The sequence below is a fragment of the Bos grunniens genome, chromosome 24, assembly GCF_055505025.1.
Source record: "Bos grunniens cultivar Pamir isolate PY7600 chromosome 24, Bosgru_T2T1.0, whole genome shotgun sequence".
NCBI lineage: Eukaryota > Metazoa > Chordata > Mammalia > Artiodactyla > Bovidae > Bos > Bos grunniens.
In genome coordinates this window covers 48,799,439-48,871,527 of record NC_141188.1, presented here as the reverse complement: position 1 = coordinate 48,871,527, position 72,089 = coordinate 48,799,439, and the positions used below count along the sequence as shown (strand labels likewise).

The window sequence follows — 72,089 nt, the reverse complement described above, 5'->3', positions numbered from 1 at the left end:
AGGCTACAGCTGGCCCTCTGGGTCAGACTTAATCCCCAGGACGGAGCTGCCTCAAACAACTTCTGTCTTTCTCAGCAAACAACATTACATAGAGAGGAGTAGAAACAGAAGAGGCTTCTGAGAACTTGAAAGTGGCAGGAAAAAGCTGAACAGGAGAGGCACAAGGCTGAGGCAGGAAGACAGGTTCTCTCACTTCTCTACCAGGAGCTTCCACTTTGGCTGCACAGCAATCACAGTGTTTTCTCATTTGTTCTTCCAACTGGTCCAGTTACTGGAGGGAATTCTAAAGCCTTCTGTCCACCAGAGTGTCGCCCTTACATGATTCAATTAACCTTTAGGGTGGCTTGGGTAGTTTGTGCGATAAGAGAGGCATGCCTTAATTGGCAACCTGACACAGACAATGAAGTTTGATCAGATGAAGAGGGCATCGGGGACATCATTAGCTTCCTCGACTGAAGACTACGTGGTGTGTAAAAGTTGTTTAATTTCTGTTGGAGAAGGAAGGGAAGGGAAAACCTAATTTACATTTCCTGAAGTTTTCGCTTATTAAATATTTCATTTCTTCACTATAAGAGTCAAATGAGCCCGGTATTTTGGTGGCTGTGCAACTTCCCACCTAGATTTTACTGCTCTGTAAGCCACCAAATGATCATTTTCCTGTTATGAAAACTTTGCATTTCACAAGAGGTATTTTAGAAAAACAGACGTAAATAGAGACAGATGGAGGGATTATTTTTTTCAAGAGTTTAAAATGGGAGAAATGGGAAGGCAGGGGGAGAACAAGCCAGTGTGCTGCAGAAAGTTGGTACAAAGCTGGCCTTGGTGTTGTTTAACTTTCCCAAGAGGAGGAAGTCGGGCAGAGGGGATCTACAAGCCAGGGGACAAGCACCAGGCCAGTGTCTGGGTCTGGTCTCCACACTCAGAAGAGTTTTAAGCCTTGGCTCTTCCAAGAGGCTTTTTCCAGCCAAGAAGAGAGCTGACGTTTACTGAATGGCCTCTGTGTGCTAGGCCAGCCCAGGTTGTGTGCCTAATTTTCACCACCAGGTGGGAAAGTGGAATTATTATGCTACTTTTCTGGATAAGGAATCAGATGGAATTTATGAAGCTTCTTCGGGGAGCCAGCGAGTAGGTGACAGTGCTTAAATTCTATCTCAACTCTCTCTTCCTCTTGTACTCTGTTAGAAGGAGGAGTGACAGGTGACAGTGCTTAAATTCTATCTCAACTCTCTCTTCCTCTTGTACCCTGTTAGAAGGAGGAGTGACAGGTGACAGTGCTTAAATTCTATCTCAACTCTCTCTTCCTCTTGTACTCTGTTAGAAGGAGGAGTGACAGGTGACAGTGCTTAAATTCTATCTCAACTCTCTCTTCCTCTTGTACCCTGTTAGAAGGAGGAGTGACAGGCTTCCTGAGATTGAGCCTGATGAAAAGTCCCTCTCCACTAAGTGCACTGTCTTCCCGTTTTCCTATAAGAGACAAAAATGCCTGCCAACGTAATTTATGTGCTAACTAATGTGCATTTAAGAGAGCTTTGAAATGTGTAATGTGGTAAAAATGAACAATTAATTTTCACTCGTGCAAAGGCATTTAAAATTAAATAGTACTAGACCGATTTAGGTATGATTATCACTGCTTTGTTGTAACTTCTTTTGAAATCAACAAATTGTCATCACGTGTAGAGCAAATGATCACTCTAAACAAAATGCCGTACTGAGGACACAGGGAGGGAGATGGGAAGGCTGCTGTGTTTTCCAAGAAAGGAGACAAGGCATGAACATGTGAAAGTTGATGGTACATGCACCACTTTTGCACCCAGTCAGAGACACACGAAAGACACACACATATGCACGGAGTCACTCCCTACTTTAGGCACTGGTTTGTCTATTGCTAAACCAATAGGCACCATACCTGCCCTTATGGAGCTTACCAACTTTAACGGAAGATAGTCTCTGAATAAGTAACTGCAGGTGTGAAGAAGAAGGAGCAATCAAGTCAGGAGGGGCTTCTTGGAAGAGGAGGGGCTTGGAAACACTTTCAGAGTCCTATCTTATGTGTCCTTGGGCAATTACTCTTTCACCTAACCCTTTAACACCAGGATTGGACGTTATGCTCTCTCAGGTCTCCTCTTGACACATTGTGGCTGTGACTATTATAGGATGTCACTGTCCCAGAGAAAAGGGACAGCGAGATCTTTCCCCCTGAGGGCCACCATCCTACAGCCTTCTTTCCAGGCTTCATCACCTAGCGCACGTTCCCAGCTGAGCCACTGTGTGGTACCTTGGACAGCTCTCCCAGCTGTCATTCAGCCTCATTGCCATCTCTTCGCTCTGGGTCATCCTTTTCCCTCCACATCTTCCTGGAGCAGACTTTTGGTGCCTTTTGACATTTGTGCCAACAGGGCAGAGGGCATAGGTACTTTCACCTAATCCTTGACCATTTCAGCTGCAGTCTCTGCTGATGGTGCTTTGGTGGAAATTTTCATGAATGACTGGAGAATTTAAAGATATAAAAGGAGAAAAGATAGGATCAGTGTAGCTGTTTGAAGATTTGGAGGTGGATTACAAGAAAGGGGATACATTGCAAGAATTTATCTCAAATTCCACTTTCATGTTAGGCCGCTCTCAGGGTCGAATAGACTCAGTGGCAGAAATGTGAAGTTTTAGGGATGATTTGATGGTTAACCAAGAAACCCTCCACACTTAGAGGAGTATCTCCTAATTCCTTAATTTACAGGCTCCATTCAGGCTGATTCTCCCCTGATTAAAAATGTAGGAATAGTTTTATGAAGCAGTGTACTCAGCAGAAATAATGATGATGGTGATGATGATAGCATTGTTAATAACAGAGAAGAGGCTCATTTATAGAGCTTCTCATTTTTCCATTTCTTTGTTCGGTCTCAAATGAACACCAGCTGATTGATCCTCCTGACATGTTTGTGAGGTACGTAAGAATTAGGATTCCTTTTCAAGAAACACCTAGTTTAGTAATAACCTCGGAGGTAGGTGATAAACTGTTGGCACTGGTTTATCCTGCCCCAAGTCACTGCCAGTGTATCCCCTCCAATGTTAATAGTGGAGCCTGGTTTCCGTGGTCCTCCAGGCTGAGTGGCACGTATTGGGCACTTAATAAGTTTGCTGGTGGATCAACTAAAACACTGGCTGACTAACTAAATGAGCGAGTGAATGAGGGGCCTAGGAGGTTTGTCAGATGCAGCCCACTTGGGGGTCTTCAGAGACTGAATACCTGTGTTCTGGATGTTTCTAATTTGTATGATTTATTTTAGAGATGGTGTATGACATCTCCACTAGTCAATCACAGAGGCTTAAATTCTTGCCATTTCATTAATTCCCATCTTTGCTTGAGTAGGAAGGCAGGGCTCTGGGAAGGAGGGAGTAGAAACAATATCATGATAGGAGTGAGCTGTGCCTTGTATTCTGTCTAATCCTACACTTCCCACCTCTGCCTGCCCAAGGCTGAATGATTCTCTACAACAACTCAAAGAAAGCCAAGATGGTCTCTGACTCCAAGTTCCTCTCTTACAGTCTATACCCAGCTTCTTGTTGAATTCAGAAGTTCAGTTCTGTTCACACAGCTATCCTGATTAACAGGCAAACCGGAAAGTGAAAAAGCTCTTCTGGACTCTTGGAATGCCTCCTGCCTTGTTCCAGCTGCATGGACTTTGGTGTTAGGGGACTAGGTTCTTAGCAAAGATTAGCCCTTAATGAGGCACTGATTCTTGTCAGTCTTTCTGGCTTTAGTTTTCCTATCTGTGAAATGGTAATAATAATACCTACCATGTGCTGTTGTTTGAATCAACAGCGAATGTGTAGTTGGGGTCCTATTGTTTTTGACAAATGCTTAAAAAGAAAAAAAGGAACCCAGGATCTGGAAGGGAACAGTAGATGAAATGCTAGATCCTCAGGAGCGTTGAAAATATCCAGGTCTTTCCTAAATAGAAGTGCTTCTTGTTCCGGACTGCCTCACCTTTACTCTGCCCCACTGAACCTCATCTATACACTGTCCCCATCCCTTAAGGATCTGCTAGTCTTTCTAGTCATATGAGTAACTAGTCATGAATTAAGGAATTAATGGTGCTGAAGAAGGTAATATATAGCTCTCCCAAGCAACCATTAATAAACACTGACTTTCTGTGTGGTCAATTTTTTTGTTTGTTCTTGTTTTTTAATTTGGTACATTTCAATAATGTTAGAAGCTAGTTTATTTCCATGTGCTATTAAATTTGTGTTTGTTTTTGCTTTGCATAAAGTAAAATTCATTCTGTTGATATACAGCTCTGAGTTTTCACAAATGCCTGGAGTTTGGGTAACCACATCAACATAGAGACCAGGTGCCTCACACCTCCACAATTTCCCTTTGGAGTCAACCCCTCCCCACCTGGCAACCACTGAGCTTCTCTGTCCCTGTACGCTTGTTTTCTCCAACTTCCCAGGTCTCCCATGAGGTTCAGATGGGAAAGTGGGTTCAAAGAGTTTTCAAAACATTGGTCTACAGATGTAAAATTGCTAACTGCTACTTTTGCAATTAATATTGCAAGAAATTGAATATTGCCTTCTAATGGTTTTGGCCATGTTGAACACGGGTATTTAACCATTAGATGTCTCTCCAATCATGTGATCTGTTATTACCGATGGCAATAAGAATCAATTATACCCGTGGTATACCTGAGGATGGATTATACTGTGATGGCACTTGAGGGTGTCTATCAGGCATTGAATAGGCCCTTCCTGTAGAACCAGTTGGGGGAATGAAAGTGCTGCAGACTAAGTAACACCTCTCAGCCAGTGACGGGGTTTTCAATAATTGACATAATGTTTCTGATTATTGTTTTATAATACCTCACACACTCCCCCCATTACCGTTCCATTTTATGATGATGTTAATATACAGATGTTACGTTAATCTGTTTTTTAATTTATCTTAGCTATCTCACAGGTACATTTTCAAGTGATTCGTTTTTTTAGTAGCACATCATTTATTTTAAAAGTTTTATTTTATTTCATTTTATCACTGTGAAAGCACTAATGGCATTGACATAGGGCTTTGTTTTGATGTCTTGCTTCATCCGGAATCGAGAAATTTTCGCTGTTCTTCTCAGGGCCAGGATCATATTCCCTTCTGTTGGTGAACTGCCACCACCCTGCAGTACCTACGTGCTGGGACGGGTCTACCCTCCAGCCTCCCCCCTCCAATCCCTCGTTCCTGTGGGAAACATGAACACCGAGCCCAGGTTCTGTTCAGTGTTCAATAAGAGCCACCTCCACGATCACCATCAAACATCTTCATGGTAACACTGATTGTCTTTTGGCACATTTCTACCCCGGAGAATGTTGAACAAGGAAGTTGGATTTACACTGGAGTGCAGGCCAGGGCCTGGAGTCAGAATATTCGGAGTCTGTCTCCTCCTAAGGGGTCTCAGAGATGCCTCCATTTCAGACAGTGTCACTTCTGACCCTGTCCGCAGCTTCACGGTAACATTCCCCGTAGGAGCTGGACACCTCCTCCCATGGCGCTGACCCACTCAAGTCCATCTGTTCAAACACGAAGTCATCTTCTTTTTCCCAAGCTGGCTTCTCCCGAGATGCTCAGTCCTCCTCAAGGCCCCCCAAACTTCCCTTGATGCTACATGCATCGGATCTCGGGTCCTACAGATCCTTCCTGCTTCACCTCTTGGCTTTCTTGTTTCCAAGCCCATTTCTCCTGCCTCAGCTTTGGAACAGGGCTCATCTTCCCCTGCAGGACCACTCTAGCTTCCCACTATTTTAGCACCTCTTGCCTCCAGCCTTGCTCCTTCTCATCCCCACTCCAGGCCAGGGTGAAGGTTTGATGGCACATAGGTTTCTCCTTTGCTTGAAAACCTTCAAGACCCATTTTTCTCATAGGAAAATATCAAATTCTTTAATCACCTATTTCAGCCCCCTAAGCACACTGGCCCTGTCCTCTTCTCCCTCTAGAATCGTCTCTAGTCAAGGCTGGCTCACAGGTCTCACAAACACAAAAGTTGATGGCTTAAGATAATAAGTTCATTTGTTCTGGTCAGAGGGTGTCAGCAGGTGGGGGGGATGCTGGGAGGGGACATTTCTTTGCTCTGCAGAGTGGTCCTTCAGGAACTCTGATCCCTCCATCTTGTGGATAGGAACCTCCACCAGGTCATCCACCACCTGTCTCCAGGCTACTAAACAGGAAATAGAACAAGAATCTTGGAGCGGGGATGGAGGTGGGGATGAGGTTGTGGGTGGGGGTGTTCTAATGGGCCAATTGTAGAAGTGGCACCTTACATCTCCTGCCACATTCCACTGGTCAGGACCAATCACCTGGCCACCACCCCTAACTGCACTGAAGACTAGAACCTGTGGCCCAGGCAAGGATGACCAGGAGAAGATGGACATTGCTGCATGCCAGGCCTCGCCCACTTCCTGCAGCTTCCTCATGCAGGCTGCACAGCCACTGTCTGCCAATTGCATCTGGAGCTTTTCTGCTGCTAAGAAATGTACATGGTTGACATTTACAGATGGAATAGACCCCCTCAAGGCAGCAGAGTGAAACGTGACGGGGAGAGCAGGCCTGGGGCAGACCCCGGCCTTGGCAATACCAGGCAGGTTGCAGGCGGTGGGCCCTTGAGCCTGTTTCCCCCTGTCTCGTCTTGAGCTTGCTCTGACCAATTCCCCAGTGCAGAAGCAACATACCAGAGGAGGGATGCCCTCCTGTGTGAAGCAGAGCAGAGGGCTCAGGAGAGGCAGGGACATCTGTAAGAGCAATGGGGTGCCTAGTGCCTTGAGCGCAGGGCTTGAAAAACACGGACTGTTCGGCATCAGGAACCTTGAGCTTATAATCACCAAGTGTGTGTGTGTGTGCTTAGTCGCTCAGTCATGTCTGACTCTTTCGACCCCATAGACTGTAACCTTCCAGACTCCTGTGTCCATGGGATTTTCCAGGCAAGCATACTGGAGTGGGTTGCCATTTCCTTTTCCAGGGGATCCTCCCAACCCAGGAATTGAACCCAGGTCTTCTGCATTGCAGGCAGATTCTTTACCGACTGAGCTACAAGGGAAGCAATCACTAAGTGGTGAGCCCCAAACCAGAAACTGCTCTATAAGCCTGGACCAGGTTGCAACAATTTCGAATGAAAAAAAGAGCCACTTCAGTGTGCTTCTTCACCCCCATTTTGACTTCAACAGCCTTTATAATGCAGTGCTTTCTCTATCTGAGCACTGACCTCACTTTGTCTCTTCTTATTAATCCAGCTGCTCCCAGACAAGCATTCTCACGCCCTGCACTGCTCTCCTCCAGGGCATCTTGTCCACCCCAGCCCTCTGGCCTTCATGTCCATGTAGACCTAACAAAAGAGGGAAGAAAACCACGAAGGCATATGTGCAGTAGCGTTTTCTCAGGAAAATGTTCTTTTGTCAACTAGGGTCCAAGTCACTCCATCCAACTCCTTCCTCTAAACCTTTCTTCCTTGTGATGAAATAAAAGTCATATTTTGTGGCAAGATGAGAAAAATTGAAACCACATTTTTCTTTGCCTCTTTGGGCCTTGATCCTCCTCATTCATGTGAGTTGTGCTTCTGCTTTAACCAGACCTCCTTAAGAGAAAACTTTCTTTCTTAGTCTTGTCGGGGACATGATGACCCACCATCTGTGTTGTTCATGTAAACCTGGATCATGTAAACTGTCAATAAAATGTGATTTAATGTACAACCGTCTGTCTCAAAACAACGTACCTGTGCTTTGACTTCTAGCAGGCAGAGTAATCCTTAGAGATTTCTGAAAGGCTGCTCCCCAGGTTATAATCTTCAATTTGGCTCGAATAAAATTTTCCATTTCTTTCTTAGATTTACATCAATTTTTTCCATCAACACTTGTTAAGCAATGTCTAAGCCACCTGGCTGTCCCCTGATACAGACATAGCCTGAAGATGCTTAGGGTCCTTCTTTTTATAACATCGGAGATGAGGGGCAGCAGACCCATATGGAGCCTGTGATGTCACTGATACAAGTGGTATACGTCTTCCTGGAGTTTGTTGGTATTATTATTGGTGGTGTTTTGTCACTAAGTCATGTCTGCTTCTTTTGCAATTCCATGGACTGTAGCCCACCAGACTCCTTGTCCATGGGATTACCCACACAAGAATACAGGAGTGGATAGCCACTTCCTTCTCTAAGGGATCTTCCCGACTCAGGGATGGAACTCACACCCCCTGCATTGGCAGGTGGATTCTTTACTACTGAGCCACAAGGGAAACCCTTTGTCAGTATTAGCTTTTCTCCTTTTGCTACCTTCCCAAACCCAGCTGCCAATGCAGGAGGATAAGGAGACCCTTCAAATGGGGTCTTTGAAGATGAGATTGAAGTGAGGTCACTATGTTGGACCCTAATGCAGTACAACTGGTGTCTTTATAAAGAAAATCTGGACCTAGAGGCAGACACGAACAGAGAGAGGAACACGAACAGAGGGAGAAAGTCACGTGAAGACGGGAGTTATGCTGCCATAAGTGAGAGAGCTGACAGAAGCACGAGAGAGGCCAGGGACAGACCCTCCCTGGAGCCTTCAGAGGGGCATGGCCCTCCAAGATGCTGATTTCAGACTATGGACCTTCTAAACCAGGAGACAATACCTTTCTGTTGTTGTAAGTCACCCAGTGTCTGATATTTTGCTTTGGCAGCCCTAGGAAATGAATGAATATACACTCTCATTTATCTGAGTATTTTGACCCCTTCCTCTACCATCTGACATGGGAATTCTGGCAGAGCCAGCTGTGGGCTATCACTTTTTCTATGCTTCGAGAACCATCCTGGCTGCATGTGAGCACTGTCTCCTGAGTTCTTGCTGGGGTGTTAACTCCTGGATAACAAATGGGAGATTATTCCCCTATTGATAAACTCTGTGGCCCACTGCCCATCACTCCAGGCCCAGTATTTTCCCTGTTTCCAGTGGCATTTATTAGCGTGGTTGTCTATCTCCTGCCGTCATAGGTCCAGTATTTACTCAGTCTGGCGGGGTCAGGATGCGGCCCTTCTGACTGGTCTGATTACAGGAGGGGAGGAGGGTAGACCTAATGAAGACAATCATTGTCCCAGGGGGCACCTGTGTCATTTGAAACTTCAGCCTGAGCAGGTTCAGAAAACCACTATCTCCCAGATTTTGTAAAAGGAGGGAAGTAAGAAACTGCTGCAAGGCCTGCAGTTCAGCGGAGTCTGAGAGTTCAAGGTTCTTAGTGGCATCTACCTAGACGTCCCTTTTCCAGTCTCAGGGTCCCACTCCTTATGATTTGGGACCCTGACCAGGATGTAGGCTTGTTGGGCTGAGCGTTCCATCTTCTCTGAAGCTCACCTACTCTTACAATTCAGGGCTGCGCCTGTAACCTCTGCTCTGGCTGCAGGAGTTCGTGGATTCCTTAATGCTGCCAAGGCCCTGTGGTCTTCACACTTCACTTAGGATAGGTGATCAGTCACCCCGAGCCTCACCAATTGGCTAATGGTTCTTAGCAACAGCCACCCTCTTCCGTAGTCCTTGTGGTTACTTTTACGCATCCTTCTCCAGCATCAGCTTTTACACTGGTCCATCTTTCCTCTTACATTGGGATCCTGTACCAGTTCACCACTGTTACATGTCTCAGCAATTGCCCTGCTTCCCTGGTGGCTCAGATGGCAAAGAATCCACCTGCAATGTGGGAGACCTGGGTTCGATCCCTGGGTTGGGAAGATTCCCTGGAGTGGGGCATGGAAACCCACTCCAGTATTCTTTCCTGGAGAATCCCCATGGACAAAGGAGCCTGGTGGGCTACAGTCCATGGGGTGGCAAAGAGTCAGACATGACAGAGCGACTAAGCACACAGCATGCCTGGGGATATCTGTACTCCATTGACCAGCAGGGGTGGGGGTTCTCATTGCCAGCCGATCACCTCCAAATCCCTATCTTGGAGTCTGATCTTGAGGATTACAGCTGGTGCCCTTGTCGTAGAATGGGGTCCCTGGAACCAGACTGAGATGGGAAGTGGCATGCTGGTATCTGATTGGGGGATGCTCTCAGGACAAGTAAGGAAGGCAGGGTCACCTAAAGGGAGCAGCTGGTGCTCAAGGTGGTGGCAAGAAGGGAAGTGTCAGCTGATCCTCTAGAAATGGCCTTTCAGAGTTGTCCCAAGTTGAGGCAAGAGGGCTGGGCTTTTGTATTTCTGATCAGCCCATCATTAGCAATGCACCACCCCTTGGGAGGGGGATATCCTTGGGCATGGCAGGTCCCTGAAGCCTAGGTCAGTGCTCAGCAAGCCACACAGCTGTGAACTGTCAACAGCTGATGTTCCTGACAGCTGGACAGTGAGTACGTCAGTCTTCACTAGAGCATTTAGGGGAAGCATCAACATGTAGCCTACAGACACCGGTTCATATTCAAAGAAACATGAGTTTATGAAGATGAGTTCAACCTGTGCAGGAAATTTTAAGATAAAACATGGGACTTCACAGACATTTCCCACCTATTGTGTCCTTTCTGCAGAAGCCTGCAGGCAGGCTCTACCTTCCCTGCCACTGACTCAAGGGCCGCTTTGGTGAAATGTGTGAGGAGAGCTGCCACAAGGAAACCTGCTCCCCAAAGCAGCTCAGAGATGCCACTGACACCTCCAAGTGAACCTAAGGTCTTGGGGCTTCTCTCCCTGGGGTGTTTGCAACTTAAGGCTCATTTCCTAGTTTGGGAGATAGTGCGCTCTAACAAAGGGATTCCAAGCATCATTAAGCAGGTGTGTGAGGGTTGTAGGGGCTGGAGGGGGTCGAGGGCCCTCCCAGTGCTTCTGAGATCACTCCATCTGCACCACCCGAGCAGAAAGCTGCTCCAGCAGACAGAGAAGGGTTGAAAGAGGCCCAGGTTACGTTCATTTTGAAACTCCGGGTATATTAAAAAAAATGAAGGCATGCTAAAACAAGGTTATAAAAGTGTTTACATGTCACAGATTATCCCCTTGAATACACACTCCTACATACACAAATACCATGACTTTGTATACGTAGGATCACATTTGGAAATATTGTGAAAAGCTTACATTTGGTTTATGTGAAAATACAAGATCTGGGTCAGGCCAAGTCCTATCCACATACAAAGAAGGCAAAGTCCAGGTCCAGACAGCCTTCTAGCTCCAAACGGGACACGTTAAAGTCCCATTGGAACACCCCCAGGTCTAGAATTGCTGTATTATTGCTATAGGTTCCCCCAAGTCTGCCTGTTTCGTCACCTCCCCCACCCACCCACCCAACAGACAAAAGCTTCGCCCTATACATTTATATCAGGGCATGCTGAACACGGCCCCATCTCCTCGGAGAAACAAAAGCCGGAGGGCCATTTGGTGCTGCCTTGATCTCACTTGCGCAGATATCTTCCAAATGTATTTGCTATTTGCTCCCGTGTCCCTGCATCCCCCTGCTGTTCCCAATTGTCCATTGCCTATTAGGAACGGTTCCAGCCAAGGTATTTTTTTTCGTATTTATTTGCTCCTTTTTCCCTGGGAACTTCACTATGCATGAGTAACTGGCTTGTGCTGCTGCTTTTGTTTGACATTTTGCATTCGTTAAAAACCAGTCATCTGCATGTTTTATAAACCCGTAGGGGTCTCTCTCCCCTTGATCAATGCTGGAAGTACTCATTAACATCTGGGGAAGTTATGGCCCCAGATAGGGGGGATACGCGACCTACCGAGTGTGGTTTTAGGGAATTTGTCTAAAAAAAAAAGAAACATACCAAAGCACTTTATATTCATCGCCAGGGTTGCTCACTAATAGAAATGAGCCTGCGTGCCTTTGGTGCCTGTGTGTATTCCCTTTCCCCAGCCTGGAATGCATTTTCCCTTCCACTCTGTTGTCTAAGGCAACCTCTCCTCTGAGGAAACCATTTCTAGGCACATCAGCAGACCAAGATTCCTCCTTTCTGAGAACTGTCTGTCAGTCCATGTAACCTATACACACTGGGAACACCCTATGTGCCAAGTACAATGCTAGTCATTTCTAGGATTTAATATAAATAAGAAAAGTCCTCTGTCCTTGGGTGCTAATGAAGAAAGCAGACACACAAACTCATTATCAGAACCAAATGCAGGGAGAACTGGGATGACCAAGGACAGAAGGCAGGAGACAAGAGACAGCCAGCCTCTGCCCTTGCTGATATGGAAAGGTTCAAAGAGGAAGTGATCATGCATGTCATGAAGGACTCATGGTCATTCTGAAGGAGCCGGAATTCTGTCCTGCTGGCCACTGTTTCTCATTTCTCTGATGTGGACCAACCACATCAGAATCACATCACCTGAGAGGGTTGTTTAAATGCAGTTTTCTGAGAGGCGACCCAGAGCCACTGGTTCACAGGATCTGCATTCTCTCCAGGATGATGGGTAATTTCAGCATACCCCGAAGTTTGAGACATGCTGCTGTGGCGGATGGGAGCCACCGAAGGGTTTGATTTGACTTTTCATGGTTGTGTGTTTACCTTTAATATGCAATACAAGCATGTGGTAAGTGTCTCTCAATCCCGTTTCCCCTGCCCACCAGTCCGCCATCCTGCCCCACCCCAGAAGCAACCACTGTTACTAGAGTCTTTCCAAGAGGGCATGGTGGCCTGTAGTTTGCCTACTTGGTCTCAGATTCACACCCTGTCTTCCTCTGTTTTTCCCGGGCTACTCTGGCCACTGCCTTTTGTGAAGTTTGGTCAATAAGAGGCACTGGATTCTCCTCAGTTATCTACTTCATTCATAGTAGTTTAGGTATTGCTGTTCATCACTGTAGAGAAAACTATGTCATCCTTAAAAGTTTCAGTCTGGGTTCTCTCAAAATGAAGGACTGGGTTTAGCTAGAGACTTCTCATGTATTCAGTAAAAGTCAGATAGCTTCTCCACCCTGTAACCCTTGATTTTTTTAGACCTAGTCAGTTCACTTTATCATCCAATTGTCAAACACTCCAGCCCTATGCCCTTCTGCCAAGAAACTTGTTTTCTTTCTGCCAAGCTGTTTGTTTCTAGACGCACGTTGATCTGAAATATCTAGGGGAGTTTATTTGGCACCAACTGTCTTTCAGATTAAATTTTTTTCACATATTTGCACACAAAAAAGAGTCACTGGCAAGCAATTGAAAGGCAGAAGGAGGAGATACTCAGGGTACTGGTTCCTCTCTGCCTCCTCCCCACTGAGCAGGGCCCCTGGCCCCCTGTGCCTCTGTGCTGCCGGCTTCCGTTGGGCAGGCCATTGTCCCAACTCTGGACAGGCAGTGTGGTTTCTGAGCCTCAGTGATTTTGTGCCCTTCTGTTCCTCCAGCTCTGATGTCCTTCATCTCCAGGTCATCTGTTTGCTCTTTCAGCTCATTCAACTCATTTAAAATGACTTTCCTCTGTTTCTTCCATTGAACTGTCTGGGTTGGGAAGTGTTCCTAACTGAATTCTAATTTGTTCTTTTTATCCTCCACTTAAAAATGTATCTAATTGTTTGACTGCTGAGTTGTTTTCAACCAACCCTTTCTCTGAGAACAACCAGAAAATTCAAAAGAAGTATATATATTTTTTTAAATAACAAAAATCAAGGATTAAAATTAACAAAAAGCGAAAAACCTCTTTGAAGGTACTGGAGTGTTTTCAAGGTTTTGAGGAATTCCAAGGCCAAGAGTTAGGGGAGAAGGGAACAGCAGAGAGATAAGACTGTAAGGCTAGTAGATGAAGCCAGTTTTGACCTCAAGGCTAATGAATGTTTCTAAGAAGTGACTCAGAATCCAAGAGGCTGAACAGAGCTTTCAATAGACTCGCAGGACTATGAAAAAAAAAAAAGAAAGTTCAGATCTTCTTAAGAAAGAGGATCCTAATGTATAACCAGGCTTTGAGTTAAGACTCCAAAGGGCTAAACCTTAGGAGTAAGAATGAATCACAAATATACTAGTTCTAACAAAAACTGAGGAACAGCTTGATTTATCTCAGTTTCTGATTGGAATAAAGTTTATTTGAGATTGCTATGCTTCTTGCCTAGCAGCCCTGAAAAAGTAAATCCTCTCTAGAAGAAAACATCATCTAGAGGACCCATGTATCTCCATAATTTTCATATATTTCATGTCTTATGCTTGTCAAACATAAGCATATATGGAAGATGACAGACATAACTGAAAAACCAAGGTGAACAACAGACACTAGAAATAGACCCAGGAAGTACAATGATATCACCTGGACATTAAAATCACTAAGAATAATGGGTTCAAAGAGTTAAAAGAAAAGATCAACAGTTTTAATAGAGAATTAAAGAAATGGAAATTCCAAAACTGGGGAAAAACCCACATTAATTAAGAACTCAATAAATTATATTTACTGACGAGAAAAATTTAGAAACTGGAAAATATAGTAGATGTAAATATTCACATTAAAACACAAAGAAAAAAAATATATACATATATACATGTCAATATACATATATACATATATATATATAATGGTGGCTCAGATAGTAAGAAATCTGCCTGCAATGCAGGAGAACTGGGTTTGATTCCTGGGTCAGGACGATCCCCTGGAGAAGGGAATGGCAACCCACTCCCATATTCTTGCCTTGAGAATTCCATGGACAGAGGAGCCTGGTGGGCTACAGTCCATGAGCTCACAAAGAGTCAGACATGACAGACAGAGCAACTAATGCTAATGTATATAAACTATGTATCATATATTTTAAATATAATCACACACACACATATATATATATCCTCATAATGGACAAATTATTTAACTCTAATGTGCCCCAGTTTCCTCATCTGTAAAATGATCATAATAATGATAATAGTAATAGTAACTATAAGGTTGTTGTAAGAATTACATTAGTTAAATATATATATAAATATACTATAAATACAAAACTATATATAAGTAGATAAAGCTTCTAGACTAGCCCCTGACATATAGTTAATGCTTTATATTTCTTTTATTGAGATTATTGTTACCTGAAGATGGCTCTGTACTAAGTATGCAACATTGCTTCATTGTTTTTTTCTGCTTCATTCTGTATCATGCACTCACAGTGATTTATTAAAGCAATTCTGTGTTGAAGACATTTAGGATATTCTTAAATGTAGTTTTGTACTTATATGCATGCATAACTGCTTATTTAACTTATATGCAGAGTACATCATGAGAAACGCTGGACTGGAAGAAACCCAAGCTGGAATCAAGATTGCCGGGAGAAATATCAATCACCTCAGATATGCAGATGACACCACCCTTATGGCAGAAAGTGAAGAGGAACTAAAAAGCCTCTTGATGAAGGTGAAAGAGGAGAGTGAAAAAGTTGGCTTAAAACTCAATATTCAGAAAATGAAGATCATGGCATCTGGTTCCATCACTTCATGGCAAATAGATGTGGAAACAGTTGAAACAGTGCCAGACTTTATTTTTTTGGGCTCCAAAATCACTGCAGATGGTGACTGCAGCCATGAAATTAAAAGACGCTTACTCCTTGGAAGGAAAGTTATGACCAACTTAGATAGCATATTCAAAAGCAGAGACATTACTTTGCCAACAAAGGTCCGTCTAGTCAAGGCTATGGTTTTTCCTGTGGTCATGTATGGATGTGAGAGTTGGACTGTGAAGAAAGCTGAGCGCCAAAGAATTGATGCTTTTGAAATGTGGTGTTGGAGAAGACTCTTGAGAGTCCCTTGGATTGCAAGGAGATCCAACCAGTCCATTCTGAAGGAGATCAGCCCTGGGATTTCTTTGGAGGGAATGATGCTAAAGCTGAAATTCCAGTACTTTGGCCACCTCATGCGAAGAGTTGACTCATTAGAAAAGACTCTGATGCTGGGAGGGATTGGGGGCAGGAGGAGACGGGGACAAGAGAGGATGAGATGGCTGGATGGCATTACTGACTCAATGGATGTGAGTCTCAGTGAACTCCGGGAGTTGGTGATGGACAGGGAGGCCTGGCGTGCTGTGATTCATGGGGTCGCAAAGAGTCGGATACGACTGAGCAACTGAACTTAACTGAACTGAACTTTATCAGAATAGGCTTCCCAGGTGGCTCGGTGGTAAAGAATCTCCTGCCAATGCAGGAGACCCAGGTTCAATTTCTGGGTTGGGAAGTTCCCCTGGGGAAGAAATGGCAACCTACTCTAGTGTTCTTCCATGGAAAATCCCATAGAGAGTTGAACCATAAAGAAGGCTGAGCACTGAAGCACTGATGCTTTTGAATTGTGGTCCTGGAGAAGACTCTTGAGAGTCCCTTTAACTGCAAGGAGCTCAAACCGCTCAATTCTAAAGGAAATCAATCCTGAATATTCATTGGATGGTCTGTTGTTGAAGCTGAAGCTCCAATACTTTGGCCATCTGATATGAAGAGCCAACTCATTGGGAAAAACCCTGATGCTGGGAAAGATTGAGGGCAGGAGGAGAAGGGGGTGACAGAGGATGAGATGGTTGGATGGTATCACTGACTCAGTGAAAGTATGTATTTGAGCAAACTCTGGGAGATAGTGGAGGACAGGAGCCTGACATGTTGCGGTCCACGGGGTTGCAAAGAGTTGGACATGACAGTGACTGAGCAACAACAAAACTTTGTCAGAGCTTATAGAATAATTTTGTAGATGTATTATTTCAAAGAACATATGCATTTGAATAACTGACAGATATTTAAGGTTTCTGAATGGTAGCTGTTTCCCACCAGTAGTGCTTGAAGTGGCTCTTTCCTCAAACTCATCAATGCAGTGTATTATTGAACTTTTTAACATGACAAACCACATTTTATCTAATTTTAGGGAAATTGGTGTTTTTCTTATTGTGAATTTCAGCTACTTTGCATATGTTTGAAAGCCATCTATATTTTATTTTTGTTCATATTCTCTTGCCAATTTTTTATTAGATAGTTAGGCTTTTGTTTTCTTGATTTGTAGATGCCATTTATATAGTTAGGCTATCAGTGCCTTGTTATTTATACTGTGAATATTTTTTCCTCAATTTGTTGTTTGTCTTTTAACTTTATGACTTTTTTTCTCAAGCAGGAAATTTTAATTTTGACTATTTAAATTTGTCATTCTTTTCTTTTATGGATTGTCTGTTTTGTGTCTTATTTAGAAAGGTCTAACCTATTTGTCTTTCTTTCTAAATAGGACACAAAATGGACAATCCATAAAAGAAAAGAATGACAAATTTGAATAGTCAAAATATATTTTTTAATTTTTCTCCCTATGTTCGATTACATTATTTCAAGTTGAGTCTTGTTAAGATTGAAGTTAGAAAAATCATTCTCAACTGTTATTTAGAGGACAGATGAGAGGGGAGCAAGGCTAGAGGCAAGGGGTCTACTTTAGAGGATTTTTTTTTTTTTTACTAATTCAAATGAGGGATGAAAGAGGCTTGAGCTTAAAGCAGAAGGGAAAGCAGACTCAAGAAGTGTTTAGAAGATAAAAGAGCTTAATGATCCCTGGATGTGAAGGATAAGAGGCAAGGAGGCATCTACGCCATAGCCAGGCTTGGGCCAAACTGACAGCTTCCTGGGTGTTTATGTTATTACATTTCTCTTGACTTACTTACTGCTGTGTCCTGTCTTCCTAGTGATACTCAGTTCCTCTCAAGGGCAGGAACACCTTTGGTTCCACGCAGAACCTAGACTGGTGCACACACACAGAAGAAACCAGTAAAGCGTTGGTTGATGAGCCTCACGATGGTTTCTTCAGAGGAGACCACATATGCCCTTGCCTGTGATGAACTGGTGCCTGATGATAGGTTTACCCATGTTCTTGCGCTGGTGGGAATGCTTTCCCATCAGTCTTTACAATGCTCTTGTGACCTGGATGGGAGGTTCTCTGTTCCCTGAGGTTATGACCTGCCCACGGGATATCTTCACCTGAATGTCCCGTAGAATCCGAAAGTCGACTTTATCACCTGTGCCCAGTGTGTACTTTACAGTCACCGTTTCAGTTCACTGAGCCACCATCCACCTGGGGCCAGAAGCTAGACACCTTGGCCATCCCTGGCCCCAGCCCCTTTGTCATATTCCACAGCTAGCATTCTTCAGATCCTGGCAGTTATTCCTCACATAGCTTCAAACCCATCCCCTTCTATTCATGCTCTTGCCACTGCCTGAGTTCAGACTTTATCTCCCATGGGAACTGCTCCAGGAGCTTCCTAACCAATCTCCCTGCCTGCTTCTCTCTAGTGTTTTGCCATCCCATTGCTATTCAGAAAATAAGAGACAAGGTCATTTCCTGCTTCAAAATCACAGTGGATAGAATAATAAATAAATACTGTGCTCGGTATATGGGGACCTTTATAATCTGGTTCCTTCCCCATCAACAACTCCAAACTAACTTCTGAACCCTTCTCTGGCCCCAGACAGAACAGGTCCTCACACATCTCTGTACCTTTGCTTCTTCTGTGACAGGTAGAATAATAATCCCCAGTGTTCTTGCCTGGAGAATCCTAGGGACGGGGGAGCCTGGTGGGCTGCCGTCTATGGGGTCGCATAGAGTCGGACACAACTGAAGTGACTTAGCAGCAGCAGCAATGATGTTCATGTTCTAATTCCTGGGATCTGTGAATATGTTACTCTACATGGCAAAATGGAATTAAGGTTGCCAATCAGTTGGCCATGCAATGAGGAAATCAACTGGACTATCTGGGTAGGTCCAATATAATCACAAGTGTCCCTGTATTTGGAAGAGGGAGGCAGACTAGGAGGTCAGAGTGATGTATTTTGTGAGGAACTCAGCCCATTGCTGCTGTCTTTGAGGATGGAGGAAGGGTCTATGAGTCAAGTAATTCAGACAGCTACTAGATATCCTCCCTTAGAGCCTCCAGAAAAGATCACAGTCCTGAAGACACCTTGACTTCAGTCCAGTGAGACCCACATCAGACTTCTGACCTATAGGACTGTAAAACATAAGTCTGCTATTGTTTTAAACCACTGAATGTATAGCCATTTATTACAGCAGCAATAGAAAACTAATACAGGTGTATATCTTGTATATTGCACTTTGCAGATACTGTTTTTTACTAATTGAAGGTTTGTGACAATCCAGCATCAAGGTAGTCTAAAGTCATCATTTTTCCAACACTATTTGCTCATTTCAAGTCCTTGTGTCACATTTGTTTATTCCCATAGTATTTCAAACTTTTCCTGTATTATATTTGTTGTGGTGATCAGTGATTTTTGATGTCACTACCTGGACTCACTGAAGGTCAGATAATGGTTAGCACTTTTAGCAATAAAGCATTTTTTATTTAAAGTATGTACATTTTTTTATACATAGTGCTATCACACATTTAACAGACTACAGTATAGTGTAAACATTGCTTTTATATGCACTGAGAAACCAAAAAAAATTCTCTTTATTGCAAAATTTGCTTTCTTGCCATCATTCTCCAGTGGCTCAGACAGTAAAGAATCTGCCTGCAATGCAGGAGACCCAGCTTCGATCCCTGGGTTGGGAAGATCCTCTGGAGAAGGGAATGACTACCTACTCCAGTATTTTTGCCTAGAGAATCCTATGGACAGAGGTGCCTGGTGGGCTACAGTCCATGAGGTCACAAAGAGTCAGGTTGGATGGCATCACCAAGTCAAGGACATGAGTTTGAAAAAACTTTGGGAGATAGGGAAGGACAGGGAAGCCTGGTGTGCTGCAGTCCATGGGATTGCAGAGAGTCGGACACAGCTTAGTGACTGAATAAAAAAATGGTTTGGAACTAACCCTGCAATATCTCTCAGGTATGCCCGTATACTTGCCATACTCTCTGCTTGGAAGGCCCTTCCTCAGCTGCCTCAAGTTCCATGCCAACTATTCTGAAACACGTCTTAAATTCCCACCACAGATGGAGGGAGTGACTGTGGTCTCAATGAGTTTCCATATATTGTTTTATGCAGCACCATACTGCACTGTAATTTGTCTGATTCGGCATATATCTTTGCCATTAACTAGAAACTTGTTTATTAGGGTTGGGATGGTCTCCAGTTTGTTTTTGTTTTTCCAGGAACTAAGACAGAACCTGGTATTTAATGTGAAAAGGAGGAATGACATAAGAGAAAATAGGCCAAGTGAGGTTATGACTTGCTCAAGGAGCCACAGCTGGTTAGAGATTGCTAGGATCAGAGGCATGGTCAGGTCTTGTCCCTATAGATTAACCCCAGAGAAATGGAATCCTCTGTAAACACCTTTGTGGCCTGGTCTTCCTGCATGTCTCCCAATGCCTTCCTGGTCCCATATCTTTTTTTCTTTGGGTAACTGAAGAAATATCTCAGCTCTACAACGTTAGTCTCTGTCTACCTGTTGTGAAGACGTTTAGACCAAATCATGAGCTGAGGTGGTCAATTCTTTGACAATAGTGTGTTAAGCACCCATCTGTACTTGGCACAATTCTAGTCTCTAAAAGGGTATTGACTGAAAAAAATATACACCCTAAAATTTGAGAATTATGTTTTATTCAGTGAACACACTGAAGACTTCACCCTGTGAGACAGCCTCTCAGATAGATCTGAGGGACTGTGCCAAGAGCTAAGAGAGGAGCCAGGATATGCAGGAATTTTTGCAACAAAAACCAGGTCGTTGGAACATCAAACTGTTACTGTTAATTAAAGAAAAATCAGATATCCCAAGTTAATGAATTTAGCACCTTTTTGTGTATAGGAAAATGCAAGGGTCTGGACTCATTGAAATCATTCATTTAATAGTCATCTAACTATCTAGGTCAGCAACCTGTTTTTTCCATCCTGAATCCCCTCAGTGGCTGATGGCTTGATGGCTACAACATCCTTTGTTTATTGATACGGCAACCAACATTCTTTGTCCACAAAGGACAGTGAGATAAAATCTCTTAGTGACTTTATTCCCCAGCTAGAAAGACAGATGATAACCTGATGACAAATACATGGCAGAGCAGTAGGTAATTGACCTTGGAGATCAATAAGGTATAGGTAGGGGTCAAATGGGAGCACTAGCCACCTTGATAGGACTCCAGGGAGGGCCTTCTGAGGCCTGGGATCCTTGAGTAGTAGAGCAGACTGGAGCTGGGGCCAGCCAAGTTTTCCTGTGGGCTCAGTGGAGGTTGCCACTGTAGAGATTTTGAGTGCTATGGATTTCAAGGCAGGACCAGGAAAGAAGGTGTCTGATTCTGCAAACAAACAAATTCATTTATTCAGTCAGCAAACATTTAGGGAGCTTCTGCTATGTGCAGGAATGGGGCACAGTAATATAAAATGGGAACACAAAGCTGAAGGCTGTGGATAGCAGTTCTGTGTAGCCCATACTGCCATCCAATCTGGTTAAGATCCAAATCAAATTCTGCATAGGTGTTTGATAAACAAATGTGTTCAAGTGATTGAGAGATTGTTCCCAGCTGGATATGAGGTCTTCCAATTTGGCCTTGAAGGGTAGTCAGGCTAGTGACAGGTGGAGACAGAGAGGACAGCTTGGGTTGAGAACTTGGCTCCTTTAAGGTGCATATATTTTAATGGGGATTTATTTTCTGCATTGTTAAAGCTTAACGGTTCCCTCAAATCATACTGACAGGAAGGCAAGGCAGAGTTCACCAAATAGCAGATTTTGCCCTGAGCAAAAGCACTTCTCCATCATGGAGTAGTCCCCCACAGTTTCCTGGTAAGAGCCTGTGCTGGCTTTGGAAATCAAACAGGATTAAACAAAATACTTAAACAAAATACTCCCCCACCAGCAAAGGAATAGCTATGGGCTGGCTTACCCCAGGACAACACCTGCAAGAATGTTATGCTAATGGCAGGCATAGGAAACCTCATTGGCCCCACTCAAGGTGAACACTCCAGGAGAGGTGGGTCTTAATTACATTTGTATTTGTAGTTTCTTGGCCAGTATTTCCTCACCCATACCCAATAAGTTAAGTGTGTGCTCACTGAATTTCTTACTCCAGGGATGGAATGACTGAGTGGAGGGATGGACAAGAAGGTAGATGAATGCACTTCTGTGTCTTTTGGCACAGAGTGATTGGGTTACAGCTTCTTGGAATGTCCAATTCATCTTCTACTGGTGGAGGTATGACTGAGATGGACTTCATCATGTGGCATACAGGTGTTTGTGTAGGTCATCTGTTCATGAGTCCCATAGGGAATGCTCAGGAGGTGTTCTTCACTCAGGAAGAGTAGAACACTAGCATGGGGATAATGATGTTCAACTTCCTCAATCTGTGAATGGGAACCTCAAGATGAAGGGATGCGTCCAGGGAAGTTTGAGGTTCCTCTCCCAGAGATTTATTTCACTGGTAGTTACTGCCGGCCTTCAAGGACTGGGGTTTGTTGACTCTCTCTTTTGGTCAAAGTCAGTTGTTTAAAACTCTTGCCAGTGAAGGCAGCAGAGAGTCTTCAGTATAATGACAACGTATAAAGCAAAAGAAAACAAACATGTTGAGAGCTCAAATACTGTCACTGTAAAATAACAGAGGCAGGAGTATAAGGACAGAGAAATCTAGCTCCCCTGTCTCTACAGAGATACTCCAGGCTCCTGCTGTCCCAGCCCTGAGGCTATCAGCAGGGGGAGGTGGGGACCAGTCCACAGGGTCTCACTCAGAATGTTCTCATTTCAGAGGCTGCTCTGACCTGTCCCAGGAGGGACTGGGAGTTGGGAGAGAAGAAGGAGGCAGCTTTTATATTCTGAAGAATCCTCCACCACTTCCCCTGTCCAGGCCTTGAGATCCTGGCCCTTTTCCAATTTGGGTAATTACATTTTCCCTATGCAAATTGCTCCCCTGAATTTGCATAGACAAATCAGTGGTGGCCCAGCCACCTTGGCAGCCTCTGCAGGCTCACTCCAAGTCCAAGTCCATTTGCCTTCCTCTTGACTCTTTGGGGGAGGTCTGGTTTCCAAGTAGCAGCAACAGCTGCCCTGCCCATTGTGGCCACAATATTTCTGGTGGACTTGTACACTTTATTGCTCAGTTGCTAAGTTGTGTCCAACTCTTTGCACCCACATGGACTGCAGCACCCCAGTCTTCACTGTCCTTCATTATCTCCTGGAGTTTGCTCAAACTTATGTTCATTGAGTTGGATATGCCATCCAAACATCTCATCTTCTGTTGCCTCCTTCTCCTCCTGCTCTCAATCTTTCCCAGCATCAGGGTCTTTTACAATGAGTCAGCTCTTCACATCAGGTGGCCAAAGTGTTAGAGCTTCAGCATCAGTCCTTCCAATGAGTATTCAGGGTTGATTTCCTTTAGGATTGACTGGTTTGATCTCCTTGCTGTCTAAGGGACTCTTAAGAGTCTTCTTCAGCACCAGAATTTGAAAGTGTCAATTCTTTGGCACTCAGCCTTCTTTATGGTCCAATTCTCACATCCGTATACAACTACTGCAAAAGCCATAGCTTTGACTATAGGGACCTTTGTTGGCAAAGTGATGTTTCTGCTTTTAAATATGCTGTCTAGATTTGTAATAGCTTTCCTTCCAAGGAGCAAGTATCTTTTAATTTCATGGCTGCAGTCACTGTCTGCAGTGAATTTGGAGCCCAAGAAAATAAAATGTCACTATTTCCATTTCTTCCCCATCTATTTGCCATGAAGTAATGGGGCTGGATGCCATGATCTTAGTTTTCTGAGTGTTGAGTTTTAAGTCAACTTTTTCACTTTCCTCTTTCACTCTTATCAAGAGGCTCTTTAGTTCTTCTTCAGTTTCTGCCATTAGAGTGCTATTATCTGCATATCTGAAATTGTTAATATTTCTCCCAGCAACCTTGATTCCAGTATGTGATTCATCCAGTCCAGTATTTCACATGATGTATTCTGTATACAAGTTAAATAAGCAGGGTGACAACATACAGCCTTGATGTACTCCTTTCCCAATTTTGAACCAGTCTGTTGTTCCATGTCCAGTTTTATATGTTGCTTCTTGACCTGCATACAGGTTTCTCAGGAGGTAGGTAATGTGGTCTGGTATTCCCGACTCTTTAAGAATTTTCCACACTTGTTTGTGATCTACACAGTCAAAGGCTTTATGTAGTTAGTGAAGCAGAAGTTGATTTTTTTTGGAATTCCCTTGCTTTCTCTATGGTCTAGCGAATGTTGACAATTTGATCTCTGGTTCCTCTGACTTTTACAAATCCAGCTTTATATCTGTTTTACTTACTGCTGAAGCCTAGCTCAAAGGATTTTGAGCATTACCTGGCTAGCATGTGAAATTAGTGCAATTGTATGGTAGTTTGAACATTCTTTGGCATTGTCTTTCTTTGGGGGATTTTTTTGTACACTTGGGGAGATAGTTAACCTGTCTAAGAGCTCTTGAAGCTATTGGGGTGGAGATGGCCCAGAGGAAAGACCAGAAGTGATTGTATGATCATAGTCCTGTACAAAATCTGCCACCTGGTGTGAACCATTTCCCATCACTCAACCTCTATTCATGCCTGAAATGTGAGCTAGACTCAGATCGGTGATTTCCAAATCTTTGTTAGTATCACTTTCATAATTATTTCAATAAATGCTTTTCTTCCTTTCTTTTTTTTTTAAAAGCCAATATATGACTAATATTAAATCAGACCTTTTCTTAGATAGTGGTGCCCATGTCCAGAGCCTTTGGTACTTCTATGGATGTCCCCTGCCTACATGAGAACTTAGCAGTGGCCTTTGAAGGCAGACTGCCTGGGTTCAAGTTGTAGTTCCTCCACTTATCAACTGTATAAGCTTGGAAAGGCTGATTAAGCTCTCTGTCCCTTAGTTTCCCCACCTGTGAAATGGGCATATATATACTTCAAAATATTATTGTAAATATTAAATGAATTCAGACGTTGAAAGCACTTAGAACACTAACACTAGCTCTGTGCCAGGCACTGTGCTTTACTTATAATACCTCACATGAACCTCACAACAGCCCTGAGTCAGGTGCAGATAGCATCCTTATTGAACCAACAGGGAATGGTAGGTCAGCTGCTGCTGCTGCTAAGTTGCTTCAGTCGTGTCCGACTCTGTGTGACCCCACAGACGGCAGCCCACCAGGCTCCCCCGTCCTTGGGATTCTCCAGGCCAGAACACTGGAGTGGGTTGCCATTTCCTTCTCCAACGCATGAAAGTGAAAAGTGAAAGTGAAGTCGCTCAGTCGTGTCTGACTCCTAGCAACCCCACGGACTGCAGCCCACCAGGCTCCTCCGTCCATGGGATTTTCCAGGCAAGAGTACTGGAGTGGGGTGCCATCGCCTTCTCCGATGGTAGGTCAAAAGTTAAGTCAATTTCCAATGGTCCAATAGCCAACAAGGGACACTTGATCTTAGCCAAAAGGCTGAGAAGTGATGCCAGCAAGGAACAGAATGGGACTTGAATCCAGGAATCTGGTGCCAGAGCTCAAGATCTTAATTATGATGCTGCCGGTACTGTATAATCACCCAGGAATACTACTATTACTACTATCAAATACTTTCAGCACCAACTTCCTAGAATTCTATACCAATGAAATTAGTTTATAAAGTTCTCAGTGTGGTGTCTGTCACAAGGTAGGTAAGTCAAAAGAATTTAAATCTCTGTCTCCCTTTTCTTCTCATCTGTGCTCACTTTAGTCTCAATGTACCTTCACCCTGTCATAGGAAATCCTATATATATATATATATATATATATATATATATAACCTAAAAGACATTATCCTCAAGGTATATTAACCTGGGAGATAATTTTTCCCTCCATCTGCCTTGTCTTTTTTTTTTTTTTTCTCTCTCTCTTAACTCTCCTCCGACCATCTTGAGAATTTAAAGGCTCACGTTATCTCATTAGAGTTGGTTCACTTTTTGGCCATCCCACGCGGCATGTGGGATCTTGGTTTCCCCAACCAGGGGCTGAACCTGTGCCCCCTGCAGTGGAAGCCCAGAGTTTTCACCACTGGACCACCAGGGAAGTCCCTTTTATGCTCATTTTGAGGACTATTGTGCTTTTTACACCTATGGATTTCTTCAGATAAACACAGAGCTTGGCATGCAGTGAGAAAGGGAGAGTAGTTGCTCAGTCATGTCTGACTCTTTGCGACCCATGGATGGTAGCCCACCAGGCTCTTCTGTCTGTGGAATCCTCCAGGAAAGAATACTGGAGTGGATAGCCATTCCCTTCTCCAGGGGATCTTCCCAACCCAGGGACAGAACCTGGGTGTCTTGCATTGCAGGTGGATTCTTTAGCATCGGAGCCACCAGGGGCATCCCCCAATAAAAATTTCCTGAGTGACTGAAGATAGGAGTTTAATTTTTGGGTAGGCGGTTGGTTTTGCATCTGGTCTGTGTAGATTGTGACGGGGAATTATGAAGACTCTCAAGAAGCAGGCAGAGATGCTGGCTGGGTGTGATAATCCCAGGGAGGTAGGTAGACCCTGGGGAGGGGACTTATGGACAAAGCAGGGTCTCAGTGAGGAAGCTCTGCTGGGGGCAGGCTGCAGGGGGCATCAGAGCCAGGCTGAGTAGAGATAGGTGGTGACAAGGGGCTGGCAGGGGCAGCGGAAGTGAGGATGGGAAGATAAAGTATGAGCCCAGGGACCCTGTGGAAAAAGCATTGGTGATTTTGGCAACTACGTAGAATGGGGTGCGGGGGCATGGGGGTGGGGTGGGAGAGCAGGAGAAATTGGAAACGTAGTTTGTGACTTTCTGATTTTGGACCCTGAAAGTATGATGCCTCTTCTGATCCCAGGACAGAGAATAGCAATGGTTTGTGGAAGAGAGTGAAGGTGGGAATGGGTAGGGGGTGGTGGGGTGGGGGGGTGCTCCAAGGGAAGTTCTGCCATCTGCACACAATGCTCTTTAAAGAGGAGAAGATGACCCCCCAGGCTCGAAGCAGACCGAAGAGGCAGGAGGAGGAGCAGAACCTCCCTGAGAGCCACATGCTCCCAGCAGATGTGAGGAGCGCCACCCGGGTGAGGTCCTGGGCACCAGGTGACCTATCTCAGCTCACGCTGTCTGTTTCCAGAGCTGTCTCGAGTGCCTGGAGTCCCTTATGCCAGATCAGCAGACTGTTTCCACAGTCAGCTTCCTTGGCTGGCTTGACCGTTAGAGATCCCGGGGCTCACCTGCCAGTCTCTCAGTGGACAAGCATCCATCAGACACCAGTACTGGGCCATCTAGACCCAGAGGCCACAGGACTGACCCTGGGCAGGCACTGCCACAGCCTTTCCTGGATCAGGAGCTGCCAGTGGGATGAATTTTTGAACTCACAGATGCCTGAAAACGGGACCCGGACTGAGCAGGCTCCCATTAGAACAGGGAGTGAAGGGTGTCTTCCACTGTGGTCTGTTTTCTTCATTTCTTTCTGCCCTCCTTCCAAGAGCCCCATGGTGTCTGTGAACTTGGCCCTCTACCTTTTGAACCAGGGCTGTCCTGGCCTGACTTCAATTACTCTTGGCTCCCCTGATCCAGACTCACAGACTCAAATCCCTGAGCCATGGCTCCCCCCCCCAGTCAAGAAGCTCCCCACGGGCCCCATGGGCCATCATAGGGGCTGGGGTGGCTCTTGAGCAGTGCCCGGCTCACTGGATGTCACCAGGACTTCACCCTTTTGAAGCCCCTCACTGTTCCATCCACCTCTTCAATCAGCCTCACAAAAGGCCCCTCATCCCCCATCAGCAGGAGAAGCAAATAAATGGGGAGATGACGGCCGCTGTCCACACAGAGGCCTTGCTCATGTCAGCAGTGCGGTTTGAACGTGGTCCATGCGTGCTTGTGTGCGTGGCGTGTAATTGTGTGTGCGCTTGCCTGTGCTTTCTGCCTGAGCCAACCATTCCGAATCTGTTTATTTCCTTTTTATGATCACTCTCTCTCCCTCTGTACAGCACTAGGACGGGCCTGGCGTTCCAGGAATTGCTTGCAAGTGGTCCTCCAAGCCTGGAGCCGGCCTCTGCTGTCCCCATGCAGAGCACGTAATGGGTCCTCCCAGGGACAATTTGCATAAAGGATAAATAAGAGAAACACAATGTGAAGTTTATTCATTTTTAAATCCTGCAGCGTTTGTGATTGAAGGCCCAAGCTCAGATGTTTGCCGGATGCGTCCCATTAAGGCTCAGGGCTTTGTCTAATGTCTGCTCTGTTCCTGCAGGGGGGGTGTAATGTGCACCCCTTCCCGCACTGGAGGGCCGTTTCCAGAGCCTCCTGCCCAACAAGGGACGGAGGAGCGGCGGGCTGCGTTCCCTTCTTCCAGGCCCCCTCACTTTAATTTGCTGTAACAGAGCCAGCGCATTAAATACAAAACATACTGATGTTCCTGAGAACCCTGGAGGGTCTTTACCCTTCCTCGTCAGAGGAGCCTGGCATGCCGGGAGGGGGAGGAGAGGGTGTTTGGCACAGATGCGGGGTGGTGCCTCCGGCAGGTCACAACAGATCGTCTGCCGAGAGCTGTGCCCTCCCAGAGGGCGGGGGTGGGCCGGGGAGCAGAGGTGCCATCATACGTGTGGAGAGGGAGCATGTGGACAGGCCACTATGGACACAGCAGTGGTCTGTGGACTAATGACAAGGCAGGAAGGAAGAGAGGAGGAAGAGGAGGGAGAAGGGGGTAATAAGGAGAGGGGAGGGTGGGCAGAACGCTACTCAGCAGTAGTGTTTGACGGTGCCTCGTCACTCCCAGGTCAGCGTTGTCCAGCAAGTTCCCAAGATGGTACAAGAGTTCGAGGAAGCTGGACGGGACTCTCACTTTTGGCATCTCTCTGTTCAAAATGCCCTGGAGCTCCAGGAATTTGGCAGGGTAGATCTGGCTGTCATCTTGTACATATTCGTTATAACAAGTGATGCAAGAAGAATTGAGGCATCTCCTCCAGCAAATTCACTATTTCCCTAACAGTGTGTCCCCCAGGGCTGGAGGCTCAGAACCAACAGAGGGAGCAATACAGCCCGCACTCTGGCAGGACGGGGCAGGACCAATAGCCAGACCCCAACGGGCATGTATTCTTTGCTCAAGTTGGCCAAGAGCCTCCAAGCTCGGGGGTGACAACTTCCCTTTTCCTCTGAAATGGTTAACTGTTAAACAAGTCTGTCTTCTCTTGGTCCATGCAACCCTCCTAACAGTTACAACCACATCTGTGGTGGCTGCCTATGCTCCTGGGCATGAGTTGCTTCTAATTCTTATGACTCCAGAAGTTACTGTTACCAGGACACCGAGACAGTTTAAATAAATTTCAGAAGGTCCCAAATCTAAGAACTGCCTGGGCTCTGATTCAAACCCAGTCCTGGAGCTTGTGGTGGTAGTGACGATGGTGTCAGTGATTGTGTGATGTGTTGGTGGTGCTGCTGGTGATAAGTGTGGTATTGGTGTTGGTGCTGATGGCTGTGTCGGCCATACTGAGATCGTGGATGATTGTGTTGGCAGTGTGAGTGGTAATTGCATCAGTGTTGACAACTGTGGTGTTGGTGTTGGTTGAGTAGACGGTCATGGTGGTTTTGGTGGTGATGTTCGTGCTGGCAGTGGTTGTAGCCAACATCTGAATCTTCCTGAAGACCCCTGGAAGACACCATCAATAAGGACTTTGATGTAGTTAGTTATAAGGTGCCCAGACTACTAGCGTTGGCCTCTTGCACTGGCTTCTTAGGGTGAGCAGGGAACTCACCACAAACTGGAAGAATCTGAACTTCTTTTGAGATCCAGGTGAGCTAGACAGGCTGGGCATTTGGTATGTGATTCTGTAGGAACTCAGGGCTCCTAGAGCTTTGTGCACAAGGTCTGGCCAGATAAGAGGCCCTTTTCACTGAGGGATTTAAGAACTAATGGGCAAGATCCCTGGCTCTTGAGTCTGGTCCATCCATTGGCCTATATTCTCTATCTGCTGATGCTTCCTGGAAATTTCACTGTTAGCTACTCACTTTGGATGGTTAAGCATTTCATTTTCCCTATTTAAAATATACATTCCCTACTTTTGAACATTCTTTAGGGGAACTGATGGTACTGGGAAACTTCTAGTAAATACTCTGTCCATGATCAAAATTCATGTCAATTCTGATTAGGAAGGAGGTCTAAACATCTCTAGTTTTAGCAATCCTACTCCAAATCTCCAGGGACCATAGACGAAATCCCAGCCACCTTGCCCTGGATGGGTTCTTTGCATCCAGTGAAATTGAAAGGATGGGACACGTTGGGGACCTGAAAAGAGGGACCAGTGGTGAGGTGAGATCAGACCTCATGGAAGGGGAAGAGTTGTCGGGGATACATGTCACCAGCCAAGATGAGCTGCTTGGGTCTCCCACACAATGTGAGTTGGACCACACAACACACATTACATCCATAATGGAGCCAGCTAGACCTCAATCCCAGCCTAGATCAATGAAGGCTGATACCAGACCAGCCCCCAGAGCAGCAGATCACTCCCCAGAATCCTGTGCTACATAATGCAATCACAGTCTTGTTAGGTATGAGACAGGGGCTCTGTTTAGCACTTTACTGTCCGCATGATCAGTGCGTGCTCGGTAGCTTCATGCGTGTCCGACTCTTTGCAACCCCATGGACTACAGCCTGCCAGGCTCCTCTGTCCACTGGATTTCCCAGGGAAGAATACTGGAGTGGGTAGCCATTTCCTTCTTCAGGGGATCTTCCCAACACAGGGAAGGAATCTGCATCTCCTGTTTTTCCTGCATTGCAGGCAGATTCTTAACCTGATGAGCCACTGGGGAAGCCAAAGTTACTGTCCACAAACACCTTCATGTCAATGCTTTTATTTAATAAATTTGATCCTTGCAAGAGTCCTGAAAAATAAGATGTAAATATTATTCCCATTTTGCAGACTTGGAAACTCAGTCTCAGGCCCAAAATGATGCAACTAGGAAGCAGTAAAGCCACTTATTAGAAAGTAAGTCACTCATTCATTAGTAAGTCATTCATTCATTACTGATCACCTACTATGTCCCAAGCACTAAAGTAGGCACTAGGTAAACACCCTTTTTGTTTCACTGTATCTCTTCATAACAGTAAAAAGTAACAGGTGAAAGTAAATAAAGTAACGAAAGAATTACTAAATTCAGATCCCCAAACACCAAAATGTTAACAATCTGGGGCCAGGGCAGGGATAAACAACCTCAGATACCTCAATATCTTTTGTCTTATCCAGCACCTTAATGCATGATCATAATGGTGATAATTGCAGTAAGAAATGGTTAAATTATCCTTGGCAAACAGTATTTGCTGGATGAGAAAACGGGTAATACATTTTGAAAAGATATTTAGCCATGATTATTTTAATATATATCAGAGTTGAAATATCAGTCTTGAGCAAACTCATTTGTGGAGCTGCTCCAGCTTTGGAAAGACTGAGTATATGAGGCATTGCTGCATAAATAGGACCTGGTCCTCATGTACAGTTTGGGCTCCTTCAGCCTGGAAAATGAAGCTAGCTGGTGTATACAGTCATCCCAGTATTGTCCTTCTGTGATCCAACCCTGCCTATCAGGGGCTCAGGTTGTGCAGGGTCGGGGGCTCAGATACTCCCTTCTGTCTCGCGGCTTCTGCAGCCTAACTCAACCGACAGAGTGCAAAATGGAGGGAGTGAGGAAAGCTGGCTGATGAAGGGGTTGGAGTGAGACTGGTTATCTTCTCTTGATTTAAAAATTAAAAAAAAGTGTCTTTAACTCTCTGTCAATTATGGTAAGTAAATAAGTAAGTAAATAATCCCTTGTCTGGGATGAGAGCTTCTTTAAAAAGGCAGTCCAATTAATTCTGTATATAAGCTTTTTTGAGACAGACCTGGGCTAGTTTGGGCTTCTCATGGGTAACATGGTCTTAGAAATGCCGGACAATTGTACTAACCGCTTCCCTGGCTGAAGACTGGTTTAGAGTCTGTGTGTGTCCCATTGCAAGGATAGGCAGATAGAGATTATAAAGTTGACTGGACATTTAAGAAAGTGAGAGTGGTCTTTAGGATGAGTTCCTGTGTCTTCTGGAGTAGATTTGAGTGAGTCCTTCACATCTCGCCATTGATTCTCCAAGCTTCCTGAAACACTATTCCTCATTGAGAGCTTTAGGGATGGGATGTGGGCATTCCTGAGTGGTGCGCAGAGAGCTGCTGGCTTGGAATACATGAGCAGAGAGTCATGGGAAGGTTCCATCTACCCTGACCTCAAGTCTTCCTTCCTCACAGGCTCTTGCTACCCATTTCCTAATTCCAGACATGGAATAACCTGGGTTCCCTCTCAAAGTGTGGACAGGTATTCAGCTCATGATGACTTAAGATAACACTTTCCAAGGACTCCCCACCCCCGAAGAGCTTCAGGAAGAAGGAAACACATTAAAGTAGAGCTGAAGGATGGGAGTAACTGGCAGAACATCCCCAAAGCTTCACCAGATGACTTGATGCAGCACCTCCCAACCACTGTGTACTTCAGTGAGTCCCCAGCACAGCAGCTAGTCAAGAAGAGGTGGAATGGCCCACCAGGAAGGTACGGGAAGAGTTTCTGAGTGCCCACTGGTTATATGCTCTCTAAGATTCCATGACTCTTGCAGTACAACCCAAGCAGCCGTGTGGACATGTCTCTGGGAGATACAAAGATAGATAGAGATTGAGTCAATACCAAAAGTCCTCTAGGCACTTGGTGGCTATATTTAACAATCAAAATTTGAAGGTAGCAATTTCTAGTCTGTTTTCCACCTCCCTGTAGGTAGTTTCATCCAGAAGTGAGGATTCCTGGCTTCTCTCAGTTCTGTCTCTAAGCAGCCATGCAATCTTAAACACATTTCTTCAACCCCTGGTTCTTGGCTTGCTCACCTCTAACATGGAGATAACACAGTACCTTTAGTAATACCCGGCTATATTGCTGGGTCTGAGGTCTTCTTGGGATCAAGAACAAAGTCCACTTGCTTTTCCTACCTCTCTGGAATTCCACATGGGTTGAGAAATCACACAGATACTAGTGAGCTGAAATATGGTCATAAATGGAAGTGTACTTAAGAAAGGGAGAAAATGGAAATTTTTCTATATAAAGATGAACTAATTAGAAAGTTTCTTCTAGATTTAAAGGACCATGATGCTGTGATGAAAAGGCAGTGTGGGTTAATGAAAAGTCCTGAGTTTATTTGCCACATCATTGCCACACCCACAACTGTTCCTGAGTAACCTTCGTTGAGTCATTGTGCTTCCTGGGACAATATGTTGTGCCCTGCCTACCCAGAAGACTCAAATGAAGTTGGGTACTTGAAAGTGCTTTGAAATGTCCATAACACTATTCAAATGCAAACATTAATATTCCATTAATAGGGGGAATGATAGTGTCTGGAGTAGCTTTTGATTGACTACAAGGATTTGCCATTCCCCCAAATCATTTTTCTTAGCTGTCCTTTGTCTTCTCATCAAGGTACACAGTTTGTATTCCCTAGATCAGTGGCTCTAAAACTTGAACGTGCATCAGAATCTGGAGAGCTTGTTAAAATAGATCGCCGCTGCTGAGCTCAGAGTTTCCAATTCAGTAGGTTAGGTCGTGGTGGGTCCTGAGAGTTTGCATTTCTAGGTTCCCAGATGGTGCTGCCGGTCCCAGACTACACTTTGAGAACTGTCCAAGTTGTTGTTTTAGTCACTAAATCATGTCTGACTCTTTTGCAACCCCATGGACAGTATACCATTAGGCTCCTCTGTCCGTGGGGTTTTCTAGGCAAGAATATTGGTGTGGGTTGCTATTTCCTTCTCCAGGGGGTCGTCCAGACCCAGAGATCAAAACTGTGTCACCTGCAGTGTAGGTGGATTCTTTACCACTGAGCCACCTGGAAAGCCCACTGGTTCAAGACTCCTGCTCTAATCTTTGATACAGTTCATATTTATGTAGACTTCTCTTAGCTTGATACTTCCTGGATATTTCACAACATTCCTGTGGAGGTAAGATCAGGCAGTATTGGGATTGTTTTATAAATGCACAGAAGAGGGCCCAGAGACTGTAAGTCATGACGAACTGAGGGACTCACAGTGAATCACGGGTCAAATGGAAATAAAATCAAGATTTGGGAGGTGAGGGGGTGGTGTCCATTTCAGTGTTGTTCCCATTGGGCTGGACTGCCCCCTACTGGCCAGTCGCAGCCAGTAGAGCACCACCCCCCACCCCACCCTCACCCCAGCTTGGGCTGGTAACAAGTTGCAAAGCTACCCACATAGCTCAGTGTCACAAGCGTCCTTTGGAAGCCACTGCTGCGGAGCATCCGCTGGTTTTGGTGGAAGGTGTGTGGTCAGGGAGCAGGTTCCCACTCCGGCAGCTGCAGCGTTTATCAGATTCTGTTGGTGGGAACTGCCCCACCTGTCCCTCCTAAGTGCTGCGGTAGGTGCTTGGTCTAAGGTGCAGGCACTCATTGGGAAAAGAGGCCTCAGTCTGTAGCTAACTTGTCACCTGCACAGCTTCCCTGGCCCTGGTCCAGCGACAGCCCTCCTCGGCCAAACTTCAGTCAGGCTCCTTTGAGCCCTCTTCTCCTCTAGCTCTTGTCCCTGGTGGGCAGAGCCAAGTTTTAGCCAAGAATCCTGCTGAGCCAATCTTTCTGGACCTCCCCTCCACCCTGACCAGGTTACTCTTCGGTCAGGTTCTCTCTCCATTCTCACCCTTCCCCTAGCTGGAAATCTTCACTGGCCCCTGTGCTTTTTGGAGTTGTGGTGGCTAGGATGGTAAAGAGTCTGCCTGCAATGAGGGAGACCGGGGTTCAATCCCTGGGTCGGGAAGATCCTCTGGAAAAGGAAATGGCAACCCTGATCCAGTAATCTTGCCTGGAAAATCCCAAGGACAGAGGAGCCTGGCAGGCCACAGTCCAAAAAAAGTCGGACATGACTGGGCAACTTCACTCTCTTAGTCTCTCTTGCCTATTGCCACAGTCTCGAACAAAAATTTTCTTCCAGTTGGTGACAAGTGATGCTGAGTTATTTTTCTTTAACACCAGAAATGTACCTGATGTTCTACCTTCTGAACTCAATTTAGAGACAAAGGGACAGTCACACTGTTGTCCTCAGAAGTGGATGACTTGTTGACCCAGCCTGTGAATCACCTCTTAGAGTGAGGAGTCACTGATTCACATCCTTCTAACCCGTGCTTTGCCAACACTACATCTGGAGGCTCCCCAGAGCCCCAGGAAGAGGCCAGCGGTGCTTCAGCCTGCAACCTCTTCCCCACCCCACCCCCTCCCCCGACACCCCTCTATGGGAACCCCACTCTTTTCCACCTATTGAAGTCCAGGGTCTTGTGAGTCCCAAGTGAGGCCAGATCTTGTCTCTACAGGGACTGGCAGTGCCCAAGACCCTGAAAGAGCTGAGGTGGAACAGTATCGAGGCTTTCCAAGCTGCTCAACCCCAAAGCCTGGGAGGTATCCGGCGTGAAAACCAACGCATGAGCTATAAACACCAACTGCATGCGCCCAGTCCTGCGAAGCCTGAGAGAAACGCTCGATCTTCTGGATTTATTGTTTTCTTCCCTTCTCCCTTCCCAGATCCAAGGCAGTCTTCTTGGGCTGAGCAGGTCTGTCTGCTGTTATTATGGCTGCCGCTGCTCTTGGATGCCTGTGTGTGTGTGTGCGCGCCCGCGTGTGTATGAGAGCGTGCGCGTGTTTTCTCCAGAGTGACTGGTTTGTGCTGTCATCAGCCGTTGTTTTGGTAAATGGCGAGTTAAACAGATATATCCAAGCGTAAAATCTAAAAAATGTTCCCTCTGGGCGCCCGGGGGGTGTTGTTTGAAATCAACTACATATCAATTGAGCGGCGGCGAGCGGATCCGATGATAAATTCCAGTCCGCAGACGCCTTATAAATTACATTTTTTTGTTCGCGATCTTGCCTCATCTCAGCTCCCCAGAGGCCCTTAGACTGAGAACTATGATTGTGTTGGAGAAACGTTTGCTCAGCTTGAGCGAGGCCATTAGCATTGCATGTGTCAGTCCGTCCCTGCGCTCCCCCCCGCCCCCCACCTCCCCCGGCCCCCCTCCCGCTCCTTTAACAAAATACAATATGTGCCTGGTAATTTTTCTGTTCATTATCTCATTGTTTTCTGTAAGTACAAGGTTAGATTGAATTACTGCGGGCTCCGCTGTCTATTTGTAATTCTCCTTCCATGCCGAGCTGCTAATGAATGGGCAATTTAGTCAATTCTTTGTAACGGCTTCTTCTGTGCGTCAGCCACTTAATTACTCTGAGCCTTTCTCACTGCTGCTTTATTGCACGGAAAGTCGGGGCTGCTTGGAGGGCTTGGCACGGGGATCTCCAGCTTCCAAGAAGAGAAAAAAAAAAAGTCAGAGGCAACCAGGATTCTGAATCCTTGATGCCTTCTGCAGCGGCTGGAGTAACGTTCTCTTGGGTGCCCACACCGCCCAGCTTTATGGGCACACCGGGTTGCCTCTTCTTCTTTGCTGACAATTTGGCTTCATCCTGGCTCCGGTGGTCATGGGGACGAGCAGGAAGGTGCAGGCTCCAGCTCAGAGAACAGCACCCGAGGAGGCAGTCCTGGTGTTTTAAAACATTATTATCATCCTGATTAGTGGGCTAGTTATCCCAAACTCTAGCCAAGGGTTTCACTCTCAGAGGAGCATTTCACCCCTGCCTTTGTGTGGAGCATCTCTACCTCCCAACACAGGGGAACAGGGCAGGGTGCTAACTACCCCCTTAACAAAGGGAAGCCCCAAGTCTGGACAGAATGACCTGCCTAAGGCCAGTGACCCAGGCACAGCAGAACCATGGCTAAGTTACTCAGATCTCCATGACACCCCCTGTCCTCTCCCTCCTCTACCGTGCTGCCCAAGAGTAGAATACTGGAGAAGAAGGGTCCTGTAGCTAGGCTGAAGTGTACTAAGGTTAAGTAAGTGTGAGTTGCCCTTGAAAGAACTGGAATGACTCTGGAAAGGGAGGGACACTATGGTGGTAACTGAGAGGCTATACACCCCAAGGAACTGAGAACTCTTTAAATGGAGTATCAGATTACACAATGTCATCGTTGGATACATCAGTCATGTTACTGCTATATTTCTATGTGCCCCAGAGTTAAGACACACATAGAATGTATCGTCCAAACTGGGACACTTTGGGAACGGAACGAAGTCACGCTGAATAATCCCGCTGGTGCCACAGGAGTAACCCGGGACTGTCCAGAGCAAACGAGGGGGGGTGCTCCCCCTCCCTCAGGTAAACGAGAACGTTGAATGCTTTGCTGAAGGCCTGCCTTCAGACCCGACTAGCCTGATGACAATACTCAGGCATCTCGCCAGCTGGATCCACCTCTGCGTTTACAAACATTCCCTGTTGCTGTGCTGGGCATCCCACTGATGTGTGTGAGCTATAGGGAATCTCTCCCCATGTCCTGAAAGTGAGGGATTCAACACATACTGCGTGAGCACCGTCTAGGTAATAGAGACATAGGATGGGAAGATGAAACTTTCTGGCATTTTAATTTGGCTGCTGGAGCAGAAGGGAGTAAACACTCCTCCGAACACTGTGAATCTCCTGAAACTGGCTCCTGAAGATGCTGGTCCCTCTGCCTGCCTTTCGAGTCTGGCTCACTCCCACTCATCCTTAGGCAGCTTAAATGCTACTTCCTCTGGAAAGCCTCCTCTGATCTCTGAGGTTACCTTAGGGACCCTTGTTTTCCTGCTTCATAACATCCTGTACATTTCCTCTTCGCTATTTACCACAATTACAATTATTGGTGTCATTGTATGTTCAATGTCCCTCCTTCTCCACCCCCACACCTGCCCTGCCCTGCCCTGAATAGATCCTTCTTTAGTAACAGTGGCTCACACTTAAACAGCACTGTTCAGCGGCAGGTACCAGTCTAAGTGGTTTACAAATTTTACTCACCAAATCTCGCAAGAACTTTCTGTGGTTGGTTCTATTATTATTATTTCACAAATGAGGAAATGGAGGCCCGGGGAGTGAAACAACTCACCAAGATTCAAACCAGGCTGGCTGGATCTCAAGTCTAGAAAGAGTTTAGAACGTGTTGGAGTGGAAGATGTAACGTCCGGGCCTCGTTCTGCATTCGGTGCTGTTGTGCCCAGTCCCCAGGTCCCCAGGTCACACTGTACAGTAGACGTAACAACTTCAGACACCTCACCGTTTTGCTGGGAGTGGCAGAGAAATGGTTCTGTTACGTGTCTGCGTCTAAAAGGCCCTGGGTCTGTGTGAACAACAGGTGTGATTGTTAGAAAGCAGCCTTGCCACCCGCCTCCCACACGATGGGCAAACCACTGGCCCCCAGACGCCACAGCACCCCCACCCCCACACTTTGACTCATCCGCCCCAGGCTTGGATGTCCAATTCATGCGCCCCGTCCAGTTGGTCTCCTGGGGCCAAGTACTGAGCCTGGCACATAGCAGATCCATAAAAGTTTGTTAAATGGAACGTAATCAGCCACCCTTCCAAGTCAACTCTAGATGAGTCCTCAGCAGGTTGCCTTCCTGGGTTGCTGCAGCCTCTCTAATCTGTGTCCTCTCCACGTAGCTCACACAATCTGCAACGCATCACAGAGCACTCAAGTCTCCCCCAACTGCACCTGTTTTCTCCATCAAGCTGCAGGTTGCAAAAACAATTTAGTGTGCTTCGACCAGGAAGGCAGGGCAGGGGAGGGGGAGAGGAAGAGAAGCAAACAGAGTAGAAAATGCTAAGACACCATGCAAAGCGAAGTGAAGTGTGGTTGTAGGAAATGTGTGTGTGTGGGGGGGGGGGGCGGGGATCACAATGTGAAACGTGTGTCTTAACCCAAGCCTCAGTTTAGAAAGGTTAGAAACACACTGCTTGAGTGTTGCATTGGTACAAACTTGTCTAGGGTAGGAAACACAGTGCTTGCTCATCTCAAGGATGCTTTCCTTGCAGGAAAGTCTGGGTTGGTTGAGGCATTGTCTCTCAGCCTCAACCCCATCCCCACATTCCCAAGGAATCCAGAGCTTTCAGCACCAAAGTTCCCCAAGAGTAGCCTCTTGCCCTAGCACTTGCCCAAGCCTTGGGTGTCTGGGGGATTTGGATCAGCCAATCCTCTTTTGAATGCTTAAGGACCCCAGGTTTTGGCTTCTCTATGGGGTTTCCTCCAGCAGTTTCCCCATCTCTCCCTTGTGTTTTTGAGTGTCCTGTTGTGACATAGCTTCCTGCAGAGCAGGATAAGCCACTTTCTTTTTCCCCTTCTCTCCTATTGGCATAGGGGAGCCCCTTCTGAGCATCCTACAGTTCGCTATCGTGTTGCCATCCTGAGTCAGTTTCCTCATCTGTTACTAGCATCCCCAAAGGATCTTGGAGAGAATTCAGGAACAGAAAACATGTTACAGGGTCTGGCAGGAAGGAAACATTCAGTAAACCTTCTCTCTTGCCTTTCTTTGCTCCTTCCTTCCCCCAGTTCCAGCCATAGCTGGGATGGGGGCAGGAGTAGGGATGGAGGATGAATGTGAGTGTGGGGCTTGGGCTGCTGCAATGCTGCCTTCTGCAGTCATGGCCCAGCTGCATGTGTGCTCCGTGTTCTCCTAGAGACACCTCTGCACATGGCGAGGGGAAGTGACTTCACTTTCCATAATATGAGTTCCACTTCTGTTTTATAGAAAGTAGTTCTCCCAGGTCAGGGAGGCAGGTGGGTCCTCTTTTGAGGCGATTATCATCTAAGCAGGTTCCATGGCCGTAGAAGAAGAACTGATGAACGCAAAGCCCTGTCCTCTGCAGGAAGACAGTGGCCAGTCCTGAGAGAGCATTCCTTTGTCCTGAGTTGTGCTCTAGGCTCTTGTAAATCAACTCATCTCACAAATCAACTCACCGTCACCAGAACTCTGAGAAGGTGGGTGCTATTTAGCCCCATTTTATAGATTAGAAAAGAGAGACTCAGAGCTTCTATCACTTCCCCAAGGTCACCCAGGTAATAGGCAGGAGAAGCTGGATTCTAGTCCAGGCAGTCTGGCTCTAGCACAGGGGACCTGGTTGTTGGAAGCCTGAAGGCAAGGCTGCAGCCTCCTCTAGTCACCTTTTGAGCAGAACACAACACTTTGGCCCAATCTCTTTTGGAAGATATCCTGGCAAAGAGTATGAATGATCGTTTTTTAAGAGTTCGTTTCCTTTGACATGATTTTGGGACTCTATCTTAAAGAAACTGCTAGGAAAGATTGAAGGCAGGAGGAGAAGGGGGTGACAGAGGACGAGGTGGTTGGATGGCATCACCAACTCAATGGACATGAGTTTGAGCAAGCTCCAAGAGATGATGAAGGACAGGGAAGCTTGGCATGCTGCAGTCTATGGGGTCGCAAAGAGTCGGACATCACTGAGTGACTGAACAACAACTATCTTAAAGAAATAGTGAAAATCAAGACCACATAGTAGAAAGATGCTCTTCACAGCGTCCTTTTAATAGGAGGAGAAAGAAAGCTTACCTGCCAGAAAAAAGGTGTCCAAGCCTCACCGTGAACACTTGTCAGTCTAAGACGGCCCTTCTCCCAGACCTCACCCACCCACGTATTTTTCCATTTTAACAAAGGTGGTCTGTTAACCTCCTCACTAGATACTCGGATTACTGAGGGTGGGGACTTTTGTGTTATCCACTCCCTGAATCCCACACTTAACAAGGGACTGCCTTCTGCTGGGCCCTCGATGAACATCCACAGAAAGAACAGCTGGTAATGGCCGAGTCTAGATGATAATGTAGTGTTGCCAGTAGAATTTCTCATCTTTGCTGCATGTTTGAAAATGTTCATAGTAAAATGTTGGTGCAAAAAAGAATAGCTGAGGGAAGAGTATAAACAGATTATAATATGGAGAACATTAATGCATGTGGAGGAAGAGAGCAAATAACAAACTATGACTATACCTGCAAAAATGGGTATGAAAAAATACTGGTAAGAGATACATGGGATCTCCTACATAGCACGGTTTGGAGACAGTGGCAGTATGAATGATTTTAACATTTCTACTTTCCTATATTTTCTGTATCCTTTGCAATAGATGCATTTTACTTTTAAAGTGAAGAAAATTTCTTTTTCTGCTGTGAGTCCTCATCCCAGATTTCTGTTAAAAAAACAACAAGTGCCTTTTTAGCAGAGTACTAAAAAGTCTAGTACTTAGAAGCACAGACAAACTTTGAGTCCATGAAAGGAGCCTTGGCTTTATAGAAGGTTCCCAGCAGTACTGCCTTCAAAGGCCAGCTGTAATAAAGAGACCCTAAATAAAGAGGCTGGTGTGAGGTGGTGTCAAGACTCCGTTTGTGGCTTAGAAGGAGATGGTTCCTCCTCAAGAGTGAGTTGGTCTTCTCCTCCAGCCTCTCCAGGTTTGGAGCCTGGCAGAAGATGCTGGGGGCCTTGGTTACTTCACCACCTGCAGGAACACCTCCTGACAGTCCAGCTCATTCCATAAGCCTGGCCCTCAGAGCCCCCAGGAGAGGTGAGGGCCAAGAGACCCTGCCAAGCTGACCTGGCATCACCAACTCCACACCTTTCCCGCTCCATAGAAGTGACCCACACCAAGGGCCCTTTTGGGCCACTCTGGTCTTCCCAGCCTGGCTACCGTGACAGAGGCTGCTACTCCCAAAGACCTGCAGAGCAGTGATTTTCTGTGACCATGTCCAAGTGGCCACCCTGTCTCTTCCTCCTGCCTGAATTCCCAGTACCACTTACTGCACACTTAGGCCATTGGATGAGGTCTAAGCCATTGCCCTGCAAGGAGGGGCTTTTCCCCTCCTCCAGCACAGGCTGAGTTCCTTGTTCCCACTTGCCTCCCACTGAGCAGTGCTCTTGAGCAGTTCTGAAATCTCCATGGGTGGCGACTTCCTTCTTTCAGAAGGAACTAGCATTTAATTTTAAGTGCCTTTCATCAGTTGGGGGCTTTCCAGGTGGTGCTAGTGGCAAAGAACTCACCTGCCAGTGCAGGAGATGTAAGAGACACAGTTTCAATCCCTGGGTTGGGAAGATCCCCTCGAGGTGGGAATAGCATCCCACTGTAGTATTCTTGCCCGGAGAATCCCATGGACAGAGGAGCCTGGCAGGCTGTGGTCCATGGGATGGCAAAGAGTCAGACACGACTGAAGCAATTTAGTAGCACGCAATCAGTTGAAGACAATGTTGTGAGCCCAGTTAATTCTCACCTGATATTTTGGGGTCTAAATATGATCTTCATTTTCCCAGGAAGGTAAATGAGGCTCAGAGAGGTTAAGCAACTTTCATGAAGTCAAAGCTGTTAAGTGACTAAGCCCAGGTTTGAGTAAAACATTTAAAACTAGAACGATCAAAGAAATGGAAGGTATTATGTGTGTTTTGTACCTTGAGGCATGCTCTTTGACTACAGAAGTAGAACTGGAGAGTGGGTTGTCACTTACTCACATCTTACTGTGAATAAGAAAAATTTCCTCCCTGATAGTTGCTCAGCATCCACGCACCTAGAGAAGGGGATTTTGGTTAATGAGGGTGAGAGACAGGAGACATAATGCTGGACTGGGGGACAACCCTGGGACGAGGACAGGCCATGCTGGGTCCTGGGGCCACGGAGAGGCTGCACCCAGGAGAGGGAGCGGATTACGACCAGGAGCAAAGCACACTTCCGCTAACCTCTCTCTGTGACTGTGAGGGGGCTTCTGCCCACGATCCCAGGTCAGAGAGAGAGTCGAGGGCATTGGCTCCCCACTCAGTGGAACTAGGAATGGGGAATTCGTGGACCAAATTCACAGTGTGAATCAGAGGGAAGAGCCACGGCTCATTAGCCAGGAGTTCTGGGCAGTGACTTTGGGGCAGACCTTTCCCCCACATTGGACCCGTGTCCTCTCAAATGAAGTCTACGGGTTCCTTCAGCAGTAACCCTGTGATTCCATGTATTAGCACAAGTATTGTGCCCATCTCATAGGTAAGGGTCTTTGTAGGGCCTTCAAAAGACTCTCAGAAACAGAATGGCACTGGGGGAGGGAGAGCAGGCCACCTCTTCATCCCACACTAGGGATGACACCGAAGGAGAGATTCAGAAATGCTGTCACTCACTCAGTACTGACCTCAGTTAGAGCCAGTCCCTCTCTGCTCTGAAGTCAGCTCCCTCTCTGTCTGTCTCTTGCAGGAGACAGGAAAGTTTTTGAAAGCAGAGGCTGTGTTTTTGTCACCTCCAAACCCTCAGCTACTTCCATCATGCCCAGCCCTGTCATGCTATAGTTGCTGATTACAGGTTTGTGGAATGAATGAACAAAAATTCCTAAAATTTGCACCTCTCAGGATGAATGCTATAAGGTTCTCTCTTAAGAGCAAGGAAGATGCCATTCTGGGATCTGAAAGACTTGGAGCTGACATCTGATCTGACTCTCATTTCCCACCCCTTCCCGTCAACCATTTACAAGAGACAACTCCCACTTAACAGATGGAAAAACTGAGACCCAGAGAAGAGACGTGACTTAAAATTTTACGTATGCAAAGCAGGAGAAGACCAGCAGTCCCCTGTCATATTTTAGATTCCTTAATGTTATAGAAGAGGAAATTGCTACCCAAGGAGGGTGATGATGACGGCATAAGGTCCCACAGCTCAGCAGTGGTGGGGCAGAGACAAGAGGGCAGCTCCCAAATCAGATTCCAGAGCTGCATAACAGTCCTGGAGCTCAAGCAGCCCTGCTACCCTGCTCCAGGTTCCCATGGTAACCATGAGGAACAAACCATCCTCTTTGGGTAAGACTGACTCATTCTTTATATAACTTTTTTTTTTCTTTAAAGGAAAATACATTTGCATACTTTCACCCTCCCCAAATGGACCTGTTCATGAAAGGAGACTAAGACACCTTTCAGAAAAATAGGTATCCAGGCAGGAAATGGAGATGCTGCCTGATGAAGGGCTGGGGAGTGTATCTAAAACGGATTAATGACTTGGAGAAAACCATTCTGGAATCTTGGTTTGGAATTCTTTGGCTTATCTTTGCTACCCTTCTCTGTATATCTCTTTGGGTGTAATGGTGGTGGTTTAGTCGCTAAGTTGTGTCCGACTCTGCCACCCCGTGGACTGTAGCCTGCCAGGCTCCTCTGTCCATGGGATTCTCCAGGCAAGAATACTGGAGTGAGTTGCCATTTGCTTCTCCAGGGGATCTTCCCAACCTAGCAATCGAACCCAGGTCTCCCGCATTGCAGGCAGATTCTTTACCAACTGAGCTTCGAGGGAAGACCCCAGGAAAAGCCCTTAACCAAACAAAAATATGTTACACATACCTGGCAGCTTGTGCTTTCCAAGAGGTTTCTACCGCATTTATTTCATCTGATCCTGCCCAGTAGATAGGGCAGGGATTGCCATGTACAGCTGGGGAAACTGAGGCCCAGAAGGTGAAGGTCACAGGGCTATGTGGAATTCCTTAGCAGGTGGAATTTGACTTCTTAGAAGAGAGGTCAAGGAATAAGCATCTGGCATATGTCAGACAATTGCTGGACACCCTAGAGACCGTGAGGGCTCAGCCACACAGAGCTGGAGGCAGGGCCTGGGAGGAGGCAGACGGCAAACAGTTAACTGAACAAGGTGTTGGAAGTCTCACATGGAGTTAGAGCTGCCATAGAGGAATCTCTAAGGAGCTAGTGTTTAAATTGAGAACCAAAGGGTGGGAAAGAGCCAGGCATAGGAAGAGTGATGGGAGGAAGCTCCTGAGGGCAGAGCAAGTGCCCTGAAGAGCCAAGTGGTGGGCATCCTCACGGAAGTGAACGGAGGCCAGTGAGGGTCCAGTGTGGAAAGAGAAGGGACTAAAGATGAAACAGGAGGGTGGACGGGGCCCAGCTTATTCCAGGCCTTCCGGCCGGGGTAAGATACCTGAATGCAACCAAATGCACTTTTGCTCACATATACCCAAACATACGGCTGTTCACACACACATATAACTGTGCCTTATTCATGCACATACAGGCACACACGTGCTTAACATGTCCACACACCACTTACACATATACACAGACACATATACCCTTACACATATACACAAACATTCACGGATACCCAAAGCACATCTGCACAACTCCCTGACGACGACATACTATCACACGTATATACAAGCACACATCTACGCACACACAAATGCAGATGCCCATTCTTAGAGACACACAAAAGCACATACACATACACTCTCTCATGCATGCATGTGCTTTGTCTCATAAAAGCATATATTTACATATGCACTCACACAGGCCCACTCACACACGGATCCTCATACCTGCCCGCGTAGAGCCCACAAACCCCGCTGAGATGAGCTCTCAGCCACAGATAAACTTCTCTGCTGGTTGGTTATAATCTTTCATTGGAACTGACACGTTGATAGCCCCAGTTTTTCTAGGAAGTGACCTTCATGCCGGCTATTGATTTCCAGTGGCTATCAGGCGCCCACCACTGGAGTGACAGGCCCGGTCGGAGGTCAGCCCTTAAATAAAGCTCCTAGATTACTAAGCGCCAGGCACTCCAGTGAAAATGGAAATTGGCAGCCCTGGCTCTTTTTATGTGGCCTGCTCCTGTGGATGGGGTTTCAGCCCTGGTGACCTAGTGACCACTTCCTGTTCCTGCACCCTGCCCCACCCCACTCTGGGGTGCTGGGGGCGCCCATAGTTTTTATCTTGCAGGGGAGCCGGGCTGAAGGCTGTGGGTGGTGGCAGTTGCCAGGGCCTGACCCTTTCTGGATTCTGTTTTCCAGCAAAGCCTGGGGCTGTCCTCCTGAGCCCAGCATTCTGATAACAGACAACTATTACTGGACCAGAGACCCACTGGTGACTCTCCTTGCAGTCTCAGGCAGGTGCTGTCACCTCTCTGGACCTCAGCTACCCCCCACTTCCACTTCCTACCCCATCCGTATGCACTCATACATCCTTTGCCATTTCACATCCAAATAAATGGGGCAGTGGAGATAGATGTGTTTTGTATACAACATAGTATACTACAATATCCATGTTTTCAAAGTAGTACAATTTTCTAATCACTGAATTCCACTGAATTACATTGTGTGTTTACTTGCTGACCCAAAAGCCCCTTAGATTGTTGCAGCAACTTGGGGCTTGACGGCAAGCAGAGGCATGGGAGGGGAAGGGACTGAAAGAACTTACTGATTTTCAAAAGTCTACCTTTTGCTTTTCACAGATGAAAGACAGGTGGAATTCACACCACCTCATCTGGTGGTCAGGGTTCAAGTCTAACAGCCAAATACCATCCCTGAAACCTAGCTGGCCCTTCTATTCCTCATTAGTACCTGTGGGCTCCCTTTCCCACGCCCCCAACCTGTGACTTACCACATCCTCCCTGCTCTCTCCCTCCAGCTCCCATCCTCCAGCCCACAGGATTCCAGGATTACCTGACTAGTTCTTTCTATTTGGCTTTGGAAGGTGCACTCAGCAGTTTCATTTTTTAATTTATCTATTTACAAAATTTTTAATATTTTAATTTTATTATTCAATTTTCACCTCAAATTTGAAATTAAAAAAAAAAAATCTTTTCTTGAATAGTCTGGTGTGGGGAAAGCTGTGAAGGCTGCCAGCTTCCTGCATTTCTTTGCATCCCTCCAAGGAAAAGCCTGTCCGGTCCTGGCTCTCCCATTTTTATGAGGATCATGGCCTGTGTTTCTGCAGCAGAGAGAGGTGGTCATGAAATGAAGTCCATGTGTCCTGAAGGGAGGCTAAGCAGGAATCAGCTATTTGACAAAGGAGGTGATCTCTTCAACAAACATCAGAGAGGCAAGAGTTGCTGGGGTCTCCTGAAACTCAGCCAGCCACAAGGGTTAAAAGGAAGAAGACCAAGGACCTGGGTGAATCCATGGACCGGGCTTTTAGCCACAACCTGCACCCCCAGCCTGTGAGACGGTAAGTAGAACACACAATTGAGGGAAGGGTGGAGAAGAGTTGGGGGTCAGTCTTGCAGTTTGTATGGGAGGTGGCACTGTTTCACTGGCTTGTGTGAACCTATTGCTTACTCGGCAATCCATGACACACTTCTGGGAACAGACACTCGGGAGACAGGTTGTTTTACACAACAAATGCAAAAGGTGTTCAGAAATTTGCCACTTAGAGAGTTTGAGGTAATTTATAATTAAAAACTTAACATATACCTGTTAAAATAATGATGACAATCACTTGACCATGGTCCTGTTTTTTAATATAAATATTTTACTTTTTGTTGTTGTTCAGTCACTCAGTCGTGTCTGACTCTTTGCAACTTCATGGACTGCAGCACGCCAGGCTTCCCTGTCCTTCACCATCTCCAGGAGCTTGCTCAAACTCATGTCCATAGAGTCGGTGGTGCCATCCAACCATCTCATCCTCTGTAGTCCCCTTCTCCTCCCACCAATCTTTCCTAGCATCAGGATCTTTTCAAATGAGTCAGTTCTACGCATCAGGTGGCCAAAGTATTGAAGTTTCAGCTACAGCATCAGTCCTTCTAATGAATATTCAGGATTGATTTCCTTTCGGATTGACTGGTTTGATTTTACTTTTTACTGTGACTGAATTCACAAGCGTGTTCACTGTGATTTAAGAGGTTGTAGAATACCCTGTCTAATGGGAATTCCCTGGCGATCCAGTGGTGAGGATTCGGGGCTTTCACTACCGTGAGCCTGGGTTCAATCTCTGGTCGGGGAACTTAAGATCCCGCAAGCTGTGCGGCATGATCGATAAATAAATAAATGTAATGCAGTACCCTGAGAGTTCTGCACCACCTGGTAATGTGACTGAAATGCGTTCGTCTCCTTCTGAGTCTTTGTACAATGTCTCCATCTCTGGGAGGGGTCCTAAGCCCCGCCCACACACACATCCTGGGTCCTGTGTGTCAGTGTGGTGGTCTGGCTCTAGGACACCGAATGGGGAACCTGGGCAAGGCGTCTGTGGAGACAAGGCAGCCTGCACAGGGCAGTGGAAACAGTGTCAGGGCGTATTATGAACCTCCTTTGCCCTGGCCGAGGGCATGCGGTCCTAGAGGCATTCAGGGGCCACCACGCTGGATTTTCCAAGCCCTTTCACTGGAAACAGAAAGCCGTGGGCTTAAGATCCCAGATCGGACATCAGACAAACTGATTTCAAACCCAGCTCTGCCACTTCCTAGCTGAGTGGCCTTGAGCAAATCACTCCCCCTCTCGGAGCTGCAGTTTCTTCATCTATAAAGTAGGGTCAGGAATTCCAGCTGCATGGTGGATGGTTTCGAGGATTAAGCAAAATATTGTTCATAAAACACCTGCCATCTGTGTATGCTGTTGAGTAAGTGGTTACTATTTGGGGGACTGGCAGATCTGCCATAGTCATGGCTGAAGTTGCCCACCGCCCAGTTTATCTCGCAGTTATAGCAGCTTTCAGTTGGGGACAGGGGACAGGGGGATTGTCCTTCTCCTCCAGGCGACAATTCAGTAAAGCCTGGAGTCATTTTGGGTTGTCACAGTGGCGGGGCAAGTGCCACTGTCACGGAGAGAGTGGAGGTCAGGGATGCTGCTGGACGTGGTAAGACACACAGGATAGTCCCCGCAACAAAGAATTGTTTGGCTCCAAAAGGCAGCGGTACCAAATCGGGAAAGCCCCCCTCTCTAAGCACTCTCTAAGGTTTTCCAGGGCTCTGTCTCCCCCTCAGTGTCTTCAGCACCAGAGCTCAGAAAGCCTCCATTTCCTGAACACCGCAGAGAGGCAGGGGCTGCAAAGGGAGCGGCCGCCTCCCCCTCGCCCCGAGGCTACTCAGCCAGATGGCAGAAGGGTCAGCAGCAACCAAACATCTAATGACGTGTGACAAGTGCGGCCAGACAGCAGGCCCAGGCTGGGCCCCGTCAAAGCCACTCATTGGGCAAGGGGGACTCATAAATAACAGCGCAGTGACAGCCGGAGTCTTGCTCAGTGGGAGGGACTGAGCTCCGGCCGCCTCCCGGGCCCTGGGGCAAGCCCTTTATGGGCCGGGGCTCTGGCAGGACGGCCTCGGACCCCTGCACAGTGAAGTGCTGCTGAGACGCGCGGGGACCCGTCACTGACACGCCTGTCCAGACGGCTCCACCGCATTCGCGCCATCCCTCTTGGTGAACTATTTTCTCATCTCTGATCCAGTGCGACCTGGGGCTTCAAAGCATTCATCCAGCAGAGCTCTGCGGTGGGAAGCAGAGGGGTGGAGCGATGAGGACACGGAATCTGAGTTTGAGCCTCTGTTTCTTCATCCGTTGAATGGGGACACTGAACAGCAAATGTGCTCATTCATAGGAAATTGTGTTCAAAGCAATAAATTAATGAAGGAATGATGATGATGGCATAATGATTATGATTATTCAACCATTTGGGAGAGAGCAATTTATATTTGAAGAAAATATACCTTCTGATTTTCTAAAATATTAATCAGTTTTCAGGGTTTTAGGCAGTTCCAAATAGGCTCTTTGCAATAATAATAGTAATAATGATGCGTGTATTAAATAGCACTTTTATTTTCACATTTATTTTTCTCAAGCCTCATGTGGCTCAGAATGGGACCTGTTTCCAATGATGCATATTCTTCTAAAACAGAAGTGAAAAAAAATCAAAATAATCAGTTGACACAGACTGACTTTGCTTTTTTTGTTCACTGAGGTCTTGGTTCAGATGACTTACTGGTGTTGGGTAGGGGGTGGGGGGTGGGACATGGAACTGTGCTTGCCCCCTCTAAGCATAGCACTTAGCCTCTGAGGTCTTTGAGGGTCTCAGTTTTGTCATTTACAAAATAGGGGTAATTATGCTTCCTGACTCTCAGAGCTGACAACTCAGTGAGACCATGTATGTGGAAGCTGTGTGAGGAGATTAAAGCATCATCGCGCAAGGGAATATTAGCACCACAATAATTATCTGCTTCATTATTATTAATTATTATTCATAATGGTGTTTGCAGGATGGAATGACTCCAAAGCCCTGTGTCCATGAACAGTTTTCACATCTTTTCACAAAAATCTATATGTGCCTATGATGAAGAAAAAAGCTGACCCTTGGAGCACCTGTTCTGAAATCGAAGCTGATTCTTTAAGATTCCAAACAAGTCCCTTCTCTTTTTCTTGAACTGGAGAGCCAGACTCTGGAGAGGGCTCTCCCTCCAGGACGCTGCCTCATAAGGCTTCTAGAGAAATGGCTCTTTTGGCCAAGACCTTGATGCTAGCTTTCAGCCAGGAGCACAATTTTGCAGGGAGGGTTATAAATCAAAGCCTGGGTTCTAATGAAACTGCTGACACCTTTAACTGTAACGGTGTGCACCCAGGCACCACTTGTGAGAAATTAGAGGCACAGAGCCCGCATTCAAAGGACCGGGCACCTGGGGGCGGCCTCTCTGCCTGGCCTCCCCACTCCTCTTCCTCTCTCCACCTCTTTCTCTCTCTCCTCCTCCCTTGCACCCTTGTTCCCCTTTTCTTTTCTAATTTCTACAGAAATCTTTCACTACTGCCCCATTCTGCAGCTTCTTCAGGAATCAGCCTCATGGCTAAGCTGCAGCCCCTGCCACCCAGCCCCCCAGCAAGACCCCCGCCTGGCTCTCTGCAGGCCACCCCTCAGAGCACTGGCGCAGAACTGCACTGCTCCAGGTAGCAGAGGACGGTGAAGGCAAAACCCTGAGTTCTCCTGGGACACTGTTCCAGTCCCCGGTTGGCTGCTTCATGACTACACGACCTGGGTGAGGTATTTAACCTCTCTGAGACTCAGTGCTTGCATCTGTACAATGAGGATAACCACACCTCTCTTGAAAGTGAAAGTGTTAGTTGCTCAGTCGTGCCCGACTTTGCGAACCAATGGACTGTAGCCCGCCAGGTCCTCTGTCCATGGAATTCTCCAGGCAAGAATACTGGAGTGGGTAGCCATTCCCTTCTCCAGAGGATCTTCCTGACCCAGGGACCAAACCCAAGTCACCTGCATTGAAGGTAGATTCTTTGCCATCTGTGGTAGTAGGGAAGCCCTCTTTTGAGAGGCTGTTAAGGGGACTGAACGAGATGGATGCCGGGTAAACGGTGCTGCTCCAGGAGTGAAGGAAGCAAAGGACCAGCAGAAGCTCAAGTCGTTGAGGACCTTTCTGGAGACCCCCATGGCCCAGCCCCGCCATCAGCTCTGGTTTTATCCCTGGTGGCTCAGTCAGTAAAGAATCTGCCTGCAAGGCAGAAGACCACCTGCAGCACAAGAGACCCAGGCTCGATCCTTGGGTCAGGAAGATCCCCTGGAGAAGGAAATGGCAACTCAGTCCAGTATTCTTGCCTGGGAAATCCCATGGACAGAGGAGCCTGGCAGGTTACTGTGGGGTCGTAAAAGAGTCAGACACCACTTAGCAACTAAACAGCCGCAGCATGCAAATGTGCATAGATAGTTACTCCCAAGGTTTGATATAAGAGATACTACAAAGGGCATACATAGTCCCAATATCTTTACCTTTGATGCCATTGAGAACTAAACTTTCAGAAACTGAGGCCTGATTGGGGTAAAGAATCATTTATTTTAGGGATTATTAGATCTGCATGTCTGGAGACACAGATATAAGAAACACTTGAACTGTGTTCTGCTGGACCTCAAAATGAGGGAGGCCTATTTAAGGTCCCAAACCACAAGGTTAGACAAGTTGTTTGTCAAGAATAAACACTGGAGCTGGCAAGACATGAGGATACTTATTAAACAAGGATTGGCTGGGACTTGAAATGACTTTGTAGTTGTAAAGGAGGGGAACTTTGAAACTCCAAGGTGGCAGCTAGCAGCGGCTAGCAGACGTTGGTTTGCAAATGGCAAGTAGTATTGTTGTGTTTGATACAGTTCTGAAAGTTCAAGTACTCAGTGATGCGGGAATGTTTCTGAAACCACATCCACAGTGGCTGCCTGACTCCATTTTGGCTGCCTGGACCATAGTTGCTCCATTTTGACTTTTAACTGACTTTGACTAAATCATCACCATTCATTTCCCCATAAGTTACCTGATTAAAAGTCATCTGTGATGCCTAGCAGATGGGGCGTGGTCTCACTTGATCACCCTGAGGAGAGAGACGCCCTGTGTTCCTAATTCCTCCATATGAGATGACAGCAGTCTTGTCCTTCAATAGGCAGATGAAGTTGTGAAACCTTGTCTAGTGAGTCAATCTCCAAACCATTGACTCAATGGAAATAAAATCCCATCCTTCCCTGAATCCCCCAGTAGATACTCCTTTCTCCCTCCTTAAAGTTCCTGGAGATTTTGCTAATTTTACTGCTTACTGAGCATCAGACAGAGACAGCAATCTCCTGAAACAGACTATCTGCCCCCTATGAGCACAGAACATATGCACAACTTCTTAAAATTTCCTAGAAGATCTTCCTTTATCAGTTTACTCTAATTATGATGATCTGGGTGACTTTCCCATAAAACATTCAATCCCTGGATGGTCAGCTATCATCTGCTGCATACCATTTTTGCTCACCTTTTATTGGCCATAGCAGGTCACGTGGCCCTCAGGGCAAGATATAGACTCCTCCAAAATTAAGTCAGGGCTCACAGGGAGGGACACCAAATATTTTGAACAATACAATTGATCACAGACCTAGAGTAGTATTTTCTACAAAGCTGTTGCTACTCAGTAAATATTTAATAGGGATGATGAGCCAAATATCATTAGGCAAGTATTTGAACACATCATTTTGGCATGGCTGTTAAATCTAAACCAGCTAACTAAATGTTGGGGTACTGAGTCTTATCGTCAACAAGAAACTTAAACCAACTCAAGTCTCTAGCTTGAATGTGGTGGAACTGGACTAGGTGAGGTCCTATAGTTCAGTTGTGAAAATGCTCCTGTGGAGAAGTTGGATTATACTTGTTCATAGTCAGTCTGGAAGGCACAGCTAGGATCCAAAGAAGGGGTGGGAATTCCAGGATATAGATTTCCCTTCAGAGAAGAAAACACCTCCAGACCAAGAGTCTCCATCACTAGAACGAGGCTGTGGCCCCTGCCGGTGACATGAAAACAGGGGTGGGCTGTCTTTGGCGAGGCTGGAGAGGAGATTTCTTCAATGGATAGAAAGTTGGACTACAGAGACTCAGGGCTGATTCTTCCAGCTTTAAACACCTGTCACAAACCTCAAAGGGATATCCATGTCAGTTACATGCCTCAGATGGTAAAGAATCTGCCTGTGTTGCAGGAGACCCAGGTTCAATCTCTGGGTCAGAAAGATCCCCTGGAGAAGGCAATGGCTACCCACTCCAGTATTCTTCCCTGGAGAATTCCACAGACAGAGAGAAGACTGGCAGACTACAGTCCATGGGACCACAAAGAGTCAAACACGACGGATGACTAACACTGTGGCCCCAACACTCACATTCCAAAATAAGCAGGAGTAAGATAAGACATAATTTGTTAAAGATCCTAAAATATGTGTTGTGAGCTTCAGGAGGACACAGGATGAGTGCTTCCTGAAGGTGCTGAGACTTCAGCTGGATCTCAAAGGATGCAAAAGACCAGGATGATATATGAGTTGGGGGTTAGAGAGGTTGCAGGGCAAAAGGCTGGTTAGGGCAGGGGTGCTGGAGGCCCGGCATCCCCTTCCTTATCTCCCCTTCCCTCCAGCACAAGGGTCCTTTGGTAGTAAAAGAAACACAGCGTGCATAAGACTGAAAGGAGCCGCTGCCGCCTTTCATATCCTTTCCCGTTTCAGGTTTACATCTTATTTTCCTGCAAATGTTTTTTCCTTCCCTTTGCCCCTCCAGCTTTTGTGGGTGTAACCTCAATTTCTCACTGCCTTTCAAAGCTTTTATTTCCCAAGTGGAAGGAAAGAACTTTTAATGTCATATCTGGTCCTTAGCCAGGCCAGTTGTCTCTCCAAATCAGTCCAGGGCTCAGGGCAGCAGGGGAGAGTGGGAGGCTCGGCCGAGAGCGGGAGAGAGTCAATAGCGAGAAGGAAAACAGCAAGTGCAGCGGATGAAGGTCCCCGAGGTGATTTGCAAATCTGCTGAAATCCTGAACAAGCTTTGATTTAACCCAAGCTTGAAATGGCTTTTATTTACTGTCTATTGTGGAATAAATGACATCTCATAAACAGGCTTTATCCATTACCCGAGAATGGAGAGCATGGAGTTAGGGACATTTTATCCTCTTGATATCAAAAGAGATATGCCGGGGTGTGTTATTACAAATAGAAAAATCAATGCTGAGACACACACATCTGAAATTTCATTTTCGTCGAACCACATTTTCAAAGGGTGAAAAAAAAAAGGCAATTGCTAATAAAAATGACTACAGGACTGGAGGATTTACCAAGCTTGAGCAAGGGACCGACTGGGACCAAGCCCAGACAGTGAATAAATTGGGCTCTGTCCTGGGACCAGTTCCTGCTCACCCTCCTGATAGTCCAGCCCCACCCAGAGCAGAGCCATCCTCCCGTCTTCCCCAGACAGCCTCCAGGGTCCAAGCACTGCGCATGGTCCCTAGTCCTCCGACCCCAACCACACACCACACTTGGCCTCTGACCACATGGAAAACACCAGAAATATTGAGACCACTGCTATTTCCTCCAAGCCTTTACCTCCCTCGTGGCAGAGTCTTGGATGCTTCCAGATCTGGTAAGAAAGTGGAAAGGACCACAGGGAGTGATGAAGGAAAGTCTGCTGGATTCTGGGAAAGACTCCTGTTGAGGTCCTAGCCTTTTCCATCAGCCCCTCTTTCAGAGAAAGCTATGCTGTGCTTAGTCACTCAGTTGCATCCGACTCCTTGCAACCCCATGGACTGTAGCCCACCAGGCTCCTCTGTCCAAGGGATTCTCCAGGCAAGAATACTGGAATGGGTTGCCATGTCCTCCTCCAGGGACTCTTCCCAACTCAGGGATTGAACCCAGGTCTCCCGCATGGCAGGCAGTTTCTTTACCATCTGAGCCACCAGGGAAGTCCTCAGAGAAAGCTGGTGAGTGTAAATACTTGCAACTTTTCATGGGATTTTCATAAAATTGCCTTCCTGGGCTCCCAACTTTGTATCACATTGTGTAACCCCTTTACTGGGATGACTCTCTGGTTTAGAGTCTTATTTCCCCACAAGACGGTAAGCTCAGTGAAGTCCGGGACCTGGCCTGGTGCTCTATTCCCCTTGCTGAGCTCAGCACTGTCACATAATAACTGCTCAATAAATCCAGGATGAGAATGTGCAGGCCTGTGGAGCGGATGCAAACAGCAGCCTGGACACCACGTCTGGGTTAGAACTGGGCTAGAACTGGTCCCAGTTGGCAGCTCCTGCCTGGAGGCAAAAACTGGATGGGGTTTGCCTGTTCCATACAGCCGTACTGACTTGGGAATGCCTAACTTCCATCGGTTGAGGAAAATGAGCCAGCAGACTTGGCTTGGTTTTAGGGTCTCACAGTACTGCCTCCTGAAGAAACAATGCTATTGGTCAGAGAGTGACCCAGAATAAAGAGCCAGACACAGGCCCAGGCCCCCTCCTGGACCAGAGCACACGCTCACCCTTCCAGGGCTGCCTGGTGTCAGGGATCACTTCCTCTAATTCCATCTCTTCCTGAGGGATGGGGACATCAAAGCCAGAAAAAGGGAGTTAGTTTTCCCACGTCACATAGGACATTGTGGCCAGGTGGGGGTCAGCCCTTGAAAGCTTCGACTTCTAGCCCCAGGACCTTTGCTCTGCCTGCTAAGAATCTGGGGAGAGAACACGGTGAGGGAAGGCTACACACAGTGGCTTCATTGCAGAGAACATCAGGGTGCTGAGATGGTTGCTTTTTAAAGTAATTCAGTGGTGGATGATTGGGAAAGTAGCCACACTGTACAAATGTAAGACATTTTGCTGTTTTGAAGCAGACATGGCTGTTGCTTTCTCTACAGTTTTGCTCGTGTGACGGCCACTAGTCGGGATCGGGAAAGGCTGATTCCTGAAGCCGTTCAGGAAGACAATTCCCCACATGATGGTCCCTGCTTCCACAGGGACACGGGCTGCCTCTCCTTCCCAGCATCTCATAAAGGTTTGAGAGAATAGCCTCCACCAGCCAATACAGCAGCAATCCCACCTGAAACAGACAGCCGGATTTAAATAAGGTTTCGATAGGAAGACTGAGTCTCCTCGGACTTGGACTGTGATGTAGTTATCAGGAGGAGAAATTTGAAGAACCCATTACCTGCCGCTCCGTCTCCCAGGAAATCCCTTGTTTGTGGAGCGTGAATCTCTCTGGCTTTGGCTGGCTTTTTCTCTCCAGATTGTCCGGGTAAACATCTGCCTCGCACTGTGTATTTATAAGAGGAGGCATTTGTGGCTTTGATTGTTTAGAGGTTTCTGCAGAACCAACGTGTTCTTTCTCCTTTCCCTCCCCTCTCCTTCTCCATCCAGCCCGTTCTCCTGGGCAAACAACCGCTGATGCCTGCTCTGGTCCCCTTGGCTGTTACAGTGTGTCCTTCTGTCCAAAGCACAGAAGAGACCTGCCACCATCCAACTAGTCCACCGTGCGATAATGAGTTTTCTGCAGCAAGGGCCACATATCTTAATTGCATTGTTATTATTATTTAATTCCATGAACATCTTCAAGCATCTCCTGTGTGCAGAGTATCTAAGTGGATATGGGTAACTGTACCAACAGTCCCAGTCCCTATCTCAAGGCGTTTATGGCCTTGTTGAAGAGACAGAGCTGGCAGGGTGTTGGGGGCCAGAGTGAGGCACTCTGCCCGTGGCAAAGGTCATGAGGAAGGAGGCTTGACATACGCAAAGGCGGGATCGAGCCTCAGGAGTCCCCCTGGAAATCCTCGAGCATCTACCCCCATAACCAGAGCCTGTCTGCTTTACTACTTTGTGCTCCCACCTACACCTCTGACTTTACGGGGGACTGTCCCCCACCACCTCTTTCGGAGAAGGAGTTAACCTAGAGCTCCAGTTAATAAAAACTCCTTGGCATGACAAGAGTGTTTTAACCTACAAACTCCTCTGAAGGTTCTCTAGCCTGCCTGACAGGCTTGTCCGGCCACATATGATTGCTCACAGCCTCCCAACCGTGAGAGGCACGAGATGCTTTAAACCTTCTAAAAACAGGTTCCTTAGAAAAGTTAGAAAACTATTAGTATAAGTATAATGGGCTGATTAGAAATTGTATTGGTGAAGGATTTTTCATTTGTTGAGCCAATGTTTGTTGCTAAGTCTCCATATCCCCTGCCCTTACACACATTAATGAATATATAGAAGAAATAAGTATTAACCTTTGATATTAATCATGTTAGACCTTAGGCTAAGTAAATTCTTTCCTTAACTAAAACCCACTATACTCTCACCCTATAGAAATGTAACTTTATTTGGGTGGCGTCTGTTTTAAGAATAATCACCCCTGGAGAAATAAGTGTCCTGGTTGACTGACCTCTGTCACAAGGAGACATAAATTGTCAGCAGGCCCCCTGGCCAGAAGATGATGTAACACCCCTAAGACCTCTGTATACATTTGTATGAAGCACCTGACTTTGATAAAAGTCAGGACTGCTGACCCCGCGTGACTTTTGCATAACATCTCAGTGAATAAAAGTAGACCATGGAAAATAAAGAATTGGGATCAGTTTCTCCAAATACTGGTCTCCCCATGTCACGCTCTCTCTTACACTCTGGCTGAGTCTCCATCTGGAGCGCGGAACCCACCAAGCTTACTAATTTTGCCTGGGCTTCTAAGATCCGACCGGGGAGGCCTCAGTGTCTCCTCTCCTTCGGGAGAACGGAAGGACGCCTGCGGCTTACGTAAGTGGTGCAAGCTTCTTGTCTTGAAGTTTTATTGGTCTCCCACGTAAACCAAGCTACTCAGCCTCTTTTCTCCACTGAATTTTCCGACTGAGCTATCCTCATTCTATTACTCTTTACATCTTTAATTAATATCTAATTGAAGCTATTGTATCCTGATCCTCACCGACGCTGTCCCCGCTTCGAACTCCCTGGATCAGCTGGGGCTGGACCCTGGCAGCAGGGAGCATGTGTTAGTCTCTCAATGGGGTCTGACTCTTTGCAACCCCATGGACTGCAGCCCGCCAGGTTCCTCTGTCCATGGGATTTCCCCAACAAGAATAGTGGAGTGGAGTGGAGAGTGTAGCCATTCCCCTCTCCAGGGGATCTTCCCAACCCAGGGATCAAACTCAGGTCTATTGCATTGCAGGTGGACTCTTCACCACCTGAGCCACCAGGGAACATTCTGAGCCACCTTGTGAACATTCAGAATAAGGTCTTTACCTACAAAAGGACTGCAGAACTTTGGAGGGGCAAGGAAGCCATCACTGGCCTTCTTACTGTCAGCCAAATTGAGCCTCTCATCTTGAGTCCTCGGGTAGTTCAAACCCACCTCTGGACCAGGCCCTTCTGTTGTCTAGTTCTGGGAAAGAATGTGGTAAACAGTTTCTTTTTATTCGCACGTGTCTCCTTGCATGGCTGACTCAGGCCACTGGTGAGTATCAGCATAGTAAAAACTCTACTAACTGGAACCCAACACAATTCCTGGTAGATAGAATTTTTTTTTCATCACTCAGATTTAGGTCCGACACAAATCACAAGAAAATAATGTTATCAAACACCTAGTAAAAAGGAAAGAAAGGCCAAAATGAATTGCTCAGATGCAGTCCAGATTCTCCATCCCCTTCACCTCCAGTGACAGCTTGAGTAATGAGCACTTCTGTCTTCCGAGAAATGACCAGAAGAACCCTTTGTCAGCCAAGAAAAGTGTGTGAAACCAAGAGTGGAGTTTTCCTGCCTGAAGTAGACCCAGATATTTAAGAAATGTTTCTCACATCTGAAAAACCTTTCTGCCTTATCTTCAGCTTCTAAAAGCCCAGTCCCCAGTTACATCTACCCCTGCTGGATATTCTAGTATGAAGAGAGTTATGATTCAGATGATCCAAATGGGTGACAGCTGAGCCTATCTTGAAATCATGGCTTGATGGGAGATTCAAGTGCCTGTCTATTGCCTGATACTTGTTACCTGGTGACCTTGGATCATCCGCTTAGCCCCTCTGGCCTCCACTATAACTGATTTCTAATGATCTGTCCACGAATAAGGGTTGAAGGATCCTTAAAGAAATTAGGTCCTGCTAGATCCTAGCAACTTTAAAAATCTGGTGGTTTCTTCAGCACTACAAAGAAATATCTATACTCCCATGTTCCTTGCAGCATTATTCACAATAACCAAGATATGGAAACAACCCAAGGGTCTGTCTATAGATGAATGAAGAGAGTACACACACACACACACACACACACACACACACACGTGGGAATATTATTCAGCCTTTAAAAGAAGAGATCCTAAAAAAATAAAACAAGAGATCCTACCATTTGTGACAACAATATTCATTGGAAGGACTGATGCTGAAGTTGAAACTTCAATACTTTGGCCACCTGATGTGAAGAACTGACTCATTGGAAAAGACCCTGATGCTGGGAAAGATTGAAGGCATGAGAAGAAGGGGACAACAGAGGATGAAATGGTTGGATGGCATCATTGACTCGATGGACATGAATTTGAGTGAACTCTGGCAGTTGGTGATGGACAGGGAGGCCTGCTGTGCTGCAGTCCATGGGGTCGCAAAGAGTTGGACATGACTGAGAGACTGAACTGACTGACTGCATGTCATAGAATACATTGTGCTAAGTGAAATAAGCCAGACACAGAAAGAAAATTACTGCATGATGTCACTTATGAGCAGAAGCTGAGAAAGTGGAACACACAGAAGCAGAGTAGAAGAGTGGTTACCAGGGGCAGAGAGATGGGGGAAATGGGAGATGTCGGTCAAAGGGTAAGAGTCGCAGTTGTGTAGGATGAATATGTCTAGAAGTCTAATGTACAGCAAGGAGACTGTCGTTAATACTACTGTACTTAATACTGAGAATTTGCTAGAACAGTAGACATCAGGTGCTCTCACTCCAAAAAAATTTTAAAATGTGAAGAGGTGGTAACTATGCTAATTAGCCTGAGGGTGTTATATGTGCATATCAAAACATCATGTTGCACTCCTTAAGTATATACAATCATTATTTATAAATAAGTAAAATATAAAATCTGCCTATTTCTGACCCGGATGGACATGCCCTCTGGGAATCTGCTCCCACTGCGAGTAGCTACCAGCTGAGTGTTGGACCTTGCTGTTGTCATTTGAAGATACACTGATACCCTGTTACAGAGATATCACCATAGCTCCTGGGACTAAAGAGAGGTGGCCTGCAATGAAAAGACAGCTCTGGCTTGACCTGTAATGGCTTTACCATTTTTTTAAGTGAGAAATATATGAACAGTAATCATTGTAGGATATTTTGGGGCCCAGGTGTTTGTTAGATTATTTTGGGTGTTTTCTGAATTCTTAATAATTTCTCAGAATAAAAATCATAGCTTAAATGGCAGTGAAAATTTAATAAAAGTCATTGCCTAATTGGTCAACTGACTCGGATCAGGGACAGAGAGAGATGTGGTCAAACAAAGACTTGGGATATTTCTATTGCTTAAACCGGATGGTGGCCGCACAGGTGTTCATTTCCTGTTGTCTAAATTGCACTATACATTACATATGCCTTGTGTGTATGTGGAGTATTTCATTACAAAAATTATTTTGGCATGATCATATAGAAACATTGATATTTATCCTTGAATGTAGAAATCTGAAGTTTGAAATTATCTCTTCGTGAATAATAAAAAGGCCAATATGATACTATGCTTTCAGTAGAAATATAGTGCAAGTCACACATGTGATTTTAAATTTTCTATCTACATTTTAAAAAGTAAAGCAAAACAAGTGAAATTTATTTTAATACTATATTTTATTTAACTCAAGATATCCAAACTATTTTTATTTCAACATGTAATTAAAAATCTTAATAAGATATTTTATATTCTGTTGTTGTTGTTGGAGGGGGGCACTTAATCTTGGAAATTACTATATATTTTACACTTATTTTTCAGTTGCCACTGGCCAGGGAACCAGGCAGTCAAACCCCTGGACTTCAATCCCCACCCCCGGGGCTTTTTCCCTCTGCACCAGGCATGCCAGATGCCCTCAGAAAATCCTCGCATATCTCCATCTGGCCTCTTCGTTCTGTTCTGGGATGAGGAAGCGACCACCCACCCCACCACCAGGGGGCCCAGGGAAGAGGAAGTGAGGTTGGCATTCCCCCAGGCAGTGGGGGTTTCTGCAGAAGGAGAAGCAGACCTTGCTCATGGCTTCTCTGCACCAAGGAGACCCACAGGTCAGTTTGCTTTCAAAGGGGCGAGGGTGTCAACAGTCAGGGAGAAAATGACAAGCAATAAGAAGCAGTGTTTGCAGCGTGTACTGATTTTTGGTCCCCAGGTGACCTTTGAAACACACAGCATGGGCAGGTGAAGGGGGCCCTGAAGTGTCCCAGACCATGAACACCCATGATGGCCCAGCCATGTGGGACTCAGACCCACACGGAAAGAGCCCTGCTCCTTCGTCAGGTCGAGGAATCCCGCAACCCTGGCTGCATGTGGCTGCAGTAAGCTGGGCCTGAGCAGAAAAATATCCCCAATCGGATTTGAAACATGGCATCATTTTGGGGGGAGGTTTGGGATTCTTGAGAGGGCACTTCTCTGGGCTCAGGGGACAGGCAGGACCTGAGCAGCACGCCTCCCTGCTCCAGAGCCCCATCCCCACCACAGCTGTTCAGGAGAGCTGATGTTTAAGGAGACTTGTGGCTTAAACTGAGAACAAGATGAAACGGAGTAACAAAGATGCTTCCTGGGGTTTCTGAGGACAGACACCTTTTCTTACATAATACATAGGGAACTTAAGAGATATAGATAGATAGGCAATAGGATGCTGTAGATTTCCTACATGCTCTTTGTCTATGAAGCATAAAGGAAACATACAAGAATAGATGTGCATCTTATTAGGAAGAAGGGCCAGATTGCAACTGTAGCAAGTGAAGTCCCCCAGTCCTTACAAGCATGAAGCTATGCTCTGAGGCTGGTGGAAAAGATGCAATCTACCTCTGGGTAGTGATGCTGGGATTCCCATTTAAAAGTCTAAGCCTGCTGATTATTTATTGATGTCTCTCTCTCCATAGCTGTCTGACTCTTACTGGTTGGAAGAAGCTCCTATGTGCCTAAAGGATTTTTTGAATTAAATTCTTTTGAGACATTTTCCCCTCAGGTGTTAACCAATGAGACTGTACTTTGACAGAAGTCGGCTTCTTCCTTCCCACCCCCTTAAGTCCCCCTTACTTGACGCTGTGAAACAAAATTAAGTACCAAGAGAGAAGCGATCAAACAACGGAGCCTGACATGGCTCTCTGGCACTTATTTTTTATTTACAGGAAGAGTGAGAATAATGCGTTGGAATCACTCATATTTCACAGTGAATATGCTTCCAAATCCCATCAGGACCCAAATACAGGCAATTTAATGAATAAACAGGGCTCATTCTGGATGATTCTGTCCAAGGCTCTTGCTTCTAGCCCAGAAGTGGTCCTCGAAGCTATGTGCTTTCCTCGATTCTTTGAAGTCAGAACAGTTTGGCCTCCCTACCTAAGCTGGTTCATCTGTAAAATGGAGGGATGGTCCTTTACTCATGCCAGGGCAGAGGACAGAGAATGTAATCCTCATGATTCCATGAGCTGAAGCCTTCAAAGATTGCCCCACAAGTGACATCAGCCAGAGCAGCCCTTATTTTGTCAAGAGCCAGCCCCCGACCCCGGCGGCCTTCACCCTTGAGTCCACTGCCGAACACCGTCTTCCACTCCATCGCCCCTAGGGAGAAACCACCACCACTTCATTCTGGATGTGAGTGGTGGAGAAATAGAGAGCACTGCGCGAGGCTGGCCAAGCAGAACAGGCAGCCAGTGAGGGGCTGCTTGGTCCTTCTGGTGGGTGCTTCTGGATTAACAGGGCACATGTTCTGGCCAGTCTCTCCTGCAGTAAGGAAGGCTGACCCTAAATCACCCCCATCTCTGGCAGGCAAAGACTTGATCCTACATCCCTCCCACACAAGCAAAGACCGGGTGTCCAGGGCAGGATTTCTGTGCGGAAAGGGCCCTCACCTTCCTGGCCCCCTGTGTGTGTGTGCATGATATTGCCCCTGGAATAGCTTAGAAAAACCCAAGCCACTTTGCCTCAGTGACAGTATTAACAGTGACAAGTTCTAGGGCCCACCTTGTGTGCTGGGTATGGCTGGTTACCAAAGTGGAAGGTTAATAGGTAGACAGCTCCCAGTCTGACCTTGTTACTCACGCTTTGACACCTTCTGAATCTCGTTAAGTCCCATGAGAAGAACACTTCTGCTCGAATGACTGAGAGATATGTGACTACACTTAGAAAAATATAACCGATAATTGAATTTGGTGGCTTCATCAGAATATTAAATGATGATTGTCACAATCAAAGGCAGTCATCTGGACCCTTCCACAAACTAGGAAACATATTTGGTGCTCTTCCAGGGAGCTAGGTAGGCCGAGGAAATCTCCTGTCCACCAATGAGGCTCTAGGACACAGGAGTCTATGTGCCCTGAGATTCTGGCGAGGGAGAAGTTGTACTGGGAAAAAGCAAGAACTGCTCCGGGCTGATATTCTTTGTGTTCCTGGCCACAGGTGACATCTGAGGACCATTAGGGGTACCAAGTGAAGCCAGGGGCTCATTCCCCGGGAACTCACAAGTTCTGCTTTGTCTATGGTCTAGGATTTATCACTGCTCCATAACCTTGCCCAAATAAATCACACAAACAGAAGTCCTTGATCACAGCGGAGATGGGCTAAGAGTGAGGATGGTTTCATGAAATGACATTCTGAGACTATCCTCCTGCCAGCAAATTACCACTGCCTGCGTGTGAGGAGGGTGGGGTTGTGGGGGTCCAGAACTAGGCACTAGGGAGACGTCCCTGGCGGTCTAGTGGCTGAGACTCCAAGCTCACAGTGCAGGGGCCCCGGCTTTGATCCCTAGTCAGGGAACTAGATTCCATATGCTGCAGTTAAAAGATTGAAGGTACCATGTGCTGCAGTGAAGACCCGGCCCCACCAAATAAAAAAGGAAAAATAAATATTGAAAAAAAAGAAAGAAGTAGGCACTAGTTTCTGACGGCAAGAGGCTCACACTCAAGGGAAATATGACCAAACAGGAGCCATTTTCTCCTGAAGGTGGGTAAGAAATATCAGAACTATACAGGAAAGACAGGACCTGAATCCTCTAGTCATTATCTGAAGGATGAACTCAGCACTGTAGGGCTCGTGACACCATGGCATTCAGAGAAAAGAGCCTGGGCTCAGCAGTCAGATGCACTTGGTTTCAAATACCAGCCTTACCACTTACTCCTGAATGTCCTTAGTCAGACTGCTTACTTTTTTGAAGTTTCTGTTCACTCCTCTGCTAAATGAGGCTAATGATGCCTTCTTCACTATATTCAAAACAGAAATTGAGTGTCAAATCTCTAGTAAAGTAAGTGAGTTTTAGAAGCTACTCAGTCAATCTGTGTATCTCCTTCTCCTTCATTTACTGGACCAGAAGTAGTTACTGAATACAGACTGTAGAGCTGATCAGCTCAACTATAAACAGCGTAAGAAGTCAAGGCTGTTCTACCCACATGTGGGGTTTATAACAGCAAGAGGTAAAGAAGGGAGCTGAAGAATAACCTTGCACCAAAATATCCACCCTTGGCCCCCAGTAGATAGTGGTGAGGACTACTGGCAACTGAGGCAATCTTACTTACCTCTGAGTTCCTAGCCTCTAGAGCTGGTCTTGGCTGGGTTTGTTGGGTGACTGGATGGATAGATGGATGGAAGGATGGGCAGAGAGATGGATGAATGCATTGATGGATGGGAAGATGGGTTAAAAGGATGGACAAACGAACAAATAGGTAGATTTTTCACTATTGGGACACTTGTCTGCATCCCTATTCTACAATTAGAGAAACTGAAATGAGGTAAACATGCTTACAAAAGGCTGATGTCTTTATTCTCCCAAAAGTCTCTGTTTTCTTGCAGATCAATCTGTTGCCCAGAAGTCCCATGTCTTTTCCTCCAGTCTGTCTTAAATCCTTCCAGATCCAATTCAAGTTTCATTTCCTCTGCAGTCTTCTCTGACCAGATGGGTTCACGCTTCTCTCTCCCTTTACCCAACTTGTCAATATTGACTGTTTCCCACTTCCTTGAACTTTTGATTGTTGCCTTATGTGTGCATCTTATCTCCTCAACCTGATAGCAGAGAATGGGTTCTATGCTTCCCTCACAGGCCCCAGCATGAGGTTGGGCACACGTGCCTAGAGTGCGAAGACTGTCAAAAAATGCTTGGTGGCTGCTCAGTCAGCTGATGTTATAACAAGAATAAAAGTTGACCCTTACTGATGGTGTCAGGCACTTCACTGTACATAATCTAAGTCTCACTACAGTATTAAAAGATGGGCATTATTATCTATACTTTATGGATAAGGAAACTGAGGCTGAGAGAAGTTGTGATGTTTTCATGGACCCAAAATTCCTTGATGCTCTTCTTATTGGCAGATGGGATTCTGCGTCCCCCTCCCCTTGAATCTAGATGGGCATCTGACTTCATCCACCAATAGAGTGTGACAGAAGTGATGCTTATGACTTCTGAATCTGGGTCATAAAAGGCCAGGCAGCTTCTCCTTTTTTTCACTGGAACCAGCAGTTAGAGAACCGAGACTCTGTGTAAAAAGTTCCACTCTTCTGAGACTGCCATACTGTAAGGAAGCCCAAGCTATGTGCAGAGGCCACAGGCAAGTGCTCTAGTCACCAATCCTAGTCTCTAAGTCATCCCAGCCTAGGTGTCACACATGTGCATAAAATAGACTTTAGGAGGATCGCATTTCAGCTTTATCCTTGGTGATATCCTTAGCTTTCAAGTCTTCCCAGGGAGTTCCAGACATTGTGAATAGAGACAAGATGTCCCCACTACACGTCAAAATTCCTGACTCACAGAATTCATATGAGTAACACAGTAGTTGTTTCAAGCTGCTCAGTTCTGGGATAATTGGTTGTGCATCAGTAGTAAGTAGGATATAAGATTAAAATCCAAAATGGAAGTGGAGTCACTGTTACCTAATCGCAGGCAACCTTGGGAAGGTCCATAAAGGGACCTTTCCACCATGTCCAATGCTTGGTTCCTGTTGTTCAGTTACCCAGTCGTGTCTGACTCTTTGCGACCCCGTGGACTGCAGCTTGTCAGGCCTCCCTGTCCCTCACCATGTCCCGAAATTTGCCCAAGTTCATGTCCATTGCATTAGTGATGCCATCCAGTCATCTCATCCTCTGACAACCTCTTCTCTTTCTGCCCTCAATCTTTCCCAGCATCAGGGCTTTATCAATGAGTCAGCTGTTCGAATCAGATGACCAAAATAGTGGAGCTTCAGCATCAGTCCATCCAACGAGTATTGAGGGCTGAATTTCCCTTAAGACTGACTGGTTTGATCTCCTTGCTGTCCAAGGGACTTTCAGGAGTCTTCTCCAACACTGCAGTTCGAAGGCATCAATCCTTTGGTGCTCTGCCTGCTTTACGGTACAGCTCTCACAACTGTATGTGACCACTGGGAAGATCATATCCTTGACTATACAGACCTATATAAAAAAGTAATGTCTCTGCTTTTCAATGCACTAGGTTTGTCATAGCTTTCCTGCCAAGAAGCAATTGTCTTCTTATTTCACTGCCGCAGTCACCATCTGCAGTGATTTCAGAGCCCAAGAAGAAGAAATCTGTCACACTTCCACCTTTCCCCTTCCTATTTGCCCTGAAGTAATGGGGCTGGAGGTCATGATCTTAGTTTTTTTAATATTTAGTTTTAAGCCAGCCCTTTCACTCTCCTCCTTCACCTTCATCAAGAGGCTCTTTAGTTCCTCTTCACTTTCTGCCATTACAGTGCTATCACCTGCATATCTGAGGTTGTTGTTTCTCCCACCTGACTTGATTCCAGCTTATAACTCATCCAGTCCGGCATTTCTCATGATGTGCTCAGCGTTTGGTTAAAAAAACAGGGTGACAGCAGACAGCCTATCGTACTCCTTTCTCAATCTTGAACCACTCAGTTGTTCCATACAGGGTTCTAACTTATACTGTATCCACCCAAGATGAAGTGATTCCTCATAACATAATTCCTGAATGGTAATTCAAGATTTCTGCAAAGTTGTCTACAGTAGAAAACTCTAAATACAGGAGCTCCACTCCCTTGGGTAGAGGTGGAGGGTCAGAGAGGGCTATTTGTACAGGCATGAGCACCATGACCCTGGCATCATAATATAGAGTCCTTTTGTTTCCACCATCAACAATAGTACAAACATCTTAATATTTAATATGAATAATAGTACAAAGACTTCACATTTGCATATCATTTTATAATTTTTAAAATTCTTCTATAGGTACTACATCGTTAGAACCCCAAGTGCCCCAAATGGAGCAGCTGCTATTCCTGTGTATATAGTGAAACCGTACATGGACAGGTTAGGAGCCTGACACAAAGTCAAAATGCCAGATGTGGCAGAGACGTGACTGGGATCTGGGTTAGGGTAGGAGCCCTGAGCTTCTGCTGCCCGCACAGCCCTCTGAACAGAACCACAGAAGATCTCTTCCCTGGATCTCCCAGCTTCGTAATTATGGATCAGCTATCCAGGCAGAGGGTCAGCTGACTGTTCATTCTGTGGGGCTGATCTGCTCGAGAGTGTACCTGGTGAAATGTCAAGGGCTGGGCACCAACAGAGGGTGAGGGGGAAACTTCAGGGAATTCTGCTGGGGTTGCCCCAAAAGGGCAATCCTGTGCCTTCCTGTGTCCTGAATGTCACAGAAGGTGAACAGGAAGCAGTGTGGAGTGGTGATGAGAAGACGGGCTCTGAGCCAGACTGCTGCCTGTGAGTTCTGCTCTGCCACCTGTTAGTTCGGAGACTTTGGACAAGTCACCTCATCTGCTGGGGAGGTCATGACAGCACCCACTGCAGGTTGTCTAATAAGGATTAAGTGAATAAGTATTTGCCAGGATGATCCTTAGGGCCGTACCTGATGCCTGATAACGTGGTTTATAAATGTTCGTTAAGTAATGACAGATCCTCTAAAGGCCAGATGATGGTGGCACCTGGTTAAACAGAAGAATAGGACACGCCAGGCCCTCAGGGAGCCCACCACCTCGCTTCCATCTGAGCAGGACGGCCACGTCCTGCACTGCACTATCCCGTCACATTTTTACTATTACAATGACTTTATCAACAGGGGGCTTAATGACTGGTGTTGGGAACAACGGCCGCATAACTTGAGTCAAGGGTTAAATGTGGTGGGGCTTCCCTGAGAGCTCAGTTGGTAAAGAATCCACCTGCAATGCAGGAGGCCCAGGTTCGATTCCTGGGTCGGGAAGATCCCCTGGAGAAGGGATAGGCTACCCACTCCAGCATTCTTGGGCTTCCTTGTGGCTCAGCTGATAAAGAATCTGCCTGCAATGCGGGAGACCTGGGTTCGATCCCTGGGTTGGGAAGATCCCCTGGAGAAGGGAAAGTCTACCCACTCCAGTGTTCTGGTCTGGAGAATTCTATGGGCTGTATAGTCCATGGGGTCACAAAGAGTCAGACACAACTGAGCATCTTTCACTTCACTTCACTAGATGTGGTGGAGGATGGCATCGAGGAAGGGCAGGAGAGGGCCCCTGCCTGTAAGTGTTCAGAAAGGGACCCCAGACCCACTGTGTTCATCTCTGCCTTCTCCACTGTGGTCACTGTGGTCTGCTGTGGCTGCCACCAGGCATTGTGGTTACTGAGAGCTTGAGAGGTGGCTTGGTCTGAATGGCCACACTGAAATGTGCTGGAAGACTTAGAACCAGAAAAACAGCCTGCAAAATTCACATGGTATTTTTTATACTCATTTTATGTTGAAATGATAATATTTTAAACATACTGAATTAAATATGTCTCTTTTTCACTTTTTTAAAAATGTGGCTATTAGAAAATTTTAAATGGCACGCATATTTGCAGTATTTGCAGCTCATGTTACTTTTCCCTGGCAGTGTGCTCCTCCGTAGAGTCCCGAGCTAAATGCGTGGCTGCCAGCAGATGAGTGAGCTGCAAAAGGAAGGTGAGACTTCTTCTAGGACAATCTTCATGAGGCAAAGGTTGATCTGGGCCTCAGGGAGATGCTCTTTCCTGTGTACTCAGTACCTGACACGAGTCCCATCCTTAGTGGGTGCTCATTTTAGATGGGTTGAATTACTGGCATACTGTGAACTGACTTTCTGATAAGAGACAGACAGGAAGACCTAGGAGGCTTAGGAACAGAATTGCCAAGTTTCAGACGATGCTCTGACTTTAAAGCATGTTTCTTACATAACTTAAGACAATAAAATCGAATCAAAGCTGGTAAAGCCCATCTCTGTCAGAGTGCAGACAATGATCATCCACTTGGGCTTCCCATTTCTGAATTGGCCTGCTTGCCTCAAGCCCTTTGGAGGCCCTTACTGACATTAGCCTCGCTGCCTCCATTTGGGATGTCAACTGAAAAGTGTAGGCAAACCTGAAAGTAGAGAGTTATTTCATTTGGGGAGAAGTCAGGCTATATACAAGTTTGCAACAAAGGGAGCAGGCAGCCTGAACATCAAAGATCAGGCATCAGGTTAAGGAATTTAGCATTCTGTTGATGGGAAGAGGCAAGCCTCTGGGCTCATTGAATTCATTCCTTTTGTAGGCACCTCCGTTATCTGGGGCCAATCTGTGTTTCCTTGCTCACCTTGCTTCTTGCATTTCCCCAGCTCCTCAGCTATCACCGTGGGGGAGGCGGGTGGAAGCACCCACTGGATCGCAGTTTGGGGAGCCCTCATTCACATTTGAGGGCCAGAAATCACAGATGGCTGTGACATTTCTAATAAGGCAGGAGATATTTTCATTTCACAGGGAGCCTCAAGGTTTGGTCTTAATTGCCTCCTTGTCTCAGTGGCTAAACTGAGCCAGGACCCAGGTTCCGGGGGACCATATCCCCACGCCATCCTTGGAAGGAAGTTTCAAAAAAGTTGGGTCTCTGAAGGGAGGGGAAGATTCAGGAAGGCCGGGCTGGGGGCCACCCTCGGAAAGCCAAGACTAATTCCGCAGTCTAGTCACTCCGTCAAACATTTAGTGTATCCGGGTGATTGTTCCCCGGTAGGCCGCGACGGTCTATCTGCTGGGCCTTTTGTCATGTTAACTGCAGCCGATCAATGGATTGAGGTCAGGACTTCTGATGTAGGTGCAAGCTTAGAGGGAAAAAAGTCTCAAAGATTCATTTTTTCTCGTCTGGTAACACTCCGGTCACTTATTTTTTCTCAGTTAGCCTCTGCCGCTCTAAAGTGGATATTGATCAGTGCTTTAATGCAAACCTGTCAAATTAATTTTGCAGACCTGGGATATGACTGGCCTAAAATTGCTTCTGCATCTGTTCTCTGCAGCAAGCCTATGAATTTTAATCACGACCAGAATGGGTTGGTGGCTTTTTTTGTTAGAAACTTGAATAGGAAAGGTTTAAACTGTAAATGCCAGGGAATGATGCTGTTTTGTTCTTTTCAGAAACTCATGTGGTGGAGGTCAAAGAAATTATTATGTCGGATGTATTCTTGGCAGATGCTGTGGGAAGCTTTGCGGGCCGGCTTTCTGCAGAGCTGTGCCCACGGAGCACTGGGGCCTCCGTAAACACCCCAGTCCTGGAATCCCAGCTCCAGTGAGAGAGGTGGGCAGCGGGCCTGAGCCACCTCGGCTCCCTTTCTGTTGTCATCCCAGACAGCTTTGCCTTCTGCGGTTGGCGGGGGAGGGCAGGGAGGGTAGGAGCTCAGATTTCACTCTGCTTTGAATATTTAGCTTCTAGGCCTGGCTTGCCTCATCCTCCTTATTAAGGCAGAGTGTCTTTCTGACTCAGGTGATGATCTAAAAAGTGTATCTAATGTAGGGGACAATCCCGTGGAACTCCCCGCACTGGGACAGGCCCCTCTGGTGGGGACCACACCTCCAGTGGCCTCAGTCCGGGTCTGTCCGGAACTCTGCCACTGTCCTGCCATCCTCTTGCACCAGCCACCACCCTGGGCCCTGATGGAGGCCCCTCCACACCTCCAAACCTGGAAATGGAGCCAGGGCTGGACACCCCCAGCTGCCACGTCCTCTGGCGGCCACTGTCCTTGCATCACTCTGCGACTCGCAGCCCCCTCGGCACTTGGCCCAGATGGACCACTGAGGCAGGTGGGCCGTTTTGCAGAGGGAGGTGCTTACAACGCTTCGACACCCGGGGGCTGCGTCTGCTCCCCGCTGTGGGCAACGTCCCTCCCCGCAGACAGTCCTGCTGAGTTCTGGGGCAGAGAATCAGCTGGTTAGAGCCCCAAGCATGCCCTTCACTGCTCAGCACTGTATCTTTGTATCCAGTGCTTGCTATGTGGGCTTCCCTTGTGGCTCAGCTGGTAAAGAATCGCCTGCAAGGCGGGAGACCTGGGTTCGATCCCTGGGTTGGGAAGGTCCCCTGGAGAAGGGAAAGGCTGCCCACTCCAGTGTTCTGGCCTGGAGAATTCCATGGACTGTATAGTCCATGGGGTCCCTAAGAGTCGGACACAACTGGGTGACTTTCGCTTCACTTTACTACATGCCAGGCTTCTTTCTGACTGTTTCATAGTACCTAATTTAATCCTCACAAAAACCACACGAGGGCGATGCTGTCACCCTCCTGGTGTTATTGGGGAGGAGGCTGAGGCCCAAAGAGGAGAAATAAGCCTGTCCAAGTGGCAACGCTCACCAGTGACGAGCAGAGATTTGAACCTGAGCTGTCTGTCTCGAGAGCCCATCTTTCAATCTGCTTTGAGCGCTGTATGTCTGTCTGTCTGCCTCTCTCTGCCCATGTGCAACAAAGCCCTCGATGTGGAGTTATCTTCTGGGCCCCTGATGGTTGCATCTGTGTTATTCTTACCTCCGCAGTGAAACTCCAGGCTCCTTAAGGGTAGAGGCCCCTTTGCTTCTTGAATTGTTGTTCAGTGGCCCAGTCATGTCCGACTCTTTGTGACCCCATGGACCACAGCACACCTGGCCTCTCTTTCCCTCACCATCTCCTGAAGTTTGCCCAAGTTCATGTCCAATGCGTCGGTGATGCCATCCAGCCATCTCCTCCTCTGACACCCTCTTCTCCTTCTGCCCTCAATCTTTCCCAGCATCAGAGACTTTTCCAATGAGTCAGCTGTTTGCATCAGATGACCAAAATACCGGAATTTCAACTTCAGCACCAGTCCTTCCAACGAGTATTCCCTTAAAATCGACTGGTCTGATCTCCTTGCTGTCCAAGGGACAGGCATCTTCTCCAGCAACATAGTCCAAAGCCATCAATTCCTCGGTGTTCTGCCTTCTTTACAGTCCAGCTCTCACAACGCTGTGTGACCACTAGAAAGACCACAGCCTTGACGATGTGGACTTTTGTCGCCAGAGCAATGTCTCTGCT

At 46.5% G+C, this 72,089-nt stretch overlaps 1 long non-coding RNA gene across 1 annotated transcript; it reads right to left on the bottom strand.

The window, feature by feature from the left end:
* Nucleotides 1-35,856: 35,856 nt before the first annotated feature.
* LOC147346233 (uncharacterized) lies at nucleotides 35,857-38,001 on the bottom strand. The gene is made up of 2 exons (XR_015153349.1): nucleotides 37,771-38,001; nucleotides 35,857-36,335 (listed from the first exon to the last, which is right to left on the bottom strand). It is a non-coding gene; the product is annotated as an uncharacterized LOC147346233 (long non-coding RNA).
* Nucleotides 38,002-72,089: the final 34,088 nt, after the last annotated feature.